The 72089-nt window shown below is 43.2% G+C and overlaps 4 protein-coding genes across 9 annotated transcripts in view; 3 read left to right on the plus strand and 1 right to left on the minus strand.

Moving 5' to 3' along the window:
- clockb (clock circadian regulator b) overlaps window positions 1-5873 on the plus strand; it is a 26443-nt gene extending 20570 nt beyond the window's left edge. For all 3 annotated transcript variants that reach the window (XM_079498813.1, XM_079498815.1, XM_079498814.1), the window contains exons 21-24: window positions 1-154; window positions 1656-1785; window positions 2419-2544; window positions 4663-5873. The exon at window positions 1-154 is cut by the window's left edge and continues 25 nt beyond it. In XM_079498813.1, coding sequence (XP_079354939.1) covers window positions 1-154; window positions 1656-1785; window positions 2419-2544; window positions 4663-4932 — 680 coding nt within the window. In that variant the 3' untranslated portion in view covers window positions 4933-5873. The remainder of the gene's footprint in view (window positions 155-1655; window positions 1786-2418; window positions 2545-4662) is intronic.
- Window positions 5874-13376: 7503 nt separating this feature from the next.
- Window positions 13377-40722, minus strand: kitb (KIT proto-oncogene, receptor tyrosine kinase b). 2 transcript variants are annotated; one of them, XM_079498239.1, is made up of 22 exons: window positions 40420-40722; window positions 36976-37257; window positions 36455-36739; window positions 33155-33294; window positions 31942-32110; window positions 31038-31227; window positions 29753-29868; window positions 28489-28603; window positions 27283-27485; window positions 26135-26241; window positions 23119-23245; window positions 22462-22566; window positions 21947-22057; window positions 21270-21408; window positions 20674-20747; window positions 20204-20295; window positions 19908-20030; window positions 18493-18604; window positions 18059-18158; window positions 16447-16552; window positions 16182-16239; window positions 13377-16025 (listed from the first exon to the last, which is right to left on the minus strand). In XM_079498239.1, exons 1-22 carry the CDS (start codon window positions 40475-40477, stop codon window positions 15904-15906), a joined length of 2934 nt encoding a protein of 977 aa, XP_079354365.1. In that variant the 5' UTR covers window positions 40478-40722; the 3' UTR covers window positions 13377-15903. The 2 variants fall into 2 exon arrangements, with proteins under 2 accessions (XP_079354365.1, XP_079354366.1); XM_079498240.1 differs by lacking the exon at window positions 16182-16239.
- Window positions 40723-51320: 10598 nt separating this feature from the next.
- Window positions 51321-63529, plus strand: fip1l1b (FIP1 like 1b). Of its 3 annotated transcripts, none has more exons than XM_079498168.1 (17): window positions 51321-51681; window positions 52920-52974; window positions 53545-53623; window positions 53977-54092; window positions 55211-55275; window positions 55428-55532; window positions 55883-56013; window positions 57488-57675; window positions 58127-58180; window positions 58589-58685; window positions 59192-59366; window positions 59696-59777; window positions 59967-60022; window positions 60460-60667; window positions 60951-61109; window positions 61476-61514; window positions 62435-63529. In XM_079498168.1, exons 1-17 carry the CDS (start codon window positions 51597-51599, stop codon window positions 62574-62576), a joined length of 1836 nt encoding a protein of 611 aa, XP_079354294.1. In that variant the 5' UTR covers window positions 51321-51596; the 3' UTR covers window positions 62577-63529. The 3 variants fall into 3 exon arrangements, with proteins under 3 accessions (XP_079354294.1, XP_079354295.1, XP_079354296.1); XM_079498169.1 differs by having other exon boundaries at window positions 59970-60022; XM_079498170.1 differs by lacking the exon at window positions 61476-61514.
- A 5361-nt stretch (window positions 63530-68890) lies between these two features.
- Window positions 68891-72089, plus strand: part of LOC306921628 (uncharacterized protein) — a 3280-nt gene continuing 81 nt past the window's right edge. The window contains exons 1-7 of the mRNA XM_079498849.1: window positions 68891-69152; window positions 69289-69406; window positions 69605-69629; window positions 70888-70949; window positions 71075-71188; window positions 71298-71396; window positions 71629-72089. The exon at window positions 71629-72089 is cut by the window's right edge and continues 81 nt beyond it. Of these exons, the coding sequence (XP_079354975.1) occupies window positions 69039-69152; window positions 69289-69406; window positions 69605-69629; window positions 70888-70949; window positions 71075-71188; window positions 71298-71396; window positions 71629-71768 (672 nt within the window). The 5' untranslated portion in view covers window positions 68891-69038 and the 3' untranslated portion in view covers window positions 71769-72089. The remainder of the gene's footprint in view (window positions 69153-69288; window positions 69407-69604; window positions 69630-70887; window positions 70950-71074; window positions 71189-71297; window positions 71397-71628) is intronic.

The following is a 72089-nucleotide window of genomic DNA, read 5'->3' on the forward strand; positions in this document are numbered from 1 at the left end:
AGCCCCAGGCTCAGAACACGGTTCCTGCACCCCTGTACAACACTATGATGATCTCCCAGCCTGGACAGCCCAACCTGCTCCAGATCAGCAGCAGCCTCCCACAGACGCAGCAAGGCACCGCCGTGGCTACCTTCACACAGGACCGACAGATACGGTACAGAGTGACATTCCAATGTTTTCATTTGCAGCGGTGGAAGCTAGCTAATGTGTTTATGTTTTATTTTCGTGTCCGGACAATTTCTTGACCCATCCCACATGGGATTATCAGACACGGCAATTAAAAAAAAAACAGTAACAAAAACAACAAACACAGAACATAAACATTCAGGTGTGTAGCCAGCCAGCAACTCAACCAGATTTCAAACAGTACAGTAGACCCACACAGACCAGTACATGAAGTATATAACCAACCAATAGAGTTCATAAGGTTCATCTATAATACAATTTAGTTAAACGTCACCCTTCGCCTCCTATCACATGCCCTATGAAGATACTCTGAAAAAGCGAAAACATGGTGTAAAATAAACTCACACCACTCTCGCACTACACCAGGTTCAGATCAGGGGTGTGGACTTTTTCAAACAATACTACTCTGAGATCATGATACAAAATTAAATTAAATGAAATGAAAGTTGTTAAGCCTGTCTGTGGGTCTAAGTAATAACTAGATTGGATTCATTGGAATTCTTGCCATTTCCTGAAAAGTCACAATTTTCCATCCAACAGTGCCGATATATTAAACAAGGCGCGGTCACAGTATACACATTATACAGGCCTTCTAACTCCTCCGCAATGGCAGTCAAACTGCAGCCGAAAGTTTGATGGAATTCCTCTCCACACACGAGTAGCCAACCTGCTCTTCTGAGTGGTCGGCTGCTTTTGCAACCTGCCTGTGCACGCTTCACTGCGTGATGTTAGCGTGATGCGGTCCGATAAGGGCTCTATGCATTATGCTGTTTAAAAGTGCTTCATACTTGACTTGAACATGGATAAGAGATGCGTAAATGGTGGGAGCATGTATCCAGTAAGAATACAGTGCATTAGGCCTCCAAATATAGACACTAGCAGTTTACAGTTATACTCAAGCTGTAAAATTGCATCTTTGAGCGATTTGTACTTCCAACCCATGGTGACCCTATGGGGAAATGTAGATTTCAAACATCGACATGTGAGAAGCATTTCTTATTTTCACACAGCTGTTTTGACAAATGCTGTGTGTATTGCTGTTGGCCATTATGACATCACAGATATGAACCTTGTCATCTGCTGAACAGGTCATGGACATCTACTGTACATACAGGGTTTCTGCACATCCTTCAAAATACTCAAAAAGGCTTGAATTCAATTCTCACGTTGTATTTGTGCTTTTTTGTTATTGATACTGTAAATGTGACTTAAAAGTAACTTCCCTATACCTGCAGAAACCCTGTAACAACTGTCTTGACAGAAATTCGAACAAGGCACTCTTTTGTCACATAATTAATTATGATCTATTTGAATCCACTTTCCCAGACCTTTAAAAATGTCTCCCCGAGTTGTAGGCTTTCTTCACGTCCTCATTGAAAAGAGAACAAAATGTACTGTTCTTTTGTTCTTCCTATTTACTTTTGTTCTTTTGTTGTGTTACCCTCTCCATTCTCTGTGCGTTCTGCTAGGTTCCCATCGGGACAGCAGCTGGTGACCAAGCTGGTAACCACTCCAATGGCCTGTGGTACGGTCATGGTGCCCACGTCCATGTTCATGGGACAGGTGGTCACTGCATACAACCCGTTTGGAGGCCAGCAGGTAAGAAGACACACCTGACTCACAAAGGGTGCTTAGGAAGCTGCATTGGGCTAGGGGTGCAATCTAACTATAAATGCACCGTGTGTGTGTGTGTGTGTGTGTGTGTGTGTGTGTGTGTGTGTGTGTGTGTGTGTGTGTGTGTGTGTGTGTGTGTGTGTGTGTGTGTGTGTGTGTGTGTGTGTGTGTGTGTGTGTGTGTGTGTGTGTGTGTGTGTGTGTGTGTGTGTGTGTGTGTGTGCGTCTGTAATCCACGTAACTCGAGAACCGCTCGCCCCACCGACTTCAAATTCGACACACGCGTTCCACCCCACCACAGGGGGTGCAGTGCCCTGTGTCGAGTTGGGCGGACCCACGGTTGTCCAGAAAAGCCCCAAAAAGGCCTTTTACTTTGTCAAATGTGACTTCATGGTGTGTGTAATTGATAGCAAATAAGTCATTTTTTGGGTGAACTACTCCTTTAATAGGTTAATCAGACTAAATTGATTTAGTCAATTATAAAACAAAGACAAACAATACAAAATCAAAAGGAATCAGTTGTGGCGGATGATGATGCATGCACGCACACCACTCTGCGCAGTGGCTGCTGTGTTGAGTCGAATTGTTTTGAATGTCTTTCTGTCCGTTCCTTGTGCAGGCGGGGCAGACGCAGACGCTGACCCTGCAGCCCACGCAGGGTCCCCAAGGCCAGGGGGACGTGCAGGGCCAGACGACTGTAGTGACACAGGGTTGCCAGCAGGGGCAACAGCAGCAGTTCCTACAGGTAACCATGGATCATTACATCAGTGGTTTTCAACCCTTTTTAATTCTTTCAGCGCCATTGCTGTAGATGTAGGTCAATTGAAGCCTATTTTTTTGATACTACGCTTACCGCCATTGCCGTTGATTAATGGCAATTGCGCTTTATAGTGCATTCGATCGATCGAGCCATAATGCTACTTACGTTAGCATCTGGTAGCTAGCTGTTGTTGTCACAAGACACTGGAGCCCATCTTAGATCATCGGCACCATAAGAATCCATTCTATCCGTTTCTTTCAATCGCCTGTATCTCCTATTCCTTGTCCCAGATGGCATTTTTGGTCAAAACAGCGTTTCTTTGATGGTACAGAGCCGGCGATGTGGAGCCCTCCAGTGCATAGACCCATAGTGTAAACAACAGTTGAACGGGACCTGTTCAACTTCCTAGGATAATACTACTTCCGGTGGTCTAGAAATGTGGCTTTTCAAAATAAGAGCTCGACTGGGAAAAATGCTGGCGTGAATTAGATCCTAATTTTTCAATAAATGCTAGTGGGCTAAGTGTTAATGTCAAGGCCCATTATCAGTGGGAACTGATAGCTGGGAACCACCTGGAACACCCTCAAGGACCACTTGAAAACCACATGATTAAATCAAACTGCTTAATTTAGGAAGATTTATAGAAGATAATTTTAGTGTCAGACTGTTCAAGAGATGTGTGGCTTGTGGAGATTAAGAATGGGTCCAATATTGGGTCACACTAGCTACAGAATGTTCAGAAGCCTTTTCTATGACACCCTAATGATCTCGGCTATTTCATCAAAGCAAAGGTTAAGCCTCAATATGCAATTTCTTCAACTGTTTGGCTCTATGTAGAACAGGCTCAAATACATTTACACAATACGTTTAGAATGATTCTACATCATTTTGCTTTTGTTTAGGACAGTGGTTCCCAAACCTTTCAGGTCGAGACCCAAAAGAGAGATTAGACGTTTGCCCGGGAGGCCGGGACCCAAACTAGTGAAAATAGCAGATACCGCACAAGTGCACAACGTGTCGCTTCGCTCCGCATTGCGAGCTTGTTACATCTTAATTATATTTATATAATTTATTATATTAGTTTGTTTGTTTACTTTAATATGTATTAAAAAAAAATCACACCCGTGTGAACTGAGTGGTGCAACTACACATTTATTGTTATAGTTACTGTACATTAGAACCAGGAAAGCATCTGTGTCATAAGTACTGTGATGTCTGTGATGTCAGTGACGTCACATACTAACCATAGCAACCATGCTCGTTTTTTTGGTTGCTAACCATAGCAACCATGCTCGTTTTTTTGGTACGAACAAACACGGGTACACGGGTACAAAGCCAGTTGTTGGAGTGGTTTGCACCACTCAAAAATTAAATGTAGGTAAGAAAATGGGATTTTTAGGAGTCGTGACCCCCAAAAATGTGTGACCTAGTACAAATGTGTCCTGACCCATTTGAAATTTGAATTTGAATTCACCTAGGAAATAATAGAGCGCTAGTGTGGGGGACTCCTTTCATGCTTGTTTCACAAGATTGGGAGTGGGACAGAAGGCCTAACAAAACGTTTCAGTCTAGTTTTTGCTTGAATCCCATGAACACTAGAGGGCAGTATGTCTCATGGACTTAACATAAAACAGTAAGATAGATGTGGAAGAACATTTTTGATCTGGAAGAACATTTTATATCTGGAAGAACATTTTAGATCTGGAAGAACATTTTGTGAAGTTATTATGTGACTTCTGGGCAGTGGTGGAAAGTAGTTTAACATGTTTGACCTCTCTATCACACGGAAATTAGTTCCATGTGATAGAGGGGTAAAAGTTGAACGAAAGTTGCGCTAATATATTAGAAATAGGTCAACAATACAAATGACGTTAGTTTTGTGAATTAATTTACTTTTACTGCGTGGCCCCTGTACCCCCCACATAATGACCGGAAATACTTAATATTGACCAAAACCAGAGCAAAACTCCCACCACGGGACTCGAGCAATCAATGAATACAGTTGCAACCACTATATTAATGGCAAGTATTTCATTCAGCTTAAGTTAAAAAAAATCTGAACTATCCCTTTAACTTGGCTATCGTGCTCATTCTATTCGTCAGGGTACCCGTCTCCTCCACGGTAACCAGTCCACACAGCTGATCCTGCAGGCAGCGTTTCCACTCCAGCAGCAGGGCACGTTCACTGCGGCCACGCACCAACAGCCGCCGCCACAGCAGCAGCAGCAGCAAGTGCAGCGGCAACAGCAGCAGCAACAAGCGTCACACCATCCGCGGCACCAGCAGCAGCTCAAACCCCAGCCCCAGAAAGCCCAGAAGGCCCCCGCCTCCTCCTCACACAGGACTGACAGCGTCAGCAGCCAGCCGCAGTAAGGGCTTCCACATCGGGGGTGGGGGGGGGGGGGGGGGGGGTGCTGGGGGAAAGAAGTGTCACGTAAGAGCCTAATTTATACGCTCTCGCACGACTGTGTCGCGCGGCGAAAATAGCAGGCCTACCAGACCACAGCGCGGCGATGCCACGTGACACCGCCATGCGACCTAAGGATGTATCAGGCTTGACAACTACATATTTTGAAGACCCTGCCCCAAAAAAAGCACTTATTGTTTTTAATGGATTTGTTTTGTTTGCTGGCCGACGAAAGCTTCCTTCATCCTGAAAATGGTGGTCCTTCCTTTCTTCCGTTTGAACCTTTAACGTACCGACACGTGACAAAAGAAAAGGAGAGGCTTTAAGCCTTGGTGGGATCTCCTGTCACCATGGCGACAGGATGGATGGTTCCCTTATTAGGGACGGCGGAAGAGTACAGGTGCTCCGGATCGCTCTCCGTGGAATCCACACAGAACTCCCAGTGGACGCCCCCCACATTACCATGGTAACGAGAGACTCTTTTGAAGGCGTCTCAGAGTGGACTTGGTTGTGTACAGATCAACTGTATTATAAGAACATGTAAATATACAATATAGCTTAACGGGGGAAACACAAATGTAGTATTTTATATGACTGCATGAAATGAATAACTGTAAGGTTTTTTGTTAGTCGCTTTTGAGAAAAGAAAAAATACTTTTTACTCGTTCTTCTTGGTCAAAGACTCGCGCAGCTCCGTGCTAATGCATAGCGCCATGTTCCAAGACCTCGTACATCCCCTTTTCTCTAAACGTCTGGAAGACTTTATGGCCGATTTATACTTTGTGTCGTGCGCCAGTGTCGCAAACCGAAAATAGACGATATCGGCTATTTTCGGTGCACGACGACGCGACGCACAAAGCGAGTGTAAATCAATCATAAGCATTATGTCCGTTTGTTTTGAAAAATGCTCGGGGGAGGGGGAGGGGGGGGGGGGTGGATGGGGGGGTGGGGCGTTGTGGAAGTTGTGTTTTAAACACTGTGTCGCACATACAAAACTGTCTCTTTATCTTTATAACTCCATGATAAGTCCCAAATGATGTTTGAAAGGAATCGAGGACCTTTAAAGTAATGCTTCATAGGATATGGTCACTGTTCGTATATTATTATAACGGGTTTGGTGATTCCAAGTGCCAATAATTACATTATAGTCTCTTTTTTTGTTCGTTTTTTGTTTTGTTTTGAACTTGACTATTGAAAGGCGTATATATTTTCCAACAAGATATTACCCCTAACAGAAATACATGTGTGTGAATATACAGTAGTAGGGATTATTTTTTAAAGTGAGAGAGCCCTATACGTAACAAACAGTATATCTTTAACCCCCACCCCATGATATTTTAGCACTTAATGTGGTTGTGTACAGTAAATCACTATTCAGACCTAGTTATTTGTAATCTCTTTGTGTGGTTCGGCGCGATAGGGGTGTGCATTTGAGAATGCAATCTTTGTGTGGGCGTGTGTGTGTGTGTGTGTGCGTGTGGGTGTGTGTGTTGTTGCCCCTTGTGTCTTACAGTAATTGACTTAGTAAGGATTTGGAGTTTGCTGGATGGTACTTGTATTCTCAGGAATGTGGAACGATAGACTTGCTTCTGCCTCAGTCTGTAAGCAGACAGGGAAGGGTCAGACAATGATGCTGGAAGGAACTACTGTAATAGTCATAATATCTATGGTGGTAGGAAAAAGTACAAGCATTTTTTTTAACTTAAGTGAAAGTATAAAATACTGCAACGTAGAAATACTCCGTTAGAAGTAAAAGTTTGGAATTTAAAATGTACTTGAGTAAAAGTACCAAAGTGAAATGTACTTGAAGTACCAAAAGTAAAAGTACTGCAGAATGTCCCATTTCAAAAATTTTAAAATGTATAATATTAAAAATCTTTTGCAAATAGCCGATGTAGATCGGCTATTTGCAAATGGACGAAATGTATATAGGGTGATTAATGTATGTTTTGTAATAATAATCAAAATCTACAAAGTAACTAGTAACTAAAGTTGTCAAATAAATGTAGTCCAGTAAAAGTATACAATATTTGCCTCTGAGATATAGTGGAGTATAAGTACTGGGAATCAGAAATACTCAAGTAAAGTACAAATACCTCAGAATTGTACTTAAGTACAGTACTTAAGTAAATGTACTTAGTTACTTTACACCACTGCATAATATGCATGTGGTCTGAATAACAAAAATCCAATTCGATGTTCTAGCCTTTTTTTTAGTATCAAAGTATCAAAGATCTTTTTTTAAATCCCTTAAGCCTATTTTATACACAGTTGTATGATGCGCAACAATCTACAAACCTTTTTGCTCTGCAAATTCATTTTTTATTTAGCTATTTCTTTATTTTTGTGGATAATGACATGCCCAAAATATGGAATACCAGCTTGAAAGTGGTTAAGGCCAAAAAATATATATTTTGAGCACGATTGGTGAAAAACTAAAAGTGTGGTCCAGGGATCCTCTGGATTCCTTAGGGCAGAGGTTTTCAACCAGTGGTCCGGGGACCACCACTGGTCCTTGAGGGGGCTCCAGGTGGTCCCCATGCAGCTAAATGATGGAGAGTTGGTAACCAAATGGTTACTCAGATCTTTAACTGTCAAGAGTTACATTATTGTTAACCATCTGCATTACTTAATTTAGAGGAAGTCTTACTACAATTTGAGCCTGTAGAAGATTTGGTATTTTGATCAACGTTTGCCTGTTCTCTCCTAATGGTACCTCAATACAGCATGGAATTGTGGACAAAATCTTAACCAACGACAACATATTATTCAAGGCTAAATCTCATCAAATGGTGGTCCGTGACTCAAATGCAGAATAAACAAACAATGGACCTTGATATGAAAAGGGTTGAAAACCACTGCCCTAGGGTGTTCCAAATGGACCCCTAACAGGTCTGTAACTCTTAACGGTGTACAAATGCATGTTATTTGTACACTCTCAGAGTTATGAGGGCCCTTGAAATGAAGATTCCAGAAGTCCGGAATTACAATTTTACTTGAGTACAAAAGTAATTGGTATCAAAAATGTACTTAAAGTACGAAAAGTAAAAGTTCTCATTATGCTCATTATGTCTCATTTCACAAGATTCAAATGTATACAAATATTTTGAAAATAGCAGATCTACAAGCCCCGATCGGCTATTTTCAAACGGCCAAAATGGTTAATGTATGTATGTTTTGTAATAATCCAAATCTACAAAGTAACTAGTAACTAAAGTAAAAGTACAATATTTATCTCTGAGATGTACAGTAGTGGAGTAGAAGTGAAAATACTGAAAATTGGAAATAGCCCAGTAAAGTAAAAAAAAAAAAAGTAACAATAATAATAATAATACCTCAAAATTGTACTTAAAAGTACATTATTTAAGTAAATGCACTTAGTTACTTAACACCACCGTTCGTTTATTGGAACCCTAAGGCCTCACTCAGACCTTTAAAACATTGATGCATGCTTGTTGTATGAATGTTGTGAGTGTCATGGCCGCCCCAATGCATTTCCAATGGAAGTCACATGGTTTGTAGTCCACATTTTGGACTACAAGCTGTTGTATGGCTTTCGGCTGTGTTTCGACTGCGCCCCTCCCCCTCATACAACACAAGTGTTGTGTCAGACCATGTGACTCCCATTGGAAATGCATTGGGGCAAGCTGTGTCACACCCTTTGTATACAGCAAGCATACAGCAATCTGTTGTAAAGGTCTGAGTGAGGCCTAAGCCTCCATTTTGCCAGCATCAGTGTCTCACCCTGCCCTGTGTTCTTCCAGGCCTCTCAATAGCCCTCATGCTCAGCTCTCACTCAGTTCTCAGTCAGCAGTAAAAGGAACATTTGAACCAGGAACCGGGCCGCGGTCCATTCTCACTTCAGCCTTTCTGTGGGCTAGAAGATGGACCCGAAGCCCACCTCATGCACCACAGTCGTAAGCCATATCAAACAGAAAAGCCTTTGAATGGGAGTGGTTATGGTTAGAAAAAAGGAGTTTGTAGAATGTGTTGTACTGTCTCAGAGTGTGTGTGTGTGTGTGTGTGTGTGTGTGTGTGTGTGTGTGTGTGTGTGTGTGTGTGTGTGTGTGTGTGTGTGTGTGTGTGTGTGCGCACGCGTCTGTGCGTGTGTGTGCGTGTGTGCATGCTTGTTCTATAGGTGCAACTTGAGTATATCTTTCTCAGTTTCACTTCTCGTATATCACTCGGGGGGTTCAGTATTGGTCTCCCCTGGCGATGGCCAATCAGTTCTTGCGTTGCAGTAGTAAAATATAGATATATATATATATAACTGTTTGTGATATTCCAGAAACTTCCTCTCTCTGGTTGTGAATTCTGCCCAAGGTGCGGGACAGCTCAACTGGAATACAAAGTTTTGTGTGCTTGAGAATGTGTGTGTTAAAAAAAAAATCGATATAAACCCATTTTTATTTTCATACATGTGTGAGGATGTGCAGTGCGACTGAAGATGAATGGATTTGTAGTGCTGCTGGTCACTGGTCACCCATCAAGAGAAAGAAAGAAAGAAAGAAAGAAAGAAAGAAAGAAAGAAAGAAAGAAAGAAAGGATGGAAAAAGACAAATGGACACTGTGTTGTTTACAAGAACATTATGTGACAGAATTGTCATTCTGATAAAAGGAATATAAAAACATCTACTACTCATGAGACCAGGCGCAAATAGTAGCTACTGGTAGTCCTCAGCAATAGTGGTACATTTAGATTAGATAAAAGGGATAGCAGAGAGAAAATATGGTCCAGTTGCGGGAACCTACTATTTGATCCAGGTCTTCCAAACCGTAATTTTGAGAAAATTCAGACCCTTTCCTAGTTTGTGTCTAATGCTTTATTTAGAGTCTGTCGTACGACGGTGTCTTGTGCCGAAAATAGCCGCTCTACAAGGCTGTTTTCGGCATGCACACGAGTCACGACGAGGGCATAAAGCTGCAATCCATGACATTGTCTTGGTGAATGAAACATTATTTTGACCAGTCTGTATGCTAGAGCAGTGGTTCCCAAACTTGTGTTGCTTCGCGCTGCATTGTGAGCTTGTAGATCGCCTATTTTTTACTACTTTTTAAACATTGGTTTTCAAATTGATGTAATTTCTTTGATTTTTCTTTTATTATCTCCATGAAATTATTGAGGAAAAAAAATCATTTTAATTCATGAAGAATGTTGCTTTTTTTGGAAACCTTTTTTTTTTATGTTTTTGAAATAATAATAATAATTAAAAACAAAATGTAGGAAACGAAAATAAAATACGACCCACAAATGGGACCCAGTGTTTGGCAACCAGTGCTTTAAAAGTCAATTTACGGATTGCAGCTTTAAGGCATTGCCTTATTAAAGGACAATGCTTATGATGTGAATAGTTTGAGTGATACTAATGATACCCAGCCCAAAGAATGTAAAGGTGTTTTAAAGAGACTAATGGATGTCGTGAACCAATAATAGTACAAAGAACAGCTTTTGTGTTGAAGGAAAGGACGTTTTTTTTTGTTTTTTTACAAGGATCCATGAGTATAGAGGCTATGCGCATGACATCATCGTATCCGGAAATTAAGCGGGAATGCCTACTGAGTGGCAATAAACAACTTTCTGGCCTTGACAGCCCATTCATCCAAACCGAAAAGTCCTATCTGACTGTATTAAACAACGTTAAACTCACCAACATTGCAGCTGTACGTGAAGCTTGAATTATCCTCTTTCTGTCTGCAAAGTGTTTGTTTCATAAAAATCCACCATAGACATGTTATGATCTACTTCCTGTCAAGAACTTCCGTGCAGGTGATTGTTAAGAGTTTGGAAGCGCTCGTTTTCAATAATGCCTCCTGCATCATGTGCAATTTAGAAACAGGTGCTACGCACGCAGGACCGTTGAGTGATTCCGAACGAGCGCATCCAACGCTCCATGCTGCTCAATGTTTTGCCACTCAGTCTAGATGAGGGGGGGGGGGGGGGGGGGGGGGGGGGGGGGGGTCCCGGTGGGAAAGTGATGCATGTGCATACTCTCTATACAGAAATCAATCTAATTTTATGACTTCACCTTTTTCTTTCATAAACAAACACCTCTGACAAACCTCTGAATGTGTTATCAATATTACAAACCCTGCTATAATGTTTTTCGTTTTGTGGAGTGTGTTGGAAAGATACTATATATCTGTTTGGAGAAGCAGTTTCAAAGGGGGTAAATGTTCAGGTGAAAATGGTTGGTATAGGGTATTTGGAAAGGAATGCCGTTGATGTGTTGAGGCCCAATTTATTTTTCCGTTGTGCAATGCAGTTGCTCGCCGGACATGGCCTAATTCAGTGGTTCTCAAAGTGAGGTTCAGCCGGGACCGGTAGCGTGGCATTGGTCCGACCTCCCGTTAGTCCGACCATTACTAACACTATCCCAAACCCTAACCTCACAGGAAGACACGGGTGAGTTGTAACCCGCAGCACGGGTGATTTGTAACCCGCACAGGTCGGACTAAGGGGAGGTCTGACTTAAGGGCTGTCCTCCATGTGGTGGACTGGGTCAGGTTTCCTTGAATGTGTTCCAAATGGACCCTTACTGGTCTGAGAGTTATGGGGGTCTTTGAAATAAAAAAAACTTTGAGAACCACAGGCCTAATTGATTTTAAAGTGTGTTTTCTTTTCTCCGTCCGGCGAGCATCACCGTCGTTCAACGCAGTGTAAATTAGGTGTAATGCTCCCCCCCACACACACACTCACATACACCTACAGTTTCTACTACACATCTTGACTCTTAGCAACCTAGCTCTCGTATATAATACTGTACACATACTGTACACACAGGGCTAAGAAACACCAATATCCAGTGTGACATGGTGCTATGCTTACCCGTATGTCTGTCTGTATGTATATCCCTTCTGCTCATGAACTGTGCTCCTCTATTTACCCCAAAGTCAAATGTAATGATGAATATTTTGAAGCAAATGTTTGCTATTATTATTATATAACCCCCTCTTTTCCCCCCCTCTCCCTTCTTGGACAATTTGAAAATAAAACAAATTGCAAATATTATTCACGATGCACATTTTCTGTATGTGTGTGTTATGTTGTTTTTGGCCCCTCTGTTACACAGGAAGAAAATATAGCGTACAGACAGTGGTGAAAAGTAGCTGAGTTCGCTGCTGTCCCTCCATGTCCCTGTTCAGGTGCCAAATGTGACCTACTACTACTAGTCACCACCCAGGGCAAGGAAGAACACGACACAGGGCAGCTTTTCTTAAAGAGAAAGTTCACCGCTGGAAGAAGCTCCAGTCACTCAATGTTAATTAATAGTATTTGTAGTAGGTAACAGTAGCACAATTTTAAATTTGCACTTCTGTGTTTGACTAGGATTTGACTGGATTGTTGGATTACTACAATGACCATAATGCTTTGGTGCACTCGCCCCACCTTGTGGAGAGAGGGAGGGCTGTCACACCCTGTAACACCCCATGCACGGCCAAAGGAAGCTGTGTTTTGCGTCATTTCCGAGTTTTTAGACAGCTGGTGGATGGAAATGAAGCTCCACCCACGCGGCAGAATGCCAAAAGAAGCTGTCTTTTGTGTAATTTCCGGGTTTTTAGACAGCTGGTGGATGGAAATGAAGCTCCACCCATGCGGCAGGTTGCTGCGTCAGCCAGATTTCCGGAAAAGCTTCTGGAAAGTCCCCGGCAGTGGCCCGTTTTGTACAAAATGCCATAAATCATTAAACTGTGCACGCATATTCCCACTAGCTAGGCTGAGGAAGAAATGCCACTTGACATTTTGCCAAAAACGCTCCTATCCTACTGGGAGACCTGTGCCCCGAGGGCCACTTTTTCTAGTTTATCCTGTTGTGCCTCAATTAACTCCATGCACAACAGGTGCACATGGCCACACCCAGCACTGATGAGTCCAGTTATAGTTTGACTCAGGCCAGGTGTGACTGCTTAAATCAGTCATCGTCCATCTCACAGTAACATAAGTACATTTACTCAAGTAGTGTACTTAAGTACAATGTTGAGGTATTTGTAATTTTAATGTATACTTCCAATTTTCAATACTCCACTACATCTCAGAGGAAAATATTGTACTTTTACTCCACTACAAAGATTTTGACGTCGATTTTGATTATTATTATAAAACACACTAACCTCTTCAGCCCATATACATTTAACAGATCTGCAAGCTCACAATGTGTCATATCGCGACGCATTGTGAGCTTGTAGATCTGCTATTTTCAAAAGATTTGTATACCTGACAACTTGAAATGGGACATTCTGCATAATGACTGAGTAGGCCTACTTTTACCTTAGGTACTTTAAAGTACATTTTGATGCCAATACTTTTGTACTTTTTCTCAAGTGAATATTTGTACTTGTAATGTAGTATTTCTGCATAGCAGTACTCTTTCCACCGCCGGCCTACTAGTACAGAGAACACACAACACACGTACAGTGTCACCATTACAGGAACATTCTTTATTACAAGTCAACCAACTGTATCAAAACGCCATAAACCCTCCACCATTAACGGAGTGTGTTGCAGAAGCTCCGAAACACACACTCCCACCAGGTAGTGTTTGACAACCAAACGTTACGTGTTCTCAAACAACCCCTAAAGGCACATCTATAGTCATATTTACATTGCATACACCCTTTACATTAAAACTAGGACAAAGAGAACAGGCATGTCATGAACGCCCAGCCAGCCGATGTGTTTTTTACTACACAAACAACAGTCCAAAGCAGCGCTTCCCAACATGTTCTGGATCAGGGCCCACTTGGAAAAAAATGTCTAGAAAGTCCATCCATCGTTCTCTCCGCCAGCCTGCAGTCTTGGACGTGTGCGTTCTCAGAGCATGTTTATTTTAACTATCAATGTAATTGATCCGATTTCCTTGATAAATTGGATTGGATCAATGGAACCAACGTGGTATGTTTTTAAGTTCCTATTCATCTGTGATGATACATTGAAAAAATATGTTTGAAAAATCCCATGATTTTTCTTTTTTACATTACTTTTTAATATTAATGCAATATTATCATTAAAATCACTAGATCAGTGGGCACTGGCCCACTTGGAACGATGCAAGTTGGAATTGCATGCCCCCCCCCAGTTATTATGTGTGTGTCCCTTTTATGCCCATATATGGAGCTCTTTGTCAGGCATGCCCAAATATGGAGTCTATGCCGATATCAGAACATCATTGTGGTATCATGCCAAAGCAGTAGAGGAAATCTTGAAAAAACAAGAAGGTGGCCGCACACGCCAAAGCATGCCAAAGCAGCCCAAATATGGAGTATGCAGATGTCAGAACATATTGTGATGTCATAACAGGCCAGATCCATATATGGATATCTAGGGCCTCTGTCCAGAGCCTGGGCAGAGGCCTTTTGTGGCGGTTCTGGACAACCGTGGGTCCGACCGTCTCAAGGCCGGGCACTGCACTCCCCCGTGGTGGTGTGGAACACATGTGGCAAATTTGAAGTCGGCGGGACGAACGGTTCTCGAGTTATGTGGATGACAGACAGAGACATACAGAGACATGGCACATTTATAGATAAGATAGTGTTTTGCCAATGCTTTTGGAGCCCACTTGCAATACCCTCGAGGTCCACTAGTAGGCCCTGGCCCACAGATTGGGAGTTCGCTGCTCCAAAGCTATACCCTCACAAATCCATAGAGCGATTTGTTAACCTACCGGTATATGTACAACACACACAGTATCCAAAACACACACAACATGAGGATTTGTGTTCGTCTTTCTTATGGCTTCACTTGTGCATAATATCAACTGTGTACATTTCAACGTTGCTATGGCTCATATACAGTACACATCTGGATATAGGTCCTACAAGCAGATGAGAGGCCTATCTTGTGTTTCAAGGCCAATGAACCACTTAAACGTCTTGGTTCACAAATCCAAGTATGTATCCCTCTGCACCAAAATCTCCTTGGCGAAAATAGCCGATCTACAAGCTCAAAGATCTGCTATTTCCGCTGATTGTTCGACCCCCAGAATAGGGACGTCACGCTAGGGTTCAAGTGTTTAACCACGCTCGGACAGACTCAACGGCCATCTCTCGTCAGAGGATTTCGTGCCACTTTAGTGATTGCTGCAGTAAATTATGACATCACGCCACAACGGTCACTTTCACGGAATACAAAACAAATCCAAAAATAACTCGCCATCTTCTTCTTGTTCGCGGTTTTCAGAGCGCTGCTCTCTGCCTATCCATCCCCACCTCCCCCGGTCCAATATCGTCTCTCAAGGTCAGGGATTCGTTTCCGTCTATCTTAGGCTCTTTGTTTCGCCCACAGCAGCTTAAGATACAATCTTGGGTCCCACAGTGCAAGCCAAAAGTTAGATCTGATGGCGGACATACTGATGGACGGTTAGTGCACGAGTCAGCTTTATATATATAGACATGCACCTGAAATACCTACCAGGCACACACACACACACACCGATCAATGCACTGATGAGGAGATGAGCTGGAGCCGGGCAACCCTGCAGTTTGTGAGTGTTGTGTGCGCGCATGACTGAGAGAGAGGGAGTGTATGTTTATGTATGAGAGAGAGAGAGATTGCGTGTGTGCGTGTGTGTGTGTGTGTGTGTGTGTGTGTGTGTGTGTGTGTGTGTGCGCTCGTGCGCGCATGTGTGTGCGTGTGTTTGTGCGACAGAAGGCAGACGAAGAATGACGTGTTTTTTTTAGCACTGTGTGTATAGTTGGCTTTTGTTGTTTGGTTTGTGAAATAAAGGTAGAAAGTGAATAGGGAGGTAGGGCTTGTGTGTTTTAATAGCACTGAATGTATGATATGAGTATAAGCGCACGTGATCGTGTTTCTATTCAGCATGTGTGTGTGTGCGTGTGTGTGTGTGTGTGTGTGTGTGTGTGTGTGTGTGTGCGCGTGCGTGTGTGCGTGCGTGCGTGCGTGCGTGTGTGCTGGTCAGACAGCTTCGTAGTCCACGAAGACGTCAGCAGAGCTGAGCAGTAGAGGCTGTGTGGGCGCAGTAGTGCTGCAGACTGAACTCAGCCGCCGAGACGGCGCCCTCTGCTGCTCTGGAGGGGGTGGCGCACTGCTCAAGTTCAGGTACACCTGAGTGAGGACACACACGTTTGAATTTCATTGACGTGGTATTTGTATTTACAATTAGTTTCCTTGAGGAAATTGTTAAAATTTTACTTGAAATAGTGCACAATGAAAATCGACCAATTCGAGGGCCAGAGTTGATTCAGAAGCATAGGTATCTACCTTGCTCCCTCGAGCTGCTATTGCATCTGTGAACTTGCTCGCATTTGTTTTCCTTTGCCTATATTCATTCATAATAATAATTATTATTATTATTATTAAATTCATATTTTATGAATTTATATTACTATAATAAAAGTAATATAATATAAATTATTAAAAAGAAAATCTCCCAGGTTGCCATAAGAATAATGTGCATTTATTAGTCAAGTAACTCGTAAGGCTTAGAATAGAATCAGAATGTATGAACATGTTTCCATATACTTACGTTCTTGGTGTTTTCTGACAACAGGAGTTCAGTCCTTTCCACCAGCTTCCTAAAGGACGGTCTCTTCAGTGGGTCCTCATTCCAACACGACAGCATCATATCGTACCTACAACAAAACAATACACATTGTTTTTTTGTTTTTTTAGAGGCTGGACATTCTAGTAGCGCTATTCAGATCACTACGTCACACAAAGTTGGCCAATCAAATCTGGATGATACATTAATTTGTGACATTTGTTGGCCAATCAAAACTGGATGTTAAAACTCAATCGGCGCCAATTGCGCCTTTTGACGCCTTCTGGTACGAAGTCCCAGTGCCGATGCCGCCTTTTCACGTCTTTTTTTAATAACAATTGATTGCAGTTCACAACCTGTACGCGCTCATAACACTCCGGTCCGTAAAAAAAATAATAAAAAAGGAAATTAAAATTCTGCTGGCTTATTATGTCTATGGGGACCAGTTTTTAGAATCGTCATATCTCAGATTCTTCTTTTTGGACCAAAAACAAGCTTGATCTGCGGCTCATTTCTCTTAACGATATGATCCTCGGTTACAAGAACTAATGTTTTGGGTGAATTAAATGACGAGCGGGACATGTTACATAGCAGATTTTCACTTCCTGACTCGCAGTTTCCAGCTAAAATCACTTTCAAACTAATACGCTCTAACATTGGAGTTGTCAACAACTGGCAAGCTGTGAGTTCCTGTTCGCCCACTAGATGGGGATGGCGGTGGTAAATGAGTTTGTGACATTTCTTGACCATTCAAATCTGGATGTTACATGTTGTTGCTGTTGGGTAGAAAGAAACCTTGTCCATGTACCTTCTGCCATACTTCATCATACAAGAGTGACACGATGCGAGGCATTGTGAGCTTTTGTAGATCTGCTATATTCACTACTTTAAAACCTCTCTTTTTATAATAAAAGGAGCGGTTTCCATCAGACCGAAACGATTTGTGACATTTGTCAGTCAATAAAAATCTGCATGTAGGTAATTGTTGGCTTTCAATCAGGTCAGGAAAGTCCTGTGTGTGTTTTGATTTACAAATGTAAATCAGTGGCCTTGTGGTTGGAGTGTCCGTCCTGAAACTGGGAGGTCAGGGTTCGATCCCCGGCCGGGTCTTACCAAAGACTGTAAAAATGGGACCCAATGCCTCCCCGCTTGGCACTCAGCATCAATGGGTTGGGGGTCAAATCAACTAATGATTCCCGAGCGCGGCGCACGCTGCGGCTCACCGCTCCAAGAGATGGGTCAAATGTGGAGAACAAATTTCACTGCGGTAACGTGTGTGACTAACGTGTACGACTTTGATGTTTTTAACTACTGACCGCCACAGGCATTTTATCCGCTCGCTCACTGTGACTGAACTGGTTAACTGCTTTGGTTTCAGGTCACTTTCAGGTCACTGAGGTATTTCTCAGTGTGGCTGTTGTGTTCAGCGAGCAATGAAAGAGTGTTTGTTCCCCCGTGTGTCCTTCGGGGACTGTGAGGTCTTGTGACCTGTGAGGTCACAAGACCATAGCAAAACATCACGAAAGTGGGGCTTTGACGTGGGGCTCACACGCACGCACGCACGCACGCACGCACGCACGCACGCACACAAACCTACATCTCTGCGGGAGCAAACTCGGGTCTGCTCATCCTGTGGCCCTCCTGGATCATTCTGTAGAACACTGAGCCCACCTGCGTCCCTGGATAGGGGCTGTTACCTGCATGGGGGAAAACACACAGCTTAGACCATGCTGTTCCGTCTACAAACATTGCAGCATATAATCCCGTCATTGCCGATTAGTGAACACAATCTTAGAATGGTGCTTCTTTTATTAACACTCAAATCGATGTGCTCTGTCCCCATTAGACACCATAGTATTAGCAGGATGCTCACCAAGTGAGAAGATCTCCCACATAATCAATGTGCTCTGTCCCCATTAGACACCATAGTATTAGCAGGATGCTCACCAAGCGAGAAGATCTCCCACAGCAGTATATATAATCAATGTGCTCTGTCCCCATTAGACACCATAGTATTAGCAGAATGCTCACCAAGCGAGAAGATCTCCCACAGCAGTATACCGTAGGACCAGACGTCACTCTCAAACGTGTAAACACAGTCAAAAATACTCTCTGGGGACATCCATTTGACTGGCAAACGAGCCTGCAGGGAGGTGATAAACACAGACATCATTACACCAGCAGTAAGTACAGTGTTTTCTCCAGAGGTGGTTCTCAGCTATTTTCAAATGGTGGAAATATATACAGTATAGGGGCTGAAGTGTTTAATGTATGTTTTATAATAATAATAAGGTTTTCAAATAAATGTGAGCAAAAGTGCAATATTTGCCTCTGAAATGTGGTGGAGTCAAAACATCTCAAAGTTGTACTTAAGTAAAAGTACTTTATAGTTACTTTCCACAACTGGTTTTCTCATCGCTCTCCTTTAAGCCAGTGCTGACAGACAACACTTACAGTACAAAGTTAATTTAACTCTGTACAAATGTTTACATTCTCAGAGTTACAAGTGCAAACATTAACACTAAGGACTTACAGTAACTGTGTAGTAATGCCTGCCCATATTTATACTTTGTCGTACAACAGTGACGTGCCCATCAGTGAAAATATAAGAGTATAATAAAACACAAAATGCATTTTGTATGTTTTAATGCTGACAGAACTACTACATCTACTCCTTTGAAGGTCTTTACTGCTTGTGTTCATCCATTTTCATTCACCATGCCAGTCATTGATTCCATTGTACAGTGTATTGCTGTAATATGTATTGTACCATAAAGTATATTGCACTTTTACTCTTATCTGTGCTACTCCTGTGTTTAAGAAAATGTGAGTAGGCTATACTCTATTACAAATCTGCATATCACTTCTGTTTATAATGCATTTGGGTCCCAATGGAAATACTGCGGCACTAGATGGTGCTTCAGTTTTGCTGCGGGTGGGAGTGGCCCGTCATAAATCACCTGCGGGCGGTCAGAAATGACGCGACGCATTGAGACGCTTGTAGATCGGCTATTTTCAAATTGCCAAAATGTATAGCGTTGAAGTGGTTAATGTATGTTTTCTAATCAAAATTAAAATCTCCAAAGTAACTAGTAACTAAAATGTTCAAATAATTGTAGTGAAGTAAAAGTACAAATTTTGGCTCTGAGATGTAGTGGAGTAGAAGTAAAAGTACTGGAAATACTCAAGTAAAGTACAAATACCTCAAAATTGTACTTAAGTACAGTACTTAAGTAAAAGTACTTAGTTACTTTCCACCACTGACGGCGGGAATGGTGAGAAGACATCCAACAGGAGTAGGACAGAAAGGACAAGGACCAAAGGACCAAAATGCCGAAAACGTGGACTAGTGCAAGTTGCTTGAGCTTTAACGTCAATTACACATCGCGTAACCCCTCCCCTCCTCATTGATTTACAGTAAGAGACGTAGCAGAGAAGACACTCACGTTGCCCCTGAGTACATAACTGGCGTCAGTGGTGATGTCTCGTGCCAGACCGAAGTCACAGATCTTAGCCACCCTGCCTTGAGTCAGCAGAACGTTTCGGGCTGCCAAATCTCTGTGGATACACTAAAGACAGCACGCACACACACACAAGCACGCACGCACACACGCACGCGCACACGCACACGCGCACACACACACACACACACACACACACACACACGTTGACATTATAACCAGTTTCTATAATGGATGACAAATAGCACATGCAGCTATACAAACAAACTGGTTAAGCTCACATTCTTGGTGGTGATGTACTCCATGCCTTTGGCCACCTGGTACGAGAAGCTGAGGAGGTCTTCTGTGTCCAAGGACAGCTCATCGATATCATCTACAGGGAGGGACCGGGTGACAGAGAGGCAGTCAGACAGATATAGATGACTGAAGTTATACACGACTGAGTAGTTTGAGTTATTTAGAGCAGTGGTCGTCAGTGACGTCCAAGGACCCTCAGGGTTCCTTGAGGGGGTTCCAAATGGACCTTTCCAAGCCTGTAACTCTGATTGATTACAGTTGGAACCAAATGGACCAGGAAAGGTTCCATTTAGGGTTCCTAAATGTTAGTTATTTGGGGACTGTGAAATTAGAAAATCTGAGAACTGATTTAGAGAAATATGAAACTTTAAAACAACTTTGGGAGGTAATCATCTGGTCTATATTGTCATATGTTGCGTGTATTGGTTGTAAGTGTAGTGAGAGTGATGTGTACCTGACTGGGATGACCGGTCCTTCTCCGAGGCACGCATGGACATATAGCCTGTACCATTCTGATTCGCCTCTCTGCTGCAAGGACACAGCAACACACATTCACTCAGTTGTATGTTTTAAAGCTTATGTCTAACTAACGGCATCTCTGTTTAACCACTTTGAACCCCAGCAATGCTATCCTGGGGAACGTTCGCCAGGAATACTATCTATTTTTGTCAAAGAGATTTGCTGTAGGTGGAAAGAAAGTGGTCCAAGCTCAGTTGTAACTCAAGTCTGTTTTATTAAGACTAGATGGTTTAAGTGGTTAACCACTTTAAACCTGGCATTTAGAACATAAAAAAAAGACTAATTTCTTGACATTCTCCCGATTAGAGAGAGACAGCAAAGACAAGGTAGGGAGAGGATGAGTGACACATTGAAAGGTCCCTGTGCCACATACCCAACATTTACTCTGAGCCTATAGCGTAAACATTTACCCTTAACATTCAGGATTTTACTAGGTACAAACGTACCGCTTGATCCACTAACATGGCCCTCCCATAATTACATTTGGCAAGCAGTGGCACATATTCAAACTGCACACACGCACGCACGCACCTTGCAGGCTCCCTCTGATTGACAACATTTCGGTAGTAGCCATCGCTGATCTGGGAGCTGAAATAGGACTCCCTCTTTCTATGCAAGAAGTTGAGGAGGTCACCGTAGCAGCAGTATTCTGTGATCACCAACAGTGGGCCTGGGAGAAGGAGGATTAGAAACAAAAGCACATGAAAAGAAATGAGTATAGATTGCATTTGTGTAATTGATAAAGGTTACACAGAATTGCTTTAAAAAATGTGGTTATCGGGGGTAACAAAGTTTTTCTGTGCACTGCTGTTCTGTGGCAGGGCTGCCACTAACTAGAGCACTGGTTCACAAACATTGGGTCGGGACCTGTTTGTGAGTCACGGACACATTTTTATGGGTCCCTTTAGTTTTCTGTTCACTGCGTTTTGTTTTTAATTATTATTTTTTCAAAACATTTACAAAAAACAAAAAAGCATTTTTTTCATGAATTAAGAAACACAATTCAAAAGATGTTTTTTCAAGTAATTTCAGGAAGAAGTAGTGAAAATAGCCGATCTACAAGCTCATAACGCGGCGTGTAGCGTCGCGTTGTGATCTTGTAGATCGGCTATTTTCACTAGTTTGGGTCAATTTCTCTGTTATGTCACGGTCCTAAAAGGTTTGGGAGCCACTGAACAAGAGTGAGTGAATCACGGTGCTACTCTCACCTCCGACAGTGCAGGCTCCCAGCAGGTTAACGATGTTGATGTGGTTCCCAAGGTAACTGAGAACCTTCAGCTCTGACATCAGCGCCTCCTTCTCGGTGGCATGGGCACTGGCTGCGATGACATCATCATCATCATCATCATCATCATCATCAGCACTTCATCATTCAGAAGGTTAAACGGCAGCCATGGATTTCATTAAACAGTGGTTCTTAAAGTCCCCCCCCCCCCGCCCCAGGGTCCTTGAGGGGGTTCCAGGGGGTCACCCCACCTAAATGATTGATAGCTATAGAAACTAAATGGACCTTTACAGGTCTGTAACACGGGTTCAATTCATACCCTCTCTGAGTTATGGGGGTTCGTGGCCTAATGCACCAACCTGCGGGTCCTTTAAATTAAAACAAAAGGTATGACAACCACTGCATTAATTTACGACACACGGGCGCACATAAAGAGAGCCACAGACTGACAGCTAGAGAGAGACAGAAAGAAAGAAGGACAAATGGACAGACACTTACGTTTCAGCATTTTAACCGCAACGGTGGTGACAGAGTCTGCAGAGCACAGTCCGTAGGCGGTGGCCCTCACAACTTTTCCAAATGCCCCAGATCCCAAGATTTTACCTACGGTATCACGCACAGAGACATCCAATCAAGTCAATACATATCAAAACACATCATATCAAACTCAAAAGCATGCCTACACAACACGCACGCACGCACGCACGCACGCACGCACGCACGCACGCACGCACGCACGCACGCACGCACGCACGCACGCACGCACGCACGCACGCACGCACGCACGCACGCACGCACGCACGCACGCACGCACGCACGCACGCACGCACGCACGCACGCACGCACGCACGCACGCACGCACGCACGCACGCACGCACGCACGCACGCACGCACGCACGCACGCACGCACGCACGCACGCACGCACGCACGCACGCACGCACGCACGCACGCACGCACGCACGCACGCACGCACGCACGCACGCACGCACGCACGCACGCACGCACGCACGCACGCACGCACACACACACACACACACACACACACACACACACACACACACACACACACACACACACACACACACACACACACACACACACACACACACACACACACACACACACACACACACACACACTATATACAGCCATACCCAAGCGAAGCTTCTGTCGTGGGAATTCCCACTTTGAATCATAGGGTAGCTGCGTAGGGTCAATGTAGATGTAGTTGTTTCCATGAATACTATCTATCACCTTCCACTGGATTTGGAACTTGGGTTTCTGTGTTTGAAACAGGAGAGAAGAGGGTGTGTGGTCTGAATGCAGTCTGCAGATATAGGACAGGTCCGTTTACAGAGAGAAATGTGATCATGAAACAGCCTATGAATGGCACATCCGCTGATATATAAATAACCGCTGTGTATTAACCCATTTTGGGCGGGAACCCCTTTTGGTGTTTCAAGCATTCTGTTATACTTTAGCTATTGAAAAATAGCAGATCTACAAGCTCATAGCGTGGCACCGAGTGGCGCGCTATGAACTTGTAGGTCTGCTATTTTTGAAAAATCGTAAAAACGTTTTTTTTATTTCGACGTCAGGCCTAAATGGGTTAATATCCCTTTATGGAAACATTACGTATCACCAATTGACTGTTTAACTGAAATCTACAACACGTTTTATGATATTTTTATTGCATGGCTCCTCGGAGACGAGCCATCTAGCCACGCGTCTCTGTGTGTGCAGTGTCGGCGCCAGCACTACGGAACTGAGGGTGTATCATCAATATACCCTTTTATACGACCAAACACCATCCCCAGTGACAGCAAAGTGTGTGGGCTATGTTTGGTGTGTGTAACCATTCTTTCTTTCTTTCTTTCTTTCTTTCTTTCTTTCTTTCTTTCTTTCTTTCTTTCTTTCTTTCTTTCTTTCTTTCTTTCGTTGGGACAGTGCACATTGACAAACACAACACAAGACAGATGTAATACATACACAATACGAGCAAGTGTAAATATGCTGGATTTAGCGAACGCTAGCCTACTTTCCATCTGTAGTCCCCAAAATATTACTGTGCATTCATTTTTTTATTACTCCTCCAGATTTTGTCCAAGAATCCCGCAAATCGTTACACACTATCTCTAAAGTCATGTGTTCAAGACGGATCTGTCCGATATTTCATATTTCATCCTACTGTAATTGGCTAACATTGGCTTTCCAAGTTTGCAGGATTGGCCTGTTTTTAACAAAAAGCCTCAAATCATGAACACAATGTGCAATTTACGTGAAATCTTTCACGGACTTTCCTACTAGGCTGAGGAATATATCCCACCCTTTTCACATTGGCCTGTTATAGTACCACCAACAGGTGGATTTTTGTAAAACACATTTTTGGAACAAAATGCCTCAAATCATCCAATTGCCATCCAAGGCGTAAGAAAAAATGGCACCCTTTTCACATTGGCCTATTATAGCGCCACCAGGAGGCCACAACCTGACCTGCCCTGGTGGAGACCTGTGCCCCGAGGGGCACTTTATTTAGTTTTTTCTATGGAATGCACTGGCAAAAGAACGTATTGTTTGATAATATGAAAGCCAGATGAAGAGATGACACCGGGGCGTGTGTCGTAGTTGATTCAAGTAACAATGATGAGAGCTTTACCCTGTACCCTTGGCCCTGTATTACATCCATGCATGTAGGGAACTTCCTATGTGTGTGTCTGTCAACGACAGATGCTAACCAACGATTAGCATCAAAAAACATTTTCCCAGACTGGGCCGGCCGAACGGTCCAGGCCCTAGGCTGGAAATCCAGCCTGACAGCGTGTCGCGGGTTCGAGTCCCGATCCCGACGACCTTTGTGTCTTCCCCCCCATCTCTCTCCCCCTTTCCTGTCTAACTACTGTAAAATCAATAAAGGCAAAAGGTCCCAAAAATATCTTACAAATAAAATAAAAAATACGTATTTTTTTTTTACTGGAAGTCAATGGAGGTTAAATTGGGCTGAATCATTGCCCAGTATGAAGATGACTGATGTCATAGGCTGGCGACATGAAGATCGAGATCTGTACATAGTAGACACACCGGTATTAGATGCTGTCTTGTTACTAGTCTTACTGAATTAGCATGATCCCTATGCTTATTCAGAGGGTCTGACTCATCCGACGTCAATATCCCAGACTGTCGATAGTTCCAGGTACTCAGAGAATGTCGAAACTCCCATCGAGTACGACTATGCATCGCGATGAGCTGATTTTCAGCATGTCTGCAGTCTAAATGGCAGAGTGATTCATCTCAGTTTCATTAGGGATGCATTCTAGCAGTGGGGATGGGATCGATCGACTGGATAAGCGCTGCTCTCACGTCAGCAGAAAAATCGTTACCGCATAGACAGAAAGAAATCGGATGACCTAAACACAGCACACCATAACGTGATGTGACTGACATCACCACACCTGGTCTACTTTCCAACAGTAGCGTACCAGCACCGAGGGTCATAAATCACACTGAAACGTCATAACGCCATTAGTAAAAACTGAGTTCTGGGCTCCAAGCCAAAAAAAAAATCAGGCCATATAGCACTTTTTAAAGTCAGTTATTCTAGCTGCAGGATACATAATATATGGTTTCTGTAAATCGCTGATGTCAGATGAAAAAAACATATATTTTTTTAAAGTCAGCATTTTCACAAATGGGGGGGGGGGAATCATTATTTTCATGCTTTTTTCAATAACAAAGAGGATTGCAAATGAGTTTGGGGACTGTGTGGACTCTGATGGGGAGAAAAATATCCGCTCAAACTATTTAAACCCTTCTTTCTATAGTAAAACAAAAATGAATCGCTGACAATTACAATTGAGGTAAAAGATAAGCCTGCAGCGCAAAACAATAATATGCAACCACCACTTTATTTGTCTATTCCAGACAGTGGTCCGCGGACCACCAGTGGTCCTCGAGGGAGTTCCTCTCAAGAGTTACATTATTGTTAAACATCTGCATTACTTAATTTACAAGATGTCTACACAATTAGAGAATGTAGAATAATTTTTATTTTGATCAACGATAACAAAGTTTTGGGTCTGAGAGGCTAAAGAAATCTCATCAAATGGTGGTCCGTGGCTCAAATGCCGACCAAAAAATGGGTGATCGATATGAAAAAGGTTGTATAAAACCTACCTGCAGATATTTATACAGCAGCACCACCAGGATAACACTAAGGAGCCCGGCGGTGGCCACCACAGCCGTCAGCAAGGGGGTGAACAGCTCATGGGGGACAGTGCGCTCTGTTTGGAGGAAACAAAGACAAACCTGAGTCAACTGGAGCCTGCTTATAGAGAAGAGGATAGCAGATCTACAAACCCACAACGTGTCATGCTGGGACACGTTGTGAGTTTGTAGATCAGTGTGCGTGACACCACAAGCATGCAACCAAGTGTTGTATAAATTAGGCATAACATGAGTGTATGGAAAATCAATCTCTCCCTACTCCCTCTCTCTCTCTCTCTCTCTCTGTCATACATGCATGCACAGGCACACATACAGAGTGGTGGAAAGTAACTAAGTACATTCACTTAAGTTCTGTACTTAAGTACAATTTTGAGGTATTTGTAGGCTACTTTACTTCAATATGTGAAATCTTCCGTACTTTTACTTCTACTCCACTAATTCTCAGAGGCAAATAGTGTACTTTTACTCCACTACAATTATTTGACAACTTTAGTTACTAGTTACTTGTGTCGCATTGTGACATTCTGCATAACGAGCACTTTCTACTTTTTCTGCACATTTTCATGGCAATACTTTTGTACTTTTACTCAAGTACATTTTGAATTACTTGTAACAGAGTATATCTACATTGCAGTATTAGTACTTTTTTAGTACTTTTACTTAAGTAAAAAATGTAAGTACTTTTTCCACCACTTCCTCCGCCACCTCCAGTGGCAGCTGCAGCAGTTGTTGTTGTTGTTTGTGTGAGACTGGGATTATAGTGTCCATTAGTAATCCCGGGATGCACAGTCAGCACAGTCCAATAATCTCATCCAAGCTGCACCCAGTCACCACACACACCTGGCTCGCATACAGCACATAACGGCCTGCTGTTTGTGTATAGTGTCTGTGTGTGTCGTGCGTGCGTGTGTGCGTGCGGCGTGCGTGCGTGCGTGCGTGTGTACGCTCCACACATGAAGCATGTGTTTCAGCTAAACATGTCCCAGACGCATGTGCATCTTGCTTTCATGTGAATAATGATGTCACTGCGTCTATGCCTGCTCGTGTTTGCATGGGTCGTGCCTCAGTCGGACATGCTTGGACTCTTTTTGCCTTACCACTTATAGAGAACAGTGTGTAGACCTTGTCTCCCTCCATGGACGCCGCCACACACTCCAGCGTGTGGAAGTGTGCTGTGTGCACCTTGCTGACGTTCAGACGGCCTTCCACCTCGCTCCTCCCGAACGCCGAGCCCGACGCCATCGTCACCGTGGCGCTCTCCTGCGTCTCCCATCGGGTGGCGTTGGGCAGGTGAGAACACCTGATGGAGAGAGTCCCATGGTGTCTGGTTTAGGGGAACACTAGAAAAGCAGGCACATTCTGTCCTACAAAGCCCAAAGTGGAGTACCTACATTTTTGGACACAGCGACTTATTTGTGTATCCCAAAGGTCAAATTAGCCTTTGTGAGTTTGGGGCATGAACAATTACTTCGAGAACATATTTACAATTAGTGTAATATCACTTATATTTGGATATTTGGTTGACCATGCAGTTGAAACACATTTAAACCCATTATTGGACCATTTTTCTTCCCGTAGTCACTGCACTTTAATGGCTTTGTAGGACAGCATTGACCCCTCCATTACGCTAGTACACTCCGGATTTACTTATTTGGAAGACTATTATTTATTTGCCATTTTTCCACCGTTGGACCGAATGGTGAAAGATGGGGGTTGACGTGTGACTATAGTGTCTAAAGCCAGACAAGTGAGACAACCCATCATTTTCTGTAGCGCAAAAGTTGCAACAGCAAGCAAGAAAAATCTATTTTTAAAATATCTTTTAAAGAAAAGTCAATTTCTGTTGAGCAGCAAGCTAGATAAGCTTTTGACCATTTTGATTTACAGTAGGACTTATTTACACGACTACAAAGGCGATACGTAAGTGGGCACTTCCAGTGTACAGACTGTTTGCTGGGAAAGCCTTTGCTGCTTCCTCGGATGTGACAGATTTGAATCTAGCTCATGATCTTTCCTGTGCCATCGTGTAATCGTCTGTCTGTCTGTCTGTCTGTCTGTCTGTCTGTCTGTCTGTCTGTCTGTCTGTCTGTCTGTCTGTCTGTCTGTCTGTCTGTCTGTCTGTCTGTCTGTCTGTCTGTCTGTCTGTCTGTCTGTCTGTCTGTCTGTCTGTCTGTCTGTCTGTCTGTCTGTCTGTCTCTCTCACTCTCTCTCTCTCTCACCCACCATTGTAAACAATTCAACAATGGCATACAGTACGTATCTCTGGAAAAGGACAAGCATATAGAATATCATGTTGTACATACCGTGTGTGGGGTGGCTCACAGAAGTACCAGCTAATTTTGGGGGCCGGGTAGCCGGCAGCGACGCACCGCACCTGTCCGTCAACAGGCCCTTCTTGAGAGATAATGACCGGCTTACCTTGGAAAGAAACGCACAGAGAAAGAGGCTGACAATGGGTTCATATCATTTAGGTTGGTTTGCAAAGATCCAAAGTGAGATCGTACAAAATACTGTAGGACGTGTAGGTGATAAAAGACTTACATTAAAGTAATGCAGGGGTAGTACAGGGGCTCTCAAACTTTGTATGCCACGACCCCATTTAATGGGCGACTCCACACTTTATTTATAGAGCAATTTCAACGTGGAAATAAAGAATTTCTTAAAATAAAATCATACACTGTTTTCTAATACATATTCATATAGGTTATAAAACCTGTATATGGGTATGTATTGAAGTTAAAGCAGCGATTCCTGCTGATTTGTAGGCCCATCTCATGCGAGCTAGTTTTCTTGGCACAGGTCACTGTCTGGTCTGCTGAGCTGGAGACCGGGGTTTGATTGCAGCTTGGGGCAGTAAAACGCTACAATATCAATAAAAGCAACTTTAGTGTTTCTGTACACACCGTAAACTGATTTGTAAACCATCAGAGTTTCTTAATCCGGCTATCGCATTGAGATGCGATCCGTATTGAACGCAGTTTGACAACAATGCCAATATGGGGAATTATCTTTGCTGGCACATACAACAGGTAACATTTTACTAGGGTACAATTACAAATGGAACCAAAATGGGCCCCAACGGCAACTTCCTGCGACCCCGCAACCCATAGTTTGAGAACCACTGCAGTAGTAAGTAATACATTGGGAAAATAGGAGGGTTCCTGATGAGGAAGATAGTTCAGAAAAATCCAAATCTGTTGGAAATATTCAATTTCGATTTGGTGTCATAATTAAACATAATGTTGATATGGCACTCTGACAATCAAGAAAATAAAACATGCCACTTCATATCAAGTGAAAAAGGTTGCCAATCTCTGGACTAGGGTGGTTAAATATTTAGGATATTAATATGTCTACTACAGGTATGTTACAGCCAAGAGAAACTTATAAAAGTAAAATAACGGACAAATACACACGAAAGATACCTACAAGTTAGCAACATAGTAGTGCAAGTAGCAGTCAGCATTATGTGGTGAATTACAACAATAATGAACAGAAATGTACACTTTCTGCAAAGTAGTTGAGCGGTGAGCGAGATACCGACAGGAGAAACAGTACTATACTCACTGTTGACATAGACAGGGAATGTGTGACTGACAGAGGCATCGAGGTGGCTGGCTGAGAAGGTGTAGATCCCGCCCTCTGTTGCGAGGACTCGCACTAGTTTCAGCTCACTGATGTATCTGAAGTATAAGACCACACACACACACACACACACACACACACACACACACACACGCACACACGCACAAACACACACACACACACTATGTAAGCATGAGTGCGTGCGTGCGTGCGTGCGTGCGTGCGTGCGTGCGTGCGTGCGTGCGTGCGTGCGTGCGTGCGTGCGTGCGTGCGTGTGCACTTATCGTATGGATGATTGCATGTTAAAGATGTAATCATGTATTCGTACCAAACCGTTTGGGTGGTAAGGGGTGTTTAGTGTCTTTGCATGCAGAACTTCAATTCTGAGTGCTCACATGGACACATATTGTACGAGGGCAACATACACAATGTTTGTTTTCCCCAGGCCGGGGGGGGAGGGGAGGACGAGGTGTGCTTGCTTTTTACTTCAAAGTCCTTAAATAACTTAGCGACAAAAAGAAACATACTTGGCCTGATGAAGACTCTCTTTGAGTCGAAACATGTTGGCTTATTTTAAATAAATAAAGTACATTTATTTTTATCCACTCTCTCTTTTAACCTTTCGAGTGCTCGGATCGCCGCCTTTTCTAGTGTCCTTAAATAACTTGACCGTAAAAGTCAGCGCAGTAAATGCAATAAAAGTGTGCACCATTACAGCGTGCTGTACACACAGGAGGACGAAGCTCCCTTTGGCGTTTTAACAGCCTTTTGCCTGTAATAGTTCAGATAGGGCCAGAGCAATGACAAACACGCACAGGCATTTTCATAGCAGCGGATCTACGACCATACCCTTTGAGAACAGCGGATTCAACAGTGTCGAAGGAGATTGAGCAGCGTTCTAAGATTCCTCTTCACGTCCACATTTCAGACAGAAAGTTAAACCACCCCTTTCTGTTGTTCTGGTGTCTTGTCCAGGGCTTCTACAGTAGCCATTGAACACTGACGGATGGACGTCCAGAGATATGGAGAGTTACATTACAGTGACTGCCCATCACATCACCCCTGAGTGGAACATGATAAGGCATGTTCTGCAAACTCAATGCTATGAATACTGTGAATAAAGTCAGTGAAGCTGGACTGGGACCAAACATTTGATGTTTTGTATTGCCGTACCGGAAAACAATTAAAATGTGACTTTAAAACTGAGGTAGGTGCTGAACTGGTACCGTTTCAGCCCTAGCGCATGCAACAGCTCAGTGCACTGTACCTGTATCTATGGCGATGGACTATGATCACGTGCTCGGTGGTATTGCGGAGCTGCTTGTGGTTGTAAGCCCAGCTCAGAGCTGTGGGTGCGGGATAGGCATCAAACTCTACTTTGAGCCTCAGGCTCTCCCCTTCTCTCACGTCAGCCTGGCTGGAACCACGGCTCCCCAGCATGCTGATGAAACCTCGATCTGGATCACAACAGATACGAATATTAAAGAACGGCTTCACCACCTTTCAACCTATCTTCATATAACTGGTTCATGATAAAATACCCCCCCAAAAAATCTACTCAGGCCTGGGCCGGGGCTCAGCGGTCCAGGCACCTTGGCCGGTAGCCCAAGTCTGGCATGTCACTCCCCCATCTCTCTCCCCCATTTCCTGTCAGCCTACTGTCTGTCCCTCTATACAAAATATAAAATATAGGCAAAAGCCGCAAAAAAAAACCCCATAGAAACCCGTCTTCCAGTGACATCATCGATGGGGAATCCAAGCAAAAAAAAAAAAAAAGAAACAGCAGGGAATTCTATTCCTGAGACAACTTCTCAGGAATAGAATTCCCTGCTGTTTCTTTTTTTTCTTCTTTTGCGATAATGGAAGTCATCGTTCTCACGATAATAAAAATTTAAATCTGCCTAACGATGATGAGTAGAAAACAATTGTGATATTTTATCATGAACATTAATGAGGACAGGTTGAATGGTGGTGAAGTGGTCCATTAAGTTCACTCAAAAATCCCACACAACTGTATCATAACGTATGCAACAAAGAAAGAGGGGGCATTGATATTTAAGGAATTTGGGTGAACTGTATACACACACACCACAACATAACATCACAGAAGTGGGGCACACACACACACGCACACACACACACACCTATTATCAACTTTACCACTCACTCACCACGGACGTCCAGCTGCAGCGCTGTCGTGGTGGTGCCTCTCTCGTTTTGCCCGTGGCATCGGTAAATGCCAGAGTCTGATTGGTTGACAGCAGTGATCAGCAGTGAGGAAGAACGCTCGTATCCACGGGTACCAGACAGGAAGTAGGAGGTGTTGGCTTCCAGAGGATTCTACAAGAGGTCAGCACGATCATCAACACTATCAACAACAGTGTTTACCAAACACGGGTCTGACTCGGGTCCCCATTTTGTTGGTGCAACGCTGCACCAGCTGTACTTGTGATAAATTGATACTGTCGTTAAAATAAACAAAAACAAAACAAACAAAAAAAACGTAAGGGACAACTTGCATTGTTTTTGAGGGGTGCTAGCCTCTCCAATGCATGGCTTTTGAAGATCACGTCATATGGCAGCACTTAAAGAGCACTTAAGTTATGACGTAAATCGGTTGCCAGCCAAGTCTATGGACTTTAATGTTTGTTTAGGGTTTTTACATCGGCCACAAGACGCCATGTGGCCGATATAAATACAGTGGGCGCCCGTCACTTCACACAAGTTTGTTAATGCATTGCCATTACCAGAATATCGGATCAGGTCTCGACCCAAAATCAAATGACTCAAAACCGGATCCCTACAAACCACTGGAGTGGTCGGCGCCAACCTTTTTGAGCACGCTGTGAATAAGACAAGGGAGACACTTGAAAGGCACGTGGTGGAGCTAATAGCAGACAGCTTTATGTTCTGCATAGCATGTTAAGGTGGCCACTATAGAGTGCACCACCAAAAGAGACATAACGTCTGCCTACAAGTGTGAAACATTATTTCACACTGCAGCTTTCTGGCGGGTCCTGACGGCTGCAACCCATGACTTCCACAGCCGTGGTTAGGCCACCCAGCCTGGCGGAGATACTATATTCACTCTGCATATAGTGACCCTTTCTAGTTCGGTTAAATTTACTAATTAAGCATTTAACAGACGCTTTTATCCAAAGTAACTTGTAAAGATGAGCATTATTGACCGTTATTAACATAGTAAGTACTGAGATACAGAGCAAAAGCTGGGTTTTTTGCCTATCCATTTATTACACTCTCTGTTAAGTTGACACTGGATATTGGATTTTACTGCGTAGACAGACCGAGAGAGCCAGACAGAAGGACAAACAGAGGACAGAAGAAGCATTGTGTGATGCTATCGTCTATTCCCACATATCTCACCGCTGTTGGGGGGAAGTCCCATGTGAGACTGAACTCGGAGTTGACGTTGGATGAGCTGCAAGTGAGTTTAAACTGCTCCCCCTTCCTCAGGATGATGTTCTCTCTCTGGGACAGCATGACCACCGGAGGGGCCTCCGGCACTGGAGCGAGAGGTGAGAGATCAATTCAACCGGAGAAAAACCAAAATAAACTGGTAAAGGTTAACCACTCTGAAGCAGGCATTCCTACATTGGGCATGTCATTATAGGCAAACATTTTCAATGATTTTCAGGAATGGCGAAAATAGCAGATCTACAAGCTCACAATGTGTCGTAATTTTTATATAGGGCTTGATTAACACATAGTTTAAAGGTCCTTTCAGATGAGCAGCGACTGACGTGGCTATAGTAATTCATTTTCAATGAGAGGCCTGCATGGAGAGGTTGAGGGGCGACAACGCAAGCACATTTACGTGGCCGCGGTCCTCGTTTTGTGCACACGCCCGCACAACTGACTAGACCTGGTTTGTGTTGAGCTTCTTTTTTTTTTAAGCTTGCGGTGTCGCGTCCCTCATGAGCAGACCTGGAGCAGACCTGTCGTTGACAACGTCTGCGTCACACACTGGCACTGCCCATCTGAAAGGACATTAATGTGAGTAACTCAGTGGTTTTTACTGTGTATAATAAGACTGAATGTTCAAGTTTGAGATTGTAATGAGATGTCATTTGACTTGATCTATTATCACTATTGAATAAACAATAACGGTGTTTGCACGTACTGTATGAACCCACGTATTGTACACATGCACACATACGCACATCCGGGCACACAAAGGTGATGACAAATTTGTTCCAGTGGTAGCCGTGTAGCCGGGTAGGTGTGTTTGAAAAGGGTTCGTTAGGTTATCATGTACTTAATTATATATACCTAGAGTACTGCCTTCATGCTTCTTCCTTGTTCTTTTATAGATTTGTCCCTGTTCTGTTATTGCACTGATTTACCATCCTCTTTCTTAATCCCTCTTTATGTACTGTAGTCTGTAGCTCTCAATAAAAAGGATACTAGCCCAGAAGTGACCCCAGCAGTTCAAGATTCATCCCTCTTAAAACCTCAGGCGTACTGCAGCTGACCGAGCTAAAACGGCCATAACACAGCGGAGGAAAATAGCATGAGCAGTTTTCCCTAATGCTCTTTCTTCGCCTCTCATCTGGCATTCTGTGCACAACTCACCCGACATTTCTGAACATCATCGTATACAAAAAGCAGTAGTTCTGGATATTATTTTTTTTATCCCACGATTTTGTAACCCATTTTTTTCACCCGGTGCCAATTACCTAAGCTGAAATACTGGGCGCTACTCTCCCTATACCAACCTGGGGAGAGCCCTGAACTGAGCTTATGCTTCCTTCAATGCATGAGGAGTGAGCGGGTCGCTTCTTATCACCTGATAAGTTTGCTGGATGGGCCCATTTTGCCAGAGCCATCTAATAGAAGAGTTACGATATTGAGGGGGCAGAAACCGAGCGCCCGAGCGCTGTTCTTGCAGCCTGAAAGGGGGACAAGCTGGAGTTTGAAATACATTGTTTTCAACGAGGGCGGCGCAAATAAGAGCAATTTTAGGCATGTGTGCTGTTGTAAAGTATTGTACAGTAACAACTAAAGTCTCTAATGTTTGTGTTGTACGATTAGGCCTACTACAAAACAATCTAAAATAAAGGGATTTAAGATCATTAAAGCTGGGCTGTTGCCTGGGTCCAATGCATTTCTGCATCCAGGACTTGTCCCTATTTGTCCCCATTCTCAATAGAAGTCGCCATTGGACTGGCCCCATGAAGTGAACTGAGTTTTCGTAACTCTGTCTTACTCTATGGCTCTGCATTTTGCAGGACATGCTACAAGCACCGCTGGACCGATCGGCGGGAAACTTTGCACTCACATTCCCAGCCACAACAGCCCACTAGGTCGTACAAGAATCAACATCTTTGTTTCCCCTGGATTCCTTGGATCATGAAATAACTTATAGGCCTTGTCTGTGGCTAGGACCAAAGTTTGCGGACCCTGTGTGGGCAACACAACCTGGCGGAGAACTGTGATCCGAGGAGAACACTTTTCTAGTTTTTCTATATTTTATTTTGGAACAGAAACGGGGAATCGATTTGATAAGAACCGGAATCGATAAGCAGAATCAGAATCGGAATCAATACAATTTCAATGATACCCATCCCTAACATCACCCTCCTGTTTTTACTCACCACCGCATCCTTCTGTTCCTCCTCCCCTCATTCCCTTCACTTCAGGGACGTGTGTATAATATTTACTAAATTACATCTGGCATATCCAAATAAAGAAATAAGCCTCATCCCAGAGCTGTTAGGCCATGTAATGTCATAGCATTTTCAATACTGTGCTCATAGAGTAAGAAGACACTAGTCAATGGAAGTAAGGGCTGTTTGTACATTCAACTTCAAATATAAACAATGAAGTATTTCCCCCTGAATTTCTGATAGCAGATGCGCTATAGGAATGCAGAATATGTGGCATGTGCAGAGGCCTAATATACATCTCGGAGGGAGATTTATCCCCCTTCAGCTGATCGGTAGATGTTCCACACAGCGTTACTATTTATTTACTATTTTATACTTTATAACCTACGTGTGCACGAGATGTAACAATAAAGAAGAACAATCTTGTACCTTGAGATACATTAGGGAGAGTTATCATAGGGTGGCCATAGCTGAATGAGCCTGCCTGGGAAGCAGACGGTCCCAGGTTCAAGGTGTCCCTGAGCAAGACACCACTTAACCCCCCCCCCCCCCCCCCCCCCCCCCCAACGCTCACTTGAGAAGCACTGAAGCTGAAAACAATCTCTCTCCTGTGGGATGAAATATGTCTAATTATCATGAACAGTGACAGGTCCTGGCACAGACTTTATAAGAACACATTTTGGTACTTTAAAAACAGCAGAGTGTCTGTTTTTAAAGGCAGTCTAGAGGCATTTTACTCAGTAATAATGTATTCATATTTATGACATTAAGCTGAAGCACTCAGGAATTCAACGGAGATGCTGCACCTTGCCTACGTACAGCCATGGGAAACCCTGCACCATACCAAACTAAAGCTGAATGCAGCAGTGATGTACTCAACACTGCAGTAAGACTTCACCAGGTGAGGGTCACCACTCGTTAAATATCTTGAACAATATTTAACCACTTTCAACCCAATGTGTCTGCAATCCGCACGCTCGTAGAATGGCTATTTTCGCTATTCGTCGTGCGATACAGTATGTAGGGTTTAAGTGGTTCAAATCGATCACACACTTACTTTGTAGCACATCCACTGTGTACTGGTTAGACTTCACTTTGACCCCATCCAGGTGTCCAACGCATACGTAACAGCCCTCATACTCCTTCCTGGCGTTGCTGATGGTGATGCCTCGCTGATGGTTGCTACGATAATGAAGACTGGAGGGCAAAGACTGTCCGTCACATGTCTCCAATGTCAGGTGGGCGATCTTAGGGTCCGTAACCAGACAGGGAATGGTGCAGTTCTCGCCCGCACGCACTAGTATGTTATCCACCATGGTCCGTTGGAATGGATTCTCAGGGTCTGCCAAGAGGAGAGAGAGAGAGAGAGAGAGAGAGAGAGAGAGAGAGAGAGAGAGAGAGAGAGAGATAATTAAATGGAGCTTAGGGAATGCACTGGCCTGACAGCTTGAGCTGGTCCCTGGATGCTGCTCAATAGTGCTGCTCAATGGTGCTATTCCTAATAGTTAGGATGGGTTAACCTATTGTCCCTAAGAAATGGTAAAAACACACACACACACACACACACAAAGAGCTCACCTTTCACGTAGACATAGATGGAGCTGTGTTCGAGGGTGCTGTTGTTGACGCACACATATCGGCCCATGTGGGTGGCCTGTGCCGATGGCACCCTGATGTATATGCTGCCAGCCTCCTCCGTTTCTCCCTCCAGCCTGCGAGGCCTCTCCCTCTGCCACCTCAAGCCCGACGGGGGACCTGCAGCCACCCCAGCATCCTCCTCCTGGCAGCTCAGCTCCAGCCTCCCGTCCTTAGGAACTACTGTGTGGGGCCCGCTGGGGGAGATGACTGGCCTGGACCAGCCTAGATTACAACCAAATACATTATGTTGTGTTAATGTTATGCAGTGTTGTAAAGTAGCTAAGTACATAAACGCAAGTAATGAATTGCATTTTTATAGCGATTTTCCAAGTGCTCAAAGCGCTTTACAATGGTTCATTCATTCATACATTGGGAGGTGAAGTGGTGAACAGTCGACGCCAGAGTCCTCACTTCCCACATTCACACACACCAACGGTGGCAAGCTCACACCGACCAACTCATTGGAGGCAATGTAGGGTTCAGTGTCTTGCCCAAGGACACTTCGACATGTGGACAGGAGGAGCCGGGATTCGAACCGCCGACCCAGGGATCATTGGACGACCTGCTCTACATCCTGAGCCACAGCCGCCCCAAGTACTGTACCTAAGTAACATTTTGAGGTACCTATACTTTACTGGAGGCAGAACACGGGAGCGAATAGAGGTACGAGGCCTAGGGTCCTAGGGTGGGATAAGGGTCTTAAAAAGCACAGCTTTATGATCGGAGGGTGGAAATGATTCTAGCTCCAGGTTATTTAAGGAGACACCAGCGGAGAGCACGAGATCTAAAGTATGTCCCTTTATGTGGGTAGGACCTTTAACTGATTGTACGAGGTTAAAAGACTCATAAAGATTAATACAATCTCTAGCTAAAACCGAGGACGGACCGCAGGTACTATGAATGTTGAAGTCACCCAGGATCTGCACCGTCATGCTGGGCCATATAACAGCTGATAAAAGCTCTGAGAATTCATCTATAAAATGATATGATATGATATGTTATATATGATATATGTTATATATATGATATGATATGATATGATATATAATATGATATGATATATGTTATGTGATATGATATGATATGGCCCATTGTTTAAACTAGTGGTTCTCAAACATTGTCCGTTAACCCGGTCGATGCCAAATTTTGCACACACACTCCCTGGATGCCAACGATGAACCTCTGCCCCAAAACGTTGTGTTATAGCGCCACCAGGAGGCCAACTTTTGAAAAACACATTTTTTTATATTACTCCTCCAGATTCTGTCCAAAAATCCCGCAAATCATTACACACTATCTCTATAGTCATGTGTTCAAGACGGATCTATCCGATATTTCAGATTCCATTCTAATTGGCTAACATTGGCTTTCAAAGTTGGCAGGATTGGCCCGTTTTGAACAAAAAGCCTCAAATCATGAACGCAGCATGCAATTTACGTGAAATCTTTCACAGACTTTCCTACTAGGTTGAGGAATATATCCCACCGTTTTCACATTGGCCTGTTATAGCGCCACCAACAGGTGGATTTTTGCTAAACACATTTTTTTAACAAAATGCCTCAAATCATCCAATTGCCACCCAAGGCGTAAGAAGAAATGGCACCCTTTTCACATTGGCCTATTATAGCGCCACCAGGAGGCCACAACCTGACCTGCTCGGGTGGAGACCTGTGCCCCGAGGGGCACTTTATCTAGTTTTATTTTCTTGATTTCAACAAACCCTTCTGTAAATTCCTGCAGAATATAGTTGTGAATAAGACTGGAAAGTTTGGTGTATGTGAGTGCAACTGAAGTGGAGATTCTTTGTCCCAGGTATGAGGAAAACTCATTTTGAGAAAACGGCCTTTAAAGATTTGTATTGTAAAATTCCAAAACTTTTTATTTGAAGCCACTATTTTGAAACAAAGTTTCTCATCAAATACTTTATATACTTTATATATACTACCATATATCATTGGAAAGGTCTGGACCTCGAGCTGACTGTGGTTTGATCCAAATATGGTAATTTCCTTTGTACCAGCAACCAATCATGAAAATAGAGAGGGTGGATTTTCACCCAGTCATTGGCTAAATTAAACTACAAAAATATACATCTAAATGTGCATTTTGTACGTTTCTTTTGCATTAGTTTGAAAGGAAATATGTTTAGGAGGCAAAATAGCACAAAATCTCAAAAATGAAAAATGATGATTTCACCTGCCATGTCTCGCCTTAAACAGAAAATGACGAAAAAATGCTCTATAACTCTTTAACACAGGCTGCTATCAAAACAACCATCAGCTCACAAAACAATCAATAATAACGACTTGGAGTAGGCTAATCATCATGCATTAAAGATCTGAATCAATGCACTTGTTAAGAGACGACGTGCTGGCAGTGGCATTTATTCATATGCCATAGCTGAACATATATTTGCATGATATATATATATGGCCCCCGTTCAAGAATTCCCATGTGATTGTTGAATTGTTGTGCCTAAGGGCCTGACAGCGCTCCAAGATGCATAGATAGAAATAAGGACTAGGGTCCTCCTTGTATGCAAACAACGACATGCAGCCAGCCTGCGGGTTCAGTCAGTGGGTTCACTGTGCTCTAGTATCCCTAACCCTAAACACACACACACACACACACACACACACACACACACACACACACACACACACACACACACAACACAACACATATAAAGTGTTATGTCTTTCCCAGCAGTCAAGTCTAATCACTTTACTCAAGCTACCTCTGCCCTGCTGCGCTGCTGCGCACCGTGTGAATGCCAACATGTAATCCATAGCGTGATCAATAATTTATCACCTATTAGGGAGCGTGGACTGCGCGCACACACTCTCTCTCTCTCACACACACACACGCACACGCACACACACACAGTCACACACACACACACACGTCTCACACACACACACACACACACACACACACACACACACACACACCTGTTTGCCCGTGCGGAGGCGGACACCAAAGCCTCCCCTTCCTTGGTTTTGACAGTTATGCAAATCAGTCGTGATAATAACAACAGTCGTGGATTTTACCGTTAAAACACTAAACTTGAATTTGCTATACGTTAATAAATAGGCGTTAAAACATGGGCTGTCCGTAACACGTGCTCTAAATAATAAATTGTTTATGATTAAAAAACATTGATTGTTCTAGATCTAAAACTTTATAGAATAAATTGAGCGCAAAAATGACCATTTATAGGAACTTGCCTGTAGCTATAGGTCACATGAAAATAGCCTACGCTTGAATGAATCCAAACAAAGATAATCTGTTATTCACAATGGTAGTAGCCCACCTAGGCATGCTATGCTGATTCTGAAAGTCACGCTACGTACGTGAAATATGGATGTCTTTTATAGTTCTTACCTGTTAATGATAGTAAAACGAAAGGTGTGGCAAACAGGATCCAGTAGAATCTCATCATTTGCACTTTGTTATCATTACCCCATGCGATCGGTACGAAGAGCGAAAACAAACTACATAAATGGGATTCCAACCGAAACAGGTCCCTCAACAATAATAATGGGGGCGCACACGGCACACACACGCACGCACACACACTTGATACGACTCCCCGGTGGATTTCAATGGACGTTAAAGATGCAGTGCGTCTCCTCTCGGCTCTCCTCCTCTCTACGTCCCTCCCTTCTGTCCCGCATTGGCTGGAGAGTCGCCAGTGATGAGTCGGTTATTATTACCGGAAAAATATCACAACTCTTCGAAGCTACGTTCACAGTTTAATGTTTGATTCGCTCGTATAGCACGTTAATTCCCGAAAGATGAATGAATGGGTAAGGAAGGACACGCACACCTCGCATGCATGTAGGAAGCAGGCAGGGCTGCAGGCTACTGCTACTGTAGGTTTTAATCACACTGGCCGCGTGCCTCCCTGTAGCTGGCATGCGCACTGTGCCCCAGGTTGGTTGATTGATTGATTGATTGATTGATTGATTGATTGATTGATTGATTGATTTGACTGACTGACTGACTGACTGACTGACTGACTGACTGACTGGCTGGCTGGCTGGCTGGCTGGCTGGTTTTGGTAAAAATGTAGATTACAAAAGTATTGGTATAAAAATGTAGGCTACTTAAAGTACCAAAAGTATAGAAAGTACACTTTGTAGCCTACTTGAGTTAAAGTATCAATACTACATCCGATAATTCACACGTACAGACAGGTGCACATCGTTTTCGCTCTAGAAAAGCAGGCTATGGAGCTTCCTGTTCTGACATCACAACACTCATATACAGAAATCTCCATATATGGGCATAAAAGGGACACAGACAGATGGGTGGAACGGGTACTTTGACACAACGGGTGCATTGTCGGGTGGTGCATGGATCTCCAACTTCCATTGTTACCGACTCTTTGCTCTACAGCCGGGCACCGGTCTAGTTACTCAAATAAGTAAGTAATTTAGTAAAAAAGTAATTTAGTTATAGTTAGTTATAGTTACTGGAAAAAAAGTAATAATATTACTTAAAAAAAAAACATTATCCCACGATTTTGTAACCCATTTTTCACCCCTGTGTAAATTATCTAATGTGATCCTGGGCTCTACACACCCTCCGCCAACCTACAGTAGTCCCCATATATGGGGGACATGGAGAGCAACGGACTTGAACTCATGCTTCCTTCATGCCTGAGTGTCCAAGTTGCTCACCAGTTTCCCTGGTTGGACGTAGCGCGTGGAAGGAATACGTTATTCCAACCAGTTCCTTTCCCCTCCATCAGGCGCCCCAGCTGGCCAGGGGAGGCTGTTTAGAGTTCAGGATTACTGCATGTTTTTGTGAGGGTACATAGTAGGGGACATGGGGAGAACATGCAAACTCCACACAGAAAGGCCCTTTCGCCAACCCCACCTCGGGTATGGACACTGATGACACGGAGGATAATATTACTTTTAAGTACTAAGTTACTTTAGTTACTTTCCAACACTGCCAACTATAGGCTACTGTATATCCAAAGTATCTCCAAATGAAATAAAATCTGATGAAGTTGGTCTCACTTCCATGACCACTAGACTATTTAGCAAGGCTCAATTATAGGATGAAGGAGGGAGAGTGCAGTGAGTGCACAGGCGCACGCTGTGTGCGTGTGTGTGTGTGTGTGTGTGTGTGTGTGTGTGTGTGTGTGTGTGTGTGTGTGTGTGTGTGTGTGTGTGTGTGTGTGTGTGTGTGTGTGTGTGTGTGTGTGTGTGTGTGTGTGTGCGTGTGTGCGTGCTGAAGATAGAAAACATTAGGATCTTTGTATTTCTACTTGGAATAGGCTATTATACACACATGATTACAGCACACACCCCATGACCCACGGCACCCAAGAACAACTATCCTTCCTTCTTCTTTGAAACTATTAGCCAAAATGCCCTCATGTCCTTAACATCATATTCAAGGCGCCTAAATAAAAGTAGAAAGACCAGGATGGCCAATTTATGGCGCTCCTCACTTCTCTGGCTATAGCCTATTAGTTTCAACTCATAGTTTTACACCGTTTTCCTTCTGCCTGCAATTGTCTGATGGCAAACTCCACATATAGAGGGTAGACACAAGGCACTGGACAAATAAGAGGGAAAAAAGTGATTGTCACATCACAGGTTTTCCTCAAGCCTTCAAATCAGCTATTAGCAAACATGTAATCATAAGACACTAGCTGCTCCGAGCCATATCTCCCACTAATTAGGTTGTTTTGAGTTGGCCGTTTAAAGATGGGATTATAGGATGATCCTCCATCCTGTGTGTTTGTTATACAATATTATGTTTGTGCCGTTGTGCTGCGCTGCAGTGCCCCTCTCTCTCTCTCTCTCTCTCGGTCGTCCTCAGACCAGCCCTCATACATCTTGAATCTTGTAGGCCTTCATATGCATGTGGAAGGTCAATAAAGAACAAACCATGTGGTTATACCGTAGGCTATGTTGTTATGGGCTGTAGTGGCCCAACAACGGACAGATGGGTCTAATTACAAACATATTACAATTACTACTACTACTACTACTACTACTACTACTACTACTACTACTACTACTACTACTACTACTACTACTACTACTACTACTACTACTACTACTACTACTACTACTACTACTACTACTACTAATAATAATAATAATAATAATAATAATAATAATAATAATAATACTTGATAATGGGTTGCCTTTGCAAACTCTGATGTCCGTTCATCTGTCCGGGTGGAGACCTTCTATTGGATATTAGTTGTGGCCGTGGACTTTGTCCTTAGACAATAGAAAGCCCAACCTACACGTGTGGTAGGTTACACCTGTTCACCGCAGTCCAGCTGCCCATATCATATGCTGTGGTCTATGATGATGGCACTTTGCCTGAGTGTTTTTCTTGTGTCCTGTGTCTTTATAGATGTCATTTGAGCATTTTTTATGCCAGTCCCTGTTGCATTATTCATTGGTGCGGCGAGGGGGGTATGGCAGATCAGCGCTGCTGACTCACCATGACTCGAGAAGTGTGTGTGTGGTTGTGCGGCGTGACTCACTCTCTGCTTTTAGACAGATGAGATGAGGACGGTCGTCTCACAGAGGGCAACAGAGGTTTTATACAAGAAAAATAGCCACTTAGATTAGATTACGTAATGAAAAGCACTCCTCTCTCTCTCTCTCTCTGTCCATTTTGTCATTCTCTCACTTTGTGATGTAAACAGTAAACACTCATCCTAACTCAGTTATGACCCAAAATGCAACCATCTCCATCACACTGTGAGCATGTATTTGAAGCTAAATATTCATTTCACATAACATTGAAGGATTACTGGATTAGATTCAGAATGGTTTAAGGACATTACAAAGTAAAATCCTCAGTATTAATGCATCTGCTACCGCTGCTGCTGTTGCTGCTGCTGATGATGATTAAGATGATTATGATGATAATGATTTCTTTTTCGCGTTTCTTATTTCATTAGAAGTCCATGTTCCATGATTATACTACACATGATTATACACAAGCACAGTACACAAAATGACAAGACGTGGAGAAAGAGTTGGGGAGCGACACACACACAGCAAAGGTCTGCCGGGCTCAGGAATCGAATCCTAGGACTCGCTGTCAGGCTGCATCATTCAGAGCCTATGGTACGCGCCTCAACCACTTGGCCCTCGGCACCCCATTACACATCAATTAGAGAGGGTCCCATTACATCCGGTTCTGTGCGAGGAGACTCAGGAGAGCATACCCACCAATAAAATACACTGCTTAACCAACAAGCCCTGGATCGATGGGGACATTAAAGCTGCTGGACAGGGAGAAGCGGTCGTTCGTGGCATCATGGGACATTGAAGGGGCCATGGCTGCTCAGGAGGAGATGATGAAGCAGCCGGGTGCAGCCAAGGACAGACTGGAGGGTATAGACAGTGGAAGGAAGCAGCCTCGGACAATTAAAGCTTTTATTTACAGTGTGCAGGCAAAACAACGACGATGTCAATGCATGTGTAAAGCAGAAGACCAAGCTGGGTTTGGGAATGGACTGCTTAAGGGGCCACATTATCAGTGGCCAGACAGAGACATACAACACAAATAATTGGAGACCCTATAGGGGCTCCAATTATTTCTGCAAATTATTTGTGCTGTTTGTCTTTGGCTAATGTATTTAGCCCCTTAAGCAGTGCATTCCTTTAATAGTGCATTCTATTAATAGTAGCAAGAAAAATTGTGACACTTAATTGGATGAAACCCAACTCACCTACTATTGATCAGTGGCTACAAAAAGTTAAACAAATATATAAGATGGAATATATGACAGCCCAGTTACAAATTAAGCTCCCTAACTTCAAAAGGAGATGGGAGTTAGTGGCAGAATATCTGGAAGCAGATTCTACAAAATTAAAACCTCCCATATCACAGTGAAAAGTAAAGGTTTACCCCCAAGGCACTCGCAAGGCAAACAATACTATACTATACACTATTATGTATTTTATTTTTCTTGTAATGTCACTTATTTTACTTTTACACTTAAAATAAAAAAATCACACCCGTGTGAACTGAGTGGTGCAACTATGCCTAACGTCTGTTGAGGAATAACTATAAAGATTGATTATATAGAGATTGATTCACTCTGACGTGATATCTGTGATGTCAGTGACGTCACATACTAACCATAGCAACCATGCTCGTTTTTTTGGTTGCTAACCATAGCAACCATGCTCGTTTTTTTGGTACGAACAAACACGGGTACACAGGTACAAAGCCAGTTGTTGGAGTGGTTTGCACCACTCAAAAAAATAAATGATTAAGTGAGAGAAAATGGAACATGTATTGTAAAATGAAATGAAATTGCCTGTAAATGATTCTATAATGGCAATAAACAAGTTTTAAAAAAAGCAGTGCATTCCTAAACCTAGTGTGGTCTTCTGCTTTATACATGCTTTTAAAAAAAACGTTGTTTAACATTGTTTAATACAATCAGATAGGACTTTTCAGATAGGACTTTTCTGAAAGTAGTTTTTTGCCACTCAGTATAGGCATTCCCACATAGCTTCCTGGTATGATGATGATGTCACGCGCATACCCTCTATTGACTTAATTATAGCATAAATTGCAGGTCCTAGTTCTTCAGGCTATGGCCTGACGAAGATGCATTGACGTCGAAGCGTTGGCGTTTTGCCTGCACCCTGTAAATAAAGGCATTCATTGTCAGAGACTGCTCCAGTGCCTTCCTTCCACTGTGTACCGGTCCCGTTCCTGAAATGCACAGGACCAGCCTGAAATGGGTTTGAGGTTAGGAACCCTCTTGTGCTAGACTGGAGGGTAGGCTACTGGCAAACAAAGGAGCAGAAACGGTTCCCATTTTATACTTTGTCTTATGGTGACACGTGTGAGCCATGTGATACTATTTCTGAAAGGTTTGAGAATTTGGGGAAAGTTTAATGCCATAATGTCATGCCAAAAATAGGTTGAATGTGGCTATATTGCAGTAAACAAATAAAACTATGGAGGGTTGCAATCAGAAAGAAGTCCATATTTTACCGGCCAACAGCTCCAGAGAGAGGCGTGCGTGTGTGTTGGGATTTGTGCATGATGAGCTACAACTTTATTTCCACAGATTTTACCACCCAACCCAAATTGGTGCAGTAGGGCAGCACTGGTACTCACCAGTACCAGTGCCCCCAATTCCCTTTTATATCTCTCAGCTTGTTCCCCTCACTCACTCTTATGCCCGGATCACATGCACAAGCATGAGTTCTACACCTGGAGAGGTAGAGGGCACAGGTCCATCAATGTGTGTAACAGACTGTTGCAGATATTCTACCATGCCCTCTTTAGCATGACACGGTCAAAAGTCTCGAACGAGCTGTTTCTGGACATTTAAAACGAATTTGAGCCTAAAAATCTGCAGACGTTTAGAGAAGGAGGGAGACCCGCACACTGCCTAAAAGTCTGCAATGATTGAGTGTTTTATTTCATCTTTATTTGTATTTGTGTTAATCTCTTGGTGTTTATATTGACTTTTACTCTTACAGTGTCCCTCTCCGGTGTTTTATTACCACTGTTTCTGCTATCATAGCAGAAACTACACCTGGAGAGGTGTTTCTGCTATCATAGCAGTCAGAAACTACACCTGGAGAGGTGTTTCTGCTATCATAGCAGTCAGAAACTACACCTGGAGAGGTGTTTCTGCTATCATAGCAGAAACTACACCTGGAGAGGTGTTTCTGCTATCATAGCAGTCAGAAACTACACCTGGAGAGGTGTTTCTGCTATCATAGCAGAAACTACACCTGGAGAGGTGTTTCTGCTATCATAGCAGAAACTACACCTGGAGAGGTGCTTCTGCTATCATAGCAGAAACTACACCTGGAGAGGTGTTTCTGCTATCATAGCAGAAACTACACCTGGAGAGGTGTTTCTGCTATCATAGCAGAAACTACACCTGGAGAAGTGTTCCTGCTATCATAGCAGTCAGAAACTACACCTGGAGAGGTGTTTCTGCTATCATAGCAGTCAGAAACTACACCTGGAGAGGTGTTTCTGCTATCATAGCAGAAACTACACCTGGAGAGGTGTTTCTGCTATCATAGCAGTCAGAAACTACACCTGGAGAGGTGTTTCTGCTATCATAGCAGTCAGAAACTACACCTGGAGAGGTGTTTCTGCTTAGCAGAAACTACACCTGGAGAGGTGTTTCTGCTATCATAGCAGAAACTACACCTGGAGAGGTGTTTCTGCTATCATAGCGGAAACTACACCTGGATAGGTGTTTCTGCTATCATAGCGGAAACTACACCTGGAGAGGTGTTTCTGCTATCATAGCGGAAACTACACCTGGAGAGGTGTTTCTGCTATCATAGCGGAAACTACACCTGGAGAGGTGTTTCTGCTATCATAGCAGAAACTACACCTGGAGAGGTGCTTCTGCTATCATAGCAGTCAGAAACTACACCTGGAGAGGTGTTTCTGCTATCATAGCAGAAACTACACCTGGAGAGGTGTTTCTGCTATCATGCAGAAACTACACCTGGAGAGGTGTTTCTGCTATCATAGCAGTCAGAAACTACACCTGGAGAGGTGTTTCTGCTATCATAGCAGAAACTACACCTGGAGAGGTGTTTCTGCTATCATAGCAGAAACTACACCTGGAGAGGTGTTTCTGCTATCATAGCAGAAACAGTGCTATATGTCACCTGAATTTCCCTCCGGGGATCCCGATCAATAAACATTTAACTTATACACATACCACAAATGTCCATGCACATACGACATACCCAACCCGTAACTCTGAATATTCTACAAACAACCTTTGAATACATTCACAAACACACACTCTTCAAAGTACAATTCTATCCTCTCTCAGCTCTCTGCTTTGATGAGTGGCCAAATGTTCACTGTATCCATTTTTCATAATGCAATCCAACTCCCTTGCAGGTCTGCTGACTGAGCAATGTACACTTGATATCGGTGTCCATTTGTTTTTCCTCCCCTTTAATATGGTCAGCATGGGCACTGTTCAACCCACTCTGTGTGGTTGCTAAGTGTTCCATCATGGTTGAATTGTGGTCATTCTAATATCAATCAATTATGACCCAATGAACTAAGCTGACCTGAGGCATGCAGTTCAAGACCAGAATGTTTCCACTTAGGAACAAGTTGAAACTGTAGATTGCACCTGCTGTAATTAAATTAATATGTTGTCTAAATGTAATGTGCTTATTTTTGTATACTCAAATTGTTTAACATCAGAAAAGACAGAATGGCTTCTCAATCCTATACATAATACAGTCTGTAACATGTTACAAGTGTGTAGGAGGGAATTATCAAGCATGGCTTATGATGACAGATGGATCTTTGTTTTGCCAAACAAAGGAGCAGAAACGGTTCAATTAACCACGTAAGCCCCATTTAATTCTAACTTTGTCTTATACATGGTCTATGCAACAATAAACTACATGTACTATTATTTCTGAGTGTGACCCTCCATGGTTTGATTTAATTGTTGAAAAAAAAAATTTGTGTGGGGGGGGGGATAACTCACCCGAATAGTCGGAGCGTTATACTGTAGTTATACTGTAGTAAACTCAGGCCTTGATCCAAAGAGATGATGTGGATTGAAAATGTGCTGGAGCACATACAGTCCGATCCGAGTAAGCTAATATCAGTGTCTGTAATTACAGAGAGTCCAATGATCGCCCTCTGTCTGGATAAACCTGATTAGCATCGACTAACCCTCCTAATTCACCGCTAGGAGAGAGGGATGTACGAATGGAGGGAGAGTGGATCTTAGGGAGGGTGAAAGGGGGAAGAAAAGAGAGGGAAAATACAGAGATGAACTGAGAAGAAGAGTAGAGATGAGATAGAGGGATGTGAGGAATGGTTGAAGTAGGTGAGGTGATGGGATGATAGCAAGGGTGAAATGCAAGAAGAAATGGGGGGGAAGGGGGGGGGGGGGGGGGTTAAAAGGGAGCAATACAATTGAAGATGGAAGGTTGAGATGGAAAGAGAGAGTGGGGAGGAAGGAGGGCGGAGGGAATAATAGTGAGGGTCCAGAAAAACAAAATAAAAAATAGAGAGGGAAGATGAGCGAGAAGAAAGTAGGGGAGATTGATGAGTGAGATGGGAAAAAAAGATATAGACCACCAGGGCAATGGGGTTAGCGTAAGAATAGGAGGGAATGTAATCACAGAGGCTGAGAGGCTAACAGAGAAGAGAGCATTAGATGAAAAGATATAAAGAGAGATTGAGGGAACGATTGAAAAACACATAGGAGGCGTGCTACTAAGTGCATGGATTCGCATGATCACTTTAACAATGGAGCAGCATCAGCATTATTTATGTGTGTTTTCCAGGAACACAGGAGTCTACACAAGTGCTTTACACGTGACTTATGTGTGCATATTGCATGGAATGTGACTTTCAACTTTCAAGTGCATAGTTTGATGCACATTTGATGCAAAAGTTTGATAATGTATAAGAAGGAGAGACAGGGGGAGAGAGAGAGAGAAAATCAATACAAATATAGACACAGGCCAATGCCCCTAAATGCATTAACAACCCTCTCTGCATTAAAGGCCAACTTGTCCTGGACACGAAACCACAGCGCTAATCATATTTCTTTTAACGGTTGTGGAGCCACATGCGATTGCTTTATTTATTGTGTAATAACAAGCCTAACACAAGGCAGTCACCTATTAAGGCTGATGTTAAAATAGTGTAAGAATTGGCCTAATTTAACAATATATGTTTTGACTTCATGCAAAACACAACATACAAGTACAAATATATATCTAATACGTAACAGGGTCCAAACTCAGAATAATACATGATGAAAGATGATGAAGATCAAGATGATTAGTCTACTTTCAGAAGAAGAAGGGGGAAAAAAATTGGTTGTTCTCAGTGAGTATCACAGCTGTTGCATTTATCACATCACTTAACGAATTCTTGGTTTGGATAGCTGATGCATTTTAGAGCTCTTTGGTGGTCTGGCTTCTTGGATGATTTCTGCATGCTGCCAGGCCTCTAACAATACATGTCATAAATAATCTGCAAGATAGTCCCATTGGTTTAATAAAGCTTGAATGCAAGGCACCAGCCTGCTCATGTACGCATTTAAGGGTTCAGTGTCGACTGACATTTTATAGTTTTTATACTATAACAAAATGCCAAAAAGCCAGGAATGACACACAAACCTGCAAAAGATCAGATGACTGCTCTACACTCTGAGTCAGTTAGTTAGTTATAAATAAAATTCACTCATTTGCATAAAGACTGTCCCTCTGTACATTTGGTTGACTTTAAGAAACTATTGTTCCCACTGTGGGTCAAACAGTGAGTCTGGACCCATATGTGAGTCACAGACCAATTTTTATGGGTCACAATTTCCATAAAATAAAAATTAAAACGATTTCTACACACACGCACGCACGCACGCACGCACGCATGCACGCGCACGCACACACACACACACACACACACACACACACACACACACACACACACACACACACACACACACACACACACACACACTTTTCAGTTTTTCAGTTTTTTCAGGTTTTCAGAAGAATTTGAATATATTGTCTAGGCCTACTGTTAATTTTTCAGTGAACCGCCGTATTGGCAACTTTTTGTGTTATCCTTTTTAGCATAACCTTTGACTGTAGGCTACTACCTGTAGTCCTGTATACTGTTATAAACACACGTGTTAAGTATTCAAAATACTTAACACATGTGTTAAGTATTGAAAGTATTCAATCAATCAATCAATCAATCAATCAATCAATCAATCAATCAATCAATCAATCAAAAAGGCCTATGTGTCTAAATTTGGTAACATGAACCTATGGCGATAGATGTTAATTGATTCATCATATTCACAAAATATAGAGTGATAGTCAGACTAGACTTCTGAATTGACCATAGGTTGCAGTGATGGACAGTAGGCCTACTGTGGATTTGGATTCCGAGCCTAACCCATCTGCCAAGTTTGGTCATTAATCATTATGGTCTATACTGAAATCCAGACAGGCCTACTTTTAGGACGGAAGAATAATAATCCTTTACAAGAAAGTGTTCCCCAAAATGATGATCAAGCATTTGTCACAGGAGGATTATCCCAAAGCTGAGAAGCTCTCTCTCCAATACAACGAATTGAATTTGAAAACAGGCCACAAGATTGATGGTGTGTGCGTGACCTGTCAGCCAGCTCCCCCTTGTGGCTACCATATACTACTGCGGGTAGGGGGCGCTGTCACATTTTTCAAGGAGACCAAAACAAAACTTGACCTTTTCCATTCATCCGGTGGTGTCCGTCAGTCGCTTCCGGGGCACACGAGCTTGTTGAAGTCTTGTGGATAATATGAATGCATGAAAGAAGAATATTTATTTATACAAACGACTTATGGCACATTTCTGCCAGAATATAACGTAAAGGTTCAGTATAATTCCCGTCTATGTGGTGTTTTACAGTCAGAAAGCCGTGCTGAACACACTGTGCGCGGTGAAGTGGTGTTGTTGCAGCGCGCTGTGCAGTTGGCGCTGAAGGAAAGGAAGGAGCCTTTTTGTGTCCACTGTCCAGAGTGGTAAAGATGTCTGCGGAAGAGGCGGATAAGACAGCCCAGGCTGCTGATGCCAATGCCGGCGGGGATGAAGAGGAGGAGTGGCTCTATGGAGGTAATAGTACAATAATAATGTACCGTAATCGTATACCAGTGGTTCCCAAAGTGGCGTCCGGGGACCCCCCAGGGGCCCTTGAGGGAGTTTCAGGGGGTCCCTAGCTAGATGATAGATAGGAGCGAAATGGACCCTTATGGGTCTGTAACTCAGAGAGGGCACATTTGTACACTCAGAGTTAAATCAACATTGATTTTACAATAGCCTATAAATTGGGGGTCCCAGAGATAGAAATGCCATTAAATGATTGTCCATAGCCTAATGCATGTCAAGCTGGTCGTCCTTGAAATTAAAATGGTTGAGAATCAACTCTTATAGGGGGGTCCCTGGCATATATTTTTTTTCAAATTGGGGTCCGCAGGCTAATAAATGTCAATTTGGGGTTCCTTGACATGAAAGAGTTTGGGAACCACTGAACTGGCATTAAACAATGTCTGCAGTGCATTGCTAGATGATAGTAGCAACTTGCTGGCCTAGTAGGAGCAATAAGTGATCTTCCTTTGTTAAAGTTAAGTGTTAAAATAGCTCTATATTCTTCTGATTCTGTACTCATTGCTTGAGTGTTTGTTCTACTGTAACAGGGGTCTCTTCAGCTTTTTAGCAAGCAGAAAATACATTTTCAGGACGACAAAATAGTGAATAATTAAAATAAAATTGCTACACAAGCCCTATTCCAAAAATAGCAAATCTACAAAGTACAACTCGCAAGGTGTGATGATGATGCTGTGTGAGGAGCTTGTAATGTAGATCTGCTATTTTTGGAATAGGGCTTAGTAGTTAAACTGTTGCTCATTTTGACATCTGTCTAGTAGTGCACTGTTTCCCATTTGTGGGTCGCGGACACATTGTTATGGGTCCCCTTAGTTTTTGTTTCCTGCATTTGGGTTTTAATTATTATTTCAAAACATTTTCAAAAAACATTCCCAAAAAAGTTAAACTTGTACTAAATAACAAAATCCAATGATTTTTTTCAGTAATGATGTCATGAAACTAAGGAAAGAAAATTCCATAAATTAGAACAAATATTTAAGAAGTAATGAATAGCCGATCTACGCTACGCTGTGAGCTTGTAGATCTGCTATTTTCACTAGTTTGGCTCCCGGGCAAATATCTAATTTCTGTTTTGGGTCACGTCTGAAAAGTTTGAGAACCACTGGTCTAGTGATTAGGAATTGCGACTTGTAAACTTAATAAAACCCCAGCAATGTAACAAAAAAATATAACTTGTCTTTTTGTAGATGAAGGCGAGGAGAAAGAAGGGGATGAGGAAGTCAAGTTGAGCGCTGCGGTCAGGTAACCTCCATCTCACGTTTTTACCTGTCATGTAATGATACTGCATACTTGATGGCTTCAACCTGAGGAGCATATTGTGCAACAAGACACCATTACGTTATAGAGCGTCGCAGTCCCGCCCCCTACCATGGACCAGGAAATGAATCCCAATGCATTTTTCCCATAGACATTTCAAAAAGTATTTATTTAAAGACGGTTACGCCGCGGACAAAGCCAACTCGAGTCGTGACAACTCATGACAACACAAACAATATTTTGGACCAAACAAATAATTACAAAGAAGAAAAACAACAAAGAAAGTGTTGTAACCTGCCGTTTTTTTCTTCTTTCTAATTATTTGTTCGGCCCAAAAAATTGTGTTTGTTGTCATGATTTTTCACGACTCGAGTTGGCTTTGTCCGCGGCGTAAACGTCTTTAAATAAATACTTTCTGAAATGTCTATGAGGAAAATGAACGGAGAATCATTTCCTGGTCTATTGTGGGCATATATATTTATCTATCGTGTGCCCGTTTTATTTCTGGTGCCTGGTTTGTAACTTAAAGCGGTTTTAAATTGAACGTTTTCCCAGTGGAGCTGCCGATGCACCCGTTGTCCCTGAGACAGAGGATGCCCCTGCTGTGGCCACAGGAAATGGAGTGGCTTCCGAGGTGGGTAGCATTCTCACACACACACACACACACACACACACCTACCCAGTCTCACAGAAATACGTAAATATGTGTACGTAATATACACGTACTGGAAAACCCCAAAATCCTTGCATATGACACTGAAATCCTCCCCATAGACAATGACGGATGGGCACCGTCTCTGCCGAACTTGAGCCACGGCAGACACCACCGAGCGGCACACTGGGGATTAGATCCCTTTAATATCTTGACTGTTTTCTTACTTCTTATTTGGATCTTCAGTCTTAATTATCTTCTTCCCCTAAAGCACTCTCACATGTTTACAATCTGTTTATGGTTGGTAACTGTCTGTCCGTCTCTCTCTGTGTCAGCCTGCTGGAGAGGCTGCAGCAGGTGAGGATGAAGACAGTGACAGCGACAGTGATGATGACGACGACGATGTCCGTGTCACCATTGGAGACATTAAAACCGGAGCGCCACAGTACACGTAGGTCCAAGTGAAGGCTATTTCACACCTTGGCCTGCTAGTTGATCAGGCCGTGATCGTCCCATCGTCCTCTCCACCTAATAATGCTAACCTGTGTCAGACTTCCTCTTTGTCTTTTTGAGGGGCGCTAGCCAATGTCATGTGGCAGCCAAGTCTATGAATATGAATGTCATGAAAGGTTTTAAGGGGGAGTGAAATCCAATCACAACTGAACAGCGCCAGACCAAATCTGCTGATGGCAAACATTATTTTGCAATGGCAGATTTGTTTTGTTTTCCAGGTTATATTTAGGCTGCCACTGACAGGAAAACATTATCTACCCCCTTGCCTAATGTTATGCCTCGGCCTAGGGGAACCGAGACAAAACATAAGGTGTGGAAAAACCGACCTTCCCAACTCCCAGGAACTGCCGTCCAAACGGTTTACTTATCGATGTTTTCCAAGAGTGGAGGACTGAACAACAAAACAAAACTAGAAAGAAAAAGGGAATGCTTGCCTCACTGAATTCAAAACCAAAATACAATGGCTAACCTCCTTAGCAGAAAACAAAGTCCAAACCATAAAACAAAAATCAGCCCCCCCTTCCCTTTAGCTGAGAACCCTAACCACTAGCGGAAAAAAACTCTGCCTAAGGCCGAGTTCGAGTCGGACTGTTATCTTTTACCTACATGTTGAATCAAGTGTTGCAATGATGTGATAATAGGCTACATATCTGTTCGGCTTCACATGCACAAAAGTACCTACAAAGGTAACAACGGAATGGACGGGTTGGGAGTCAGGAAGGCACGGGTTTGCTGTCACCGGCTCTCTGACAGTCTTTTAAACTTGAAGTCGAAGTCCTCTGAGCACCAATCCGGAGAGGCTGCGTCTGTTCCTGGCACTCTCCCTGTTACAATAATCCAATCACACCACGGCACATGCACGCACGCAAGCCTGCACACAAACAAACACACACACACACACACACACACACAGGAGAAAACACTTCCCATCATATTCATAAACTTTAATATCATAACACCTAAGTTCGGCCTGGCAGTACGTAGTATACCAATATGCTGTGTTATGTGCTGTATATCATCTGTATATCAATTAAAAGCTTTGTTTTCTTCTCACAGGCCCTATGGAGCACCACCTGTCAACCTCAACATTAAAACAACAGGCACCAGACCTTATGGACAAGGTGATTACAAACTACTGCAGCTATTTTGAGTTTTACCGAAATTCCATTGTGTTCTAGCAAATTGAATGGTATGGCATAAGCTCAGATAGTACAGCAGCATAACGGATATGTGTAGGTCCGCTAACGAGTACGTTGTTTTGTTTCCATTATAGCAAAGCTGAAGGGAGTGGATATGGATACTCCTGGGAACATCAACGGGGTTCCAGTACTGGAGGTGGACATGGAGTCTTTTGAAGAGAAGCCTTGGAGGAAGCCAGGTGTGTGTGTGTGTGTGTGTGTGTGTGTGTGTCTGTCTGTCTGTCTGATATTGTTATGTGGTTTTATTTGTCTTGCATTTTTGTGCCTAATGAGAGGTTTGTTTTGGTTGTATTCACATGAGAGAGTGATTAATGATATACCGGTATACATGCACACACATAATATGAGAGAGTGACTGTTGGTGTGTGTAGGGGCGGAACTGTCTGACTGTGTTTATGTGTGTAGGAGCGGACGTGTCTGAGTGTAGGAGCGGACGTGTCTGACTGTGTTTATGTGTGTAGGAGCTGACCTGTCTGACTGTGTTTATGTGTGTAGGAGCTGACCTGTCTGACTGTGTTTATGTGTGTAGGAGCGGACCTGTCTGACTACTTCAACTATGGCTTCAACGAGGACACATGGAAGGTGTACTGCGAGAAGCAGAAGAGGATGCGCTTGGGTCAGGAGGTCACCACGGTTGGTTCAATAACCAGCAAGATCACAGTAAGAGGCCGCTAAACGGCACGCAGCCGCCACCTCACACCGTAAAAACCCAATTTAGTCGTCATGCCAATTGATTCCTCCCCATACACACATTTCTGTGTTGCCACTGCTGTTGTATCCTATACTGGCTCACCTGCCAGTGAGGAGCCCCCACCAGGAGGACGTAGAGCCTTCGTCCTACTCCTCCCGCCCAACACTCCCCCCGCTGACAGGTGCCGCCCCACCCCAGCCCGTAGGAGTACGTGCAATGACAATTATCACCCTCTCCGCCCGGCTTCCCTCCCCCAAAACACGTGCCAATTGTGTACGAGAACTTCGTGTAGATATATATAAAAAAATATAGATGCCTCATTGGCCGCTGCATTTCATTGGAGCGACATGTCTCCATTGAAGGCAGGAAGTCAAGCGGAAGTGCCGTAGGGAAGCGTGAATTCCGTTTGTGTCCGAGCATAGGCATGGTAACGCCCAGCCTGCATGTGATTGGCCTACCGACACTGTCCTCCGAGGTGGATATGCTGGATGCCTGGATAGTCTGATGCGAGGGTGGTGGCTGGTGGGATAATATGTTTATTATGGCGTTTGCTTTGATGGAATAATTGATTGAACATGCACGCCATAATATGATTTGATTTGGGTGTGTTCTAAAATAAAGTGTTTGTGTTGTGTAATTTGTTTGTATGTGTAAACTTGAAACATTATTGTACTATAAAAAGGTCTATTTTCCCTTCATCTTTATCCTTTTTTGTGTAATAGTATTAGTTTACTATAATTAGATTAATACACGATAATCAACAGTATCAAAGCAAACGGCATAAACAATAAGTTTGCCTCTTCTACAAAATAACACTTACAAGTTAGTTACAAGGCTCGTGTCGCGCGTGTCAAGCTGTCATTCTCTTGTAGCCTATTATTTATTTCTCAATCTCACCACAGAGTAACCTGCGTCTCGGAGGACAGACAAGACGGGCAGTGTCAGTAGACCAATCACAGGCAGGCGGGGCGTTACCATGCCTCAGCCGTGCCTATGCTCTGACACAAACGGAAATGCAGGGAAGCACTGAAGGCACGCTGCGTCGCTGCCCAAGTGACGTAACTCATGCGACTCCTCCATGTCTCTGGCTGTCACTCAACTGACTACTGGCCAATCACAGCGCGTCTATTCCGCGACTTCCATTACACACGCGGAAGCTTGACAAGCTTCGCAAGCTTGCAAGGAATCTTGGGAAAGGAGTATTTGAAGTGGTCAAACAAGCAATAGGCGTTCATAAGCATAAAACATGAACCATCTCGGAAATGTCATGAAAGCAAAAGGTCAAAGAAAGCCTCGATCTGTGATTTCTTCAACTGGTTGGCTATGTGTTAGTTCGAACGTCAGCAACCTAGGTGTAGAATGATAATGCCTACACATCATTACATATTCAGCCATAAGATTTAAGAGAGCTGTAGTAACTCTGTTACTCTGTGACCCCCCCAGGTTCAGCAGGGCAGGACAGGTAATGAGAAGGATAATATGTCCAATATCTCCAGCCTGCCCGTTCACACCACAAAGCCGGAGTTCATCTCTCCGGCAAACATCTACAACAAGCCTCCCATGAGCCACCAGAGCCAGGTCACCACCAGGTCTGCAATGCAGATACCTGCTTACGACACACAGGAGAAAATGTAAGACATACATCTAACAATGTATTTCTCATTGAACGATCGTAGCAGTAAACGGAAAGTGATCAGACTTGGGAGATGAAATAGACATGGAAAAGGATGTGTGTGTGTGGGGGAGGGGGAATGGAAATACACCTAAATGGCTTTTCCTTGTGGACTTTAGCTTTTGAGATGTCAGAATAGAGGTTTGATTGAGAATGGTAGTTGGGGTGTCGTGATGTTTACCTGTTACGCAGTTAAAGACAAAGTGATGGTACTGAACAATATTTTTGGAGTCAATTGAAACGCACATTTAATGTTAAACTCACACTGCTTTCCTGTGCAGACGCACCACACCCACATAATGAAACGCACCCGGATTTCTCCATTTTGAAAGAAATGCATCAGTTTCTCTGTATGAAATAACCTCCCATTTACTGTGTGTGGTCCTCTGTTTTCTGTTTTGTATTGGTAGGATCTCCCCTCCTCAATGGAATCAGAATCTCGCCCCGGCTCAGGACTATTTCCCGTAAGTGGGTGATTGAATAGTTTATTAGACAGAAATGTAAAAGCAGCAACAGTACAGTCAAACACTTGGTCCAAAAGGGATAGCACAAAAAAAGACCTTACTTACGGTCTGGTTTCCATTTAGGCCCTAGGGCCTATGCATTCTTACAAGAGGAACATGGTCATGAATTGTATCCATATATTATGCTACGGTGCGTACGCTCTTCCGACATGTCAATAGTCAGACTGCTCCAACATGCGGAAAACGACCGGATAACGTTGGCGAACATGCGTTAAGGTTGGCGACCGGATTAAGGTTGGCGAACATGCGCTGCTCCGTGCTTGCAGTTATGGTTGGGTTAGGGTTTGAGGTAGGTTGTCGGACTAATGACCCTATGCTACTGTACTAATGTGTGGGTTCCTCTGTCAGGAAGACCAGCGGTATCGATGTGATCGGCGGAGGGACAGCCACCATCAGCAGAGTGGAGGGACGACGCAGGCACAACCTGGAGGGAAACAACATTCAGGTAAAGCAAACCAACCACACAGCAGGGTTGATTTCGCCGACTGACACTATGACGGAAATGTTTGTCGACTACCTTTTTCATTTAAAAATAATATATGAATAAATACTTTACGGTATTACAATTATTACTGTATTACAAAAAAAGTATATAGAGTGATAATTCGATAAGCTTTCCATGACATGTTTGTTGTGTTTGGTGAGAAAACATTGCATATACTGTACTAATAATATTCCCAAACACACATGTTTATATCGATATAGTACAACATCATTTATAAGGAATCTAGTCATTAGATAACTGATTTTTGGCACATCCCTAATAACTGCTGAACATGAATAATTGTTGATAAGCACAGGCGTGAAAATAGAACTCTGTAGTGAATGCTATCACAATGTTCTGTCATCGCACATTATCACATGACTGCCATGGATCCATATGAATCCATAACAACTTGTTACATCCAGGCCTGAGTTTGAGCCTTTCCCCATGTGTGTTTGGCCACGCAGGTGATCTCCGATGGGCACACCTCATCGGACGTGGAACCACCCCCGGGCCAAAAGAATCAGATGCCTCCTAATTTCTTCCCTCCTGGACCGAACATGCCCCCGAACATGCCCCCTCCACCCTTCCTCCCTCCTCCCCCCAACGTCTCGGCACCCCCACAGCTCATCCCCCCGCCACGTAAGTGCCCACAGTCAACTCAGCTGTGAGCATTACTCTGCCTGCCTCTAAATTCATTCAGATTGTGCGTGTGCGTATGTGGGACTGTGTGTGTGTGTGTGTGTGTGTGCTTGTAGATCGTCTATTTTCACTACTTTTGTGTGACACTATTCATTGTATGATGAACACAATTGATTAATGTATTTACGAAAAAACATACGTTACTTGAAATACGGAGATACAATATTTCTGTCCGACAGTAACGATGTGTAGCAGGTGCATGAGTGCATTTTTTGATTTGTGTTTGTGTTTTTGATTGACTGTTTCTCTACTCATCTCTCTGTTCTTAGGAATGCCCATCACTGTCCCTCCCCCAGGGTTCCCCCCTCCACCTAGCGGACCGCCTCCTTCTCTCATCCCTACCATGGACAGGTAAACGCATGCACACACAACAACACACTGAATCCTTAACAATACAACGCGTAGTTGCTAATGTTCTCTCTCCTCTCTCTCTCTCTCTCTCTCTCCTCTCTCTCCTCTCTCTCTCTCTCTCTCTCTCTCTCTCCTCTCTCTCCTCTCTCTCTCTCTCTCTCTCTCTCTCTCTCTCTCTCTCTCTCTCAGTAGCCATCCTGGAGGTTATGATAACCGCCCTGTCCCACCATATCCCTTCCCTCAGGGTAAGAATTACAACATGGAACAAAACACAGACTTTGATCTACTTACAAAAATGCATACAAATACATTGCGTACACCCGATGAACACTGCGTTTGACGTCATTGGGCGTACATTTAGAAATACACAGAACACATCGGGTATTTTTCCCCCACACCTTATACGCATGTACAGTATATGAACTTCTCACATCAGAACAATGGGATTTATGTTAAAAAATCTGCAACATTTCCCTTGAGCCACTTTAAATATTGCGTCCTTATGTTCGGCTTGTCATAGGTGAAAAGTGTAACATGCGAACAAGGCCTTGTGAGATTGTAGAACGGCTATTTCCACTATTCCTTGACGTACGGAAAAGTATAGGGCTTAAGTGGTTCATCCAATTGCACTACACCCAACACAGACTTACCGAGCAATCCTCTCTTCACGATTCATGCCCAGGTGCATACCCTCCTCCCATGCCGGGCAATGTGGCCCCGCCTTGGCCCCCCATGATGGATAACTCCAAGCCGTGGGACTACTACCCCGGGCCCGGACCCGGGCCCGGGCCCCGTCGCGAGGAGAAGAGAGAAAAGGAGCGAGAGAGGCCCCGGGAGAGGCCACATGAACGGGAGAGGGAACACAGCCCCTCAGCTATGAGCTACACCAGGTGAGGAACACATGTGGCGCAAATCTTTGAATATATATTATTTCAGAGCGAACTCAAATCTTTGCTTCTGGGGGGGTTCCCTGGAACTAAATATTTTCAGATTGTGGTCGGCGGGCCAAATTCATATAATTTTTGGGGTCCTTGACATGAAAAACTTTGAGAACCACTGATATAGAAACCATAGGTCTTTCAGAAAACTGTCCTGATTTAGAAGACATTTTTAGGTCTAAATGGGTTAACCGGCTCACGTCTAACCTGTCGTCTCTGTCTGTGCCCTCCGCAGTGATGAGGAGCGTTACCGTTACCGCGAGTACCAGGAGCGCGGCTACGGGGAGCGCGGCCACCGTGAGCGGGCAAGCAGAGAGAAAGAGGACAGAGGACACAGAGAGAGCTCTAGAAGACACAGGGAGAAGGAGGAGGGACGCCACAAGTCCTCACGCAGGTAGACACACACACACACACACACCCTCTCTCACCGCAGCATGCTTGGTCACCCGCTACGAAGGTGATAATCACCAGTAGGTTACTTATCAAGACGATCTTATCGTCTTACTGCATGTAGTCTGGGAGCCTACTGGTTGAGATTAGGAAACAAGAAAGTGACCGCGCTGCTCCGTGCTTGCGGTTATGTTTAGGTTAGGGTATGAGGTGGGTTGTCGTTCTCAGTAGGCTCCCAGCATGTGCAGTAGGCCAATAAGATCGTCTTGATAAGTAACCTACTGGTGATTATCGGTTGAGTCCAACCAATATTTTCACGTCTTCCCCCTTCTCCGCTCCCTCCATTGGCTCCCGGTTACTGCCCGCACAGAGTACAAAACACTGATGTTAGCCTACAAAGCAACCAAAGGTATGGCACCCCCCATATCTTCAAAGTATGATCCACCCCTAACCCCTCCCCCCCCCCCCCACCCCCACCACACCTCCCTTTGAATGAACTCCCCATTACGGCCGAGCTACACCGAGCCCCGCATACGCGCACTTTAAAATAGGACTGGATCTATAAGTGCGTGTATGCGTTTGTGCGTATACGCGCAAACGCACGCTGAAAAGCCTGGTTTAGCTCGGCCGTTAGTGCTGCACGATTCAAATGTGAATCTCGATTTTCCTCCACAAGAATTGAGATCAATTCACAATTCTCATTTTTAGAATTGAGATCGGTGTTTGAAATCTAGATTTTTTTTTCTTCGATTAATCATGCAGCACTACTCCCCATTGCAATTAGAACTGCAGACTCACTCCCAATCTTCCGCCGTAGTCTAAAAACTCACCACTTCAGACTCGACCTTAGTCCGTAGCACTGGCCATATAGCACTTGCCCTTGCCTCGACGACCTTGAAGGCTTATGCAAAGGCTATAATATGTCATTTAGATATAATGTAGACAGATGCCAGGTCATTATTGATCTGGTATTCTATAGCATTCCATAGTGTTTATAGTTTCAATGTACGGATATTCTACTATGTTTTAGTTTACTTGTGATCCTAAATGACTATTTTGATGCATTTGATGTACTGTATTACCATGTGTTGTTCTTTTAAGTCGCTCTGGATTAAGAGTGTCTTCTAAATGCCTAAATGAGATGTTCTGTTAGATATTGTTTTTTTGTTGTGCCGTTATCCACGGTTCGCTTTGACCTTTTCTCCTCCACATCCCCATTTCTCCCCCAACGCCTTTCTCCCTTATTAACCCCCCTCCTCCTCCAATGCCACAACCTCCTATTTCTGCCTCTTCCACCACTCTTCCCCCCACCCTCTTCTGCGTGAGCAGCACTAGCAGGAGGAGACACGACAGCGAGGAGGGCGACAGCCACCGGAGACACAAACACAAGAAAAGCAAGAGGAGCAAGGAGGGCAAGGAGGCCAGTGAGGAGATCAGCGCGGACCAGGAGAACCAGGAGGCCATGGAATGACCATGAGCAACCTCTACTCCTTCACTTTAATCCCTCCCTCCCTCGGATCTATTCTTCTATCGCTCTTTTGTTTTTCTCCCTCCACGAAAAGAGAGGAAATGAGAAGTGTGAGCTCCTCCTCCCTTCACATCCCTCCATTCTTCTCCTGTGTCTTTTTAAAACACCGTTTCTCCACATCGGTTTGAGAAAACGGGCCTGTGACTCTCGAGAGTGTACTAGAAATGCAGCCAATTCTCGAGTTGAATAATTACCGAGGATCTTGCAGCATAGATTGGGGTGCCAGTAGTTAAGTTCAGTGATTCTTACTCTTTTTAATTTCAAGGACCCCCAGTTTTATATGCATTGGGCCACGGACCCCCATTTGATACAAATGTTCTTTCTACACTGGAAAATCCTCAAGTGTTAATTTAACTTGACAGTGTCAGAGTTACAGACCCCTAATGGTCCATTTGGACCAGTGTGGTCGATCATCTATATTAACAATATCCAGGTCTACAAAGTAGACACAAAACCTCTTGTTTTCCAACGATGCTGTTGCTAACGCGGAGACCATGGATGGGCATCTTGACCCGGACCAGACGTGGAGGAACGGTGTTTTAAAAGGCGAAACGGACGCGTGAGGAGCAGAGGGGTGTGTTTTCGGAGGTCTGTGGAAGTGTTGGCTCTGTACCTCTACATTCCTCTCCTGGCCTCTAACCTCCCATCCCAGACCTAGAACAAGGAGGGTGTCTGTTTCTCCTGCGTTCACTCCTCCTCCTCACCCTCTTATAATGTTAGATCACGCTCAGAGGTTTTGTTGTTGACGTTGTTTGGATGATCCCCTAACTAAGTATGTCTCTATTTTTCTCCCCCCCAGTCATTTATTTTGTTGTAACATTTTCTTGTCCTGTATAGATACATCTACAGAATGTTGTCAAGTTTGTTGAATTAAAAAACAAACAAGCTTTTGATAAGATTTGTCTTGCTGTCTTTTGTTATTTTAGTCCACTTGCCAGAATGTGAACCCAAACATTTTGAGTACCCTAACACCGGGGCCCCACCGGGCGTGTCAGCGTCGCGTCTCCGTCACCGTCAGGGAATGTTCCCTTTTTAATCAATGAAGGGTGGCGCCACTGCCCGCGTTGCGTGACAGCATTAAAATTGCCCCGGTTCGTTTTTTGACGCACGCAACGGAGACGCAACGCGTCCGGTGGAGCCCCGGCGTAAGGTTTTATTGTCTCCACCAGGCCGAAGGAACATTTTCAACTCAGCCTCATGGTGGCGCTATAACTTTCCGAAAAGTGTTTTACCTCCAACTGCACGGATTTGTGGATAACTTTGTATGCCAACTCCCTAGAGGCCAAGGAAAAACCTTTGCCTGGAATCTTTCACATTTGCTCTTTATAACGCCACCAGGAGGCCGACATATGTAAAACACATTTTCTAATATTACTCCTTCAGATGTTATTCAAATTTCACGCAAATCGGTACACATGCTCTCCATAGTCATGTGATCAAGACGGGTTTGTTTGATTTCTCATAATCCACCTTCATTGCCTACGATTGGCTTCTAAACTTTTCAGGAGTAGCCCGCTTTGTACCCGTTTTGTACAAATTGCCACAATTACTCAACGCAGCGTCCGATTGCGGTGAAACTGCATGCATATTCCCACTAGGCTGAGGAAGAAATGCCACTTGACAGTTTTCAAATCAGCCTCATGGTGGCGCTACAACAGGCCAAGCCGTGTCTCACACACACGATGATTATATTACTCCTAAACATTTTGCCAAACATCTCACACACTCCTATCCTCCTGGTGGAGACCTGTGCCCAGAAGGGCACTTTTTCTAGTGTTAGAAATGTTGATTATGGGTCCCCAGCATTTAGAAACTGCCGGATGCTAACGTGCATATGTTGGGCAATTTTCATAATTAGCATAATAAGCTGGGGTACCATCCAATATAAGGCAACATTTTCAAAATATATGCTTTAAGTCAGGGATTCTAAACATTTTTGGCTGGGGACCCCCGAAAATGCTTTGGCCATGTCTTGCAACACCCACCACGCCCCCTCTCCACCAACAATACAAATTGGCCACTACAATAACCTTAATAATAGAGAAAATACATCAAATAAATACTGAAACCAGATATAATCATTAAGGAAGGTTTATGCATTGCTATGTGTACTACCGCTATGTAAACTCTAAATTTCCATTTTCCAGCCATTCAGTTATTTTTTTTCTTTTTTTAAAAAATCATTTGGGGAACCCCCCCCAAAATAATTTCGGGACCCCCCGAGGGGTCGTGTCCCCCAGGTTGAGAACCCCTGCTTTAAGTAGCATGTGAGGGGTCAAACTAGGGGTTTTTCATGATTCTGAATACATTGTGTTTTTCGTGAAACTAATGCTTGCAATGGATTCAGAATCATGAAAACCCCCTGATTTGACCTGTCCCATGGTACTTAAAGCATAATGACATTTTGAAAATGTTGCCTTATATTGGATGTTAATGGTACCCCAGCTTATTATGCTAATTATGAAAATTGCCCAACATACCGGTATGCAAGTTAGCATCCAGCCGTTTCTAAATGCTGGGGACCCATACTCAACATAAAACTTTAGGCTACTCAAAATGTCCGGGTTCACAATGGGGCTCTAGGGCTGGCAAGACTATTTGTGGGGTTATAGTGGGTTTTTTGAGGGGTGCTCCTATGCCCAGCTTTGTATGTTTGTGTGTACACCATAGCGATGATTTGATTGGCTGAGCACGGGATGTGAGGATAAAAATCACACCCGTGTGAAGTGAGGGGTGCTCTTATCATCATACGTCATCTCATTACAGCCTATCACAATTTGTGTTCTCACTTTTGTCTTCAATGTTTGTGTTTACACACTTGTCTTCAATGTGTTAACACGATGTTTGGCTGGACATAGGAGCGCCCCTCAAAAAAGTGATTTTATTTCTATTCAATTCAGATATACTTGCACAAAAAATACTATAAACTATTTTACGCTACTGGCCACTGGGTATAATTATGGCATTATTGGAATCACACATTTAGATATGAAAAGTGGTTACAAAGATTTCTGTTGCAGATGATACTGTTTTTCTGCTAAACCTAACCAGCAGGTGGGGGTGTAGAGTCCAGCTTTGCCTGACTACCTGTCATTGTACAATACATTTCAAGTAGCCTAGATATAATGTAGCTGTGATTTCAAAGTGGTTTACATTTCTCTCATTGGCAAATTAGACCGGGAGCCGTGGGGGTGAACGTGGTTTCGTCAGATAAAGTTTTTTTTTTCTCAACTGATTCTTGTAGCTTCGGGTCACCACTCAAGAATTCAAGAGGGTGCCCACACTGCCCTTGGGCATTTTTAGTTATTAACCCCTTAATTAAACCCCAGGGGGGAAAAATCTAAAACATCGGAGTTGGAACCTGAGACCTTGACCAGCCCCATTTACACGCTGAGAGCTGTTCATGAGGTGGACAGGCGCTGCCCCCGTCGGCGGGGGCAATGGGGCTCAAGAGGTTTTAATGCCTGAAACACTAACACATCCCTGAAAATAAAGTTTTATGGTATTTCATGCGAAATACATGATCTACTCTAAATGCATCAAATTTGCTTTCTACATGTGTTTATGAATGTGGATATGCACAATGTATTAGATTTATGATGAATGCATTATTAATTCATGCATATTAACCCCTTCATGCCCCAACCCCCCAAAATCCCATAAAAGATATCTTTTGAGGTCTAAATGCATCAAATTAGCTGTCTAGAGTGTTTATCCATGAATGTGGATATGTACAATATATTTGATTTCAGAATAGGGCATTTTTAGATTAACCCTGTCATGCTTAACACAGCAAAAGCCCATCAAATACAATAATCAATGCAAATGCAACACATTTGCATTCCAAAATATGCTTATTTGGAAGTGGTCATGTCCACCATGACCACTTCCTTTCCTATGAATTAACTCACATATTACTTTATTACGCTTATGGGGCGGCGGTGGCTGGTAAGAGTGGCTGGATGGTAACCGCAAGGTTGCCAGTTCGAACCCGGGCTCCCCCAGAGTTAGTGTCGAAGTGTCCTTGAGCAAGAATCTGAACCCCTAGGTTTCCGCCGCCATCGTCCAGATGGCACTTGCCTAGAATGCCTAGCACAAGGTGAAGAGAGTGTGGAAATCAGACCTCAAAAGACGGCTGTTTGTAGCTACAGTGGAGTCAGTGCTGCCATATGGGGATTGACCATCATAGTACAGCAAGGAAGGGACCTGGATGGAGTCTGTTTCCAATACAATGAGAACACAACCTTCTGGGATAGAAACATTGTTGATAGGAGGAGATATGTCATGATAGGACATGGTATTTCTAGCTGACCCCTGTCTCCCTGGCATCTCTGGTGACTGACCTGTGACCTGATATTGTAATCACAGTACCTCAGAGATTAAATAGGTAGACATTACTGTCTGACAGCTATGTGGTTGACATCAGCTGGATGGTCCAAAGGTCTGATCCATCCATTTTTCTTGGACTTTGTCCTTCTACAACAAACATAAAGTGCCAAAATGTCACTTGAACCTCTTGGCACTTTTGTTTGTTTGTTTTTGTAAGTACATGCAGATAAAACTGTGCTCTCTGGAAACCCTCTTAAGGGTCAGTAGCATTGGGTACGTTTACATGAGGTCTTTCAACCCCTCTTAATTCCGAATAGAAGTTAAATCCTATTAAACGTTGTCATGTAAACACCTACAAAAACGTAAATCCGAATGAAAATGCTCGATGCGATTTAAAAACCATTCCGATGTCACTGGCCGGATTATTCCGATGTTGAATGCGATTGGCCGAAAGTTGGACTCATGTATACACTGCTTCGGATGTAAATTCATTCTGGTCTTTCTGAGCATGCTCATTGCCAAGGCGCTCCAACTCCAAGGCGCTCATATCCAAGGCGCGCCGAGGAGTTTGCACATAGAGCGCGTTATTTCGAAATGCCGTCAGTCCGCTGTTCAGTAATCTCTCTCACACACACACACACACACACACACACAGTCCCAAGAATACGCTATTATCGCTATAATGTCCATCCTATCCCTTTAAACTTTTATAGGCTATAACTTGCCTATTCCAAGTTGCAACCAAAACGTCATGAAACATAACGGCTTTGCAGTTTAATTGGGACACGTTGTCAGCCTGTAGATCAGCGCTTACTTACACAATGTACGTGCATTGTGCAAAGACGAATCACAAATAAACCCAATAGCCTTGTGAGGCGCACAGCGAAAACTTGATAAATGCGATGTGTGTGTGTGTGTGTGTTCAACAGTCTCTCTCTCTCTCTCTCTCTCTCTCTCCTCTCAAAAATAACGAGCGACCCTTGATACAATAATAATCAGTGTGCGTGCCCTGGCCGTGCTGTAGTGTAGATAATAAAGTACAAATAAAAACGAGATGATCACCTTCCCAGCGGAGAAGGGGAGCCGCAGCGGGTGGGGAATAAAAGACGGTAAACATATACGCCCGCCCCTATCCAACCAGCAGCCTCAAAGCTACTGCAGAATGAAATGATGGGATTTCAAAGTATCGTCTTTCACATAATGAATGAACTGCCTATATTGTATGTGTCCAACACGTGAATTAACATGTATCATGTCTTATATCACATCTCCTTGTAAACGCTCATTCGGAATGACCATTTCCCATGTAAACACGCAGCAAAAAACATTACTTCGGATGTATTTTATTCGGAAGTATTTATTCGGAATGATCAGCCTGCATGTAACCGCGGCCAGTGACATGAAGATTAGGTTTCCATAAGTCTTAACTATTCATATTTTCATGGTGTGTGCTTACTTTCTCACAGCGCTGTACTTACTTTCACTGATTTAGTTTGTTAAATGTATGATCTTGTCTTGTGTGACACTAACTTAGTTATGGAAATGCAATAGGAGTGTGCTGAACTTTTCCAATTCCAAGATTAAGAAACCATATTACTATACTAAGTGAAAGATCTCGCCAAGGAATGCCAAATGTGAGGGAAATCAGTGTTGATGATGCTTTGGCGCATCTGCAATCTTTGAATACCATAGTGAATATTTGGTCTCAGCAATATCAATTATCCAGTCGACAAAAGGTCAAACGGCTACAAAACACCATATAGCTTCTCAAAGGGTTCCTATATGAGAGGATTAGGATTCCACATATTGCTGAACAAAGTCTAGTTTTCCTTCTCCAGAGCCCCCATGTGTTGTTTGTTTTGTTGCATCACCATTGCAAGCTATAAAGGAAGATTTTCTGCAGAGGCCATAATATCAGTGAAGTGAAATGCCAAAGGGAATAGGCTGGATCTTGCAGTTGTAACAGAGCGGGAAAAACAGTGAGCGTGAAGGCAAAAGAGAAGGTTTACCGTGATTAACTTGGTGCCATACACAGACAAGAGACAGCAACCCTACACAAGCAACCAGGGAGCCATTATGTATTTTGCTATTGTTGCATTACTGTGTCTTTTCCGAGTGGGATGTTCCGCTTCTCTGACCAGCTCGAGCTGCGAGGATCTATTAAAACCAATAGAAATAAGCAGTACAGAGGTAAGTGAACACTATCGTGTGAAGAATCTAGTAAAACCAATAGAAATGAGCAGTAAAGAGGTCAGTGAAAACTATATGTGTGAAGCCAGTACTCACGCTACTGTACTACATGTGTTGTATATATTCCCTCATCCAGATTTTGGGGAAATGGTTATACATTGGGTCCAGCTCAGATCTTCCAGGAAGCCGTTCCATAGGCCACCTGCTGACAAGTCTCTGGCTTGATGTTACTCCAACCACACAGGAGAACACACTTAACGCATTGATGCCTGATGCAACGTATACGTTGTTCTACCCTTGATGCCGGCGCGCTCTCTGCGTCTCATCAGCTATTGCTATACATGTATCAACATAACTATTTAAAAAATAATTAATCAGAATTTGAAGGTTTTTAGAAACCTTAGGTCAGGCCCTAGAAGGCGTTCCCAGATTCGGCCTCAGGCATCAATGGGTTAATCTCATGCAGACCCAGAGAGTGTAAGTCTGTAAAGATACCAGTGCTACTTTACATGGTGTATTTATGTAAATGTATCAATACTGCAATGTAGATATACTCTGCAGGCGTTGACACTAAGGGTTGCCCACCTGCCCCAGGCAGGTAAATAAAACCTTTGGGCAGGTGGAGTTTGCTTTCAGGTTTCCCCGACTGGGCAAGTGCTCGTTTGAGAGGGGACGCAATCGAGATATCTGTCTAAACACCTGGGTGGCCAGAGCACTCTTGTCTTCTGGTCTGTGGAATGTAAAATAAGAGCACTGTTTACCTATAATGTTTTTTTTTCCACTTAAAAATCTAAAATAACAAGTGTGAACCCATAGTCATATTCATAGCTATGTAGGTATTTGGCATAAAAATTGAGGTATGATGTTTCTTATCGCACAGCCCCAGAAAGCAAAAGATAAGATAAGTGTTAAATTGAATGTAGTTCATTTTATAAAGGACGATTTACTTTTTGGGCAAGTGGACATGACCTTCTTTGGGCTAGTAGCCTATAGAACATGACCTGTACTTGCACAATACCTTAGTGTCAACCCCTGGACTCTGTTACAAGTACAACTTAAAAGTCCCGTATTCCAAATGTACTTGAGTAAAATTACAAAAGTATCGGCATCCAGATATACTTAAAGTATCATGAGTAAAAATAATCATCATGCAGAATGTCCCATTTCACAAGTTCGAAATGTATAGACTTTGTAAAATGTAAGTCTTTTGAGAATCTACAAGCTCACAATGTGTCGAAGTTTACTTTCCACCTTCAACAACTGATCAACATTGTAGATCAGCTATTTTCACAATTTTGTTTAACAATTTTGCAATAGGGTGGGGGCATGCAAAGGTTTGTGATAGGTCCAGGGGACCCTTGGGGCTTGGACCCTTACGGGTCCATGTGGTTCCATTTGAACACTCAATTATAGTTAAGGGGCTCTCTTTAAATGAAGCATTTGAGAACCACTAGTACTAGTTGGACTCCTAATGTGCCATAATAGTGTCATAATAAATAAGTGTATGTATATTCTGAAGAAAACCTGGAGATTGACATTCAGTAAGTGGGTGTTATGATCAAAATAAGAACATCATAATGGTGTGTAAAACAGAAAATCTAAAATTTGCCACGGACAAGACCAAGTCTTTGCCACGGACACATTTGTCTGTGTATGGACATGTTGGTGACCCCTGGATAGGTCCCATATTTACTTTCACTTGATATTTCTTTTACCGTTGTTCCTCCCATCACAGATATGGAGATTGTTCCAGCTACAATTTCAGTATGACTTTTGAAAACAGCACTATGTTGATTGGTAAGTAGAGAAAAGAAGAGTTCAAGTGGTAAGGGATGTTCCACCTTAATAACCTATTAAAATAGTTCATGAGGCGTTCTGTTTGTGATCGTGTATTGGTTTTTGTGCGTCTGTGTGTTTCCCAGAGGAACCATTTTACATGAAGGAGGTGTACTTGAGGAGTGACTGCCCTGACTGTCTGGCCATCCATGAAGAGGTCATCTCTGGGAAAGACACCTTCACCAGCGTTATGCTATTTAGTAAGAACAAATCTTTTTTTTTACCTTTATTTTACATAATGATGAAAGTGAAGCTACAGTAACTGTTAAAATCCAACTTTTAACTTGGCTTATGCATTTTGATGTCCAGGTAAGAGGAAGAGTGTCTCCCCTGCTGTTGTAGAGATGTTTCAGAAACAAGTGGAGTGCTTCAAGATGCCACCCCCAATTATGATTGACACAAACTATGGTACTGTACAACTTTAATCTAACATTTGTCTTGTTATTGTTGTAGAATGAATATCATTCATGCACAACAATAATGCCTAATTTATGCACCTTTGTACGCCAGTGTCATGTGCTGGGTTGTTGTGACTGTGAGCCTGTAGCTATTTTCACCTTCATACGATGATGTATAAATTAGGCTTAAGCCTATTTAGATGTTTGTTATGTTGCTAAATCTCTCCTTTCCTTGTTCACAGAAATCTGTCCAGAGCCCACTTCACCCATGCAAGGTCTAGACGGCCTTAATTCCTTACTTGTTCCTTACTTGTCTGAGGCCAAGATGGCGCATCTTGGCCTCAGACTGCTGGATAGACTTTTTGACATGTTTGTGAACTGAAACTGACCGTCCATCAGCTTCGTTTATAACCTACAGATGATAGAATTTGCATCATTTGTAGTCTTAATTCATAATGATCTTTAAACAGCAATTTGTGTTTCCCTTATTGTCATTGCAGATGGCTAGTTGATAGGCTAAGGAAAATATAGTGTTTTACACACAAGTTAGATCAACTGAAAGTACTGTAGAAGAGTTTCATTTCCAAATGAGATATACTATATAAATTCAGAAAATGACAGCAGTACAAATTCTCATCATTTTTGAATAACGTTTAAAGGACAACTTTAGTTTTTTTCAACCAAGTTTCATGTTTTAGGATGT

Source organism: Electrona antarctica (genome assembly GCF_951216825.1).
Source record: "Electrona antarctica genome assembly, chromosome: 4".
NCBI classification, from domain to species: domain Eukaryota; kingdom Metazoa; phylum Chordata; class Actinopteri; order Myctophiformes; family Myctophidae; genus Electrona; species Electrona antarctica.

What these genes read in the sequence shown, in the direction of transcription:
- kitb (XM_079498239.1), bottom strand. Translation starts at nt 40,477, where the DNA reads ATGATGAGATTCTACTGGATCCTGTTTGCCACACCTTTCGTTTTACTA. An exon ending in GGGAGCCTGCACTGTCGGAG is followed by an intron (nt 21,409 to 21,946) that starts GTGAGAGTAGCA and finishes TCCTTCTCCCAG; the next exon opens with GCCCACTGTTGGTGATCACA. An exon ending in GTGGGAGATCTTCTCGCTTG is followed by an intron (nt 18,159 to 18,492) that starts GTGAGCATTCTG and finishes TCCCCCATGCAG; the next exon opens with GTAACAGCCCCTATCCAGGG.
- fip1l1b (XM_079498168.1), top strand. Translation starts at nt 51,597, where the DNA reads ATGTCTGCGGAAGAGGCGGATAAGACAGCCCAGGCTGCTGATGCCAAT. An exon ending in CCGGCTCAGGACTATTTCCC is followed by an intron (nt 58,181 to 58,588) that starts GTAAGTGGGTGA and finishes TTCCTCTGTCAG; the next exon opens with GAAGACCAGCGGTATCGATG. An exon ending in ACAGCTCATCCCCCCGCCAC is followed by an intron (nt 59,367 to 59,695) that starts GTAAGTGCCCAC and finishes CTCTGTTCTTAG; the next exon opens with GAATGCCCATCACTGTCCCT.